Raw genomic sequence first — 70713 nt, 5'->3', positions numbered from 1 at the left:
TCCCCCGCACGAGTTCATCCCCTTGGTCCCACCTTCCTCCCCCAAAATGTAGTGGGTTATTCGCTCCGACCCTGCCCTCCCACTCAAGGGGAATGGTGGCCTCTAGGCCCAGCCCCTGAACTTCCGGACCTGCCTGGCCTTCCTCCACCCCAGAGCAATATCAAAATGAGCCCCGCCCACGCAGCCTCGCCCACTGCATAACTTCCGGCTTGACTCCCCCTTCCCGCGCCTTCCCTTTCTCCTGCTTCCAATCGGCCCCACGAGGGGTCGCCGACATGCTGGAGGACAACTCTCTCTCGACCTGGGTTGTCGCGCACGGAAGTGCTGTTTACCTAAAGCCTAGCTTCTCTCACCAGAGACCTCCCCGCCCCCCCTCAGTTGCACCGCTGGGGGCCACTTCCCTGAGCCTCTTTTCTGCCCGGGCTTCGCCTGCCTCACGGAGCGGGCTGAACAAGATGGCCGCCGGGGCGAGGCCGCGGGCGTGCCGCGGGGGCTTCTGGGAGTTGTAGTCCGGCTGGCGTGCTGACGCACTTCGCGGCGGGGCCGACGGGCGCCATTGTGAGGTGTGCACCCGGTGAGTGGGGCTCGAGAGCCGTGTCCGACGGGAGCTCCCTGGGCGGGTGTGGGGTCGCTACTCGGGAGCGGGCACAGCCTGGGGCCCTGCCCTGCCGAGCTTGGGAGCCCGGTGTCAGACCTGCCTGCCGTCCGCCGACGTGCTGTGGGACGTGGTGTTTGACCCGGAACCCCGAGGGGAGACGGCGGTCTCCGGGCGTGAGGGCTGAGGGAGCCGACTGTGCTTGCCAGCACGGGGCCTGGGGAAGGCGGACGACCCCCGCGGGTACGTGGGAGCTGGGAACAGCGCGCTCTTGTTGGCCAGGTTCCTCTCCAATCGTGCGGGAGTGGGCTTTTGACACATTCTGGGCTCCTCCTGTGTGAGGGTGGACTTGCCATTTCCTGTGGATGAAGCCACAGGAAGTTGCGAGCACACATGGGGAGAGCTCCCTGGCGATTTCCCCTGAACCCCACTTCGGTTTTCTCAGGACTTCACCCATTCCCGAGACAGACAGATTGAGAGGAAGAAAAGTATGGCCTCCAGGCTTCCGACGACCTGGTCCTGTGTGAGTAGAGGCTTCTTTCAGCTTTTCAGTCCATTCCTTTATGGGGGTGTGGTGGGGAGAGACCCCCTTCTGTGAGATTTCCTCGGGCCCCAGAGCACCTCAGGAAGCTGCAAGGGTTGGTTGGCCGTGAGACAGTCCACAGGTTGCTTTGCTAGAATTCTAAGGGGTGTGGTTAGATTAGTGGCAAGATTGGGGGTGATTCTGAAGGGCAGGTTGAGGTGATTTGTTTACTCTCATCTATACTGAGCTGAGTAATTGACAGGTCTATGTAAGGATTAGGCTTCTGTTGAGGTTTCAAACAAGACGTGACATGAGCTCAGTTTAGCAACAAAAGGGAAAGAGAATAGCGGATGGATCCCTGAAAATAAATGAGATAGAAGGGGCTCGGCTCAGCTCGTCTCCTGTAGCACAACGGTTACAGGGCCTGCGACGTGCACCGAGGCTGGCCGGTTTGAACCCGGCACGTGCCTGCGACACAACAATGACAACTGCAACAAAAAAAACAGCCGGGCTTATGGTGGGCGCCTGTAGTCCCAGCTACGTGGGAGGCTGAGGCAAGAGTTTGAGGTTGCTGTGAGCTGTGAGGCCATAGCACTGTACCATGGGCAACATAGTGAGACTCTGTTTTGAGGACAAAAAAAAAAGAAACAGTAGGGGCTGAAGTTTTTTTTTTTTTGTTTCTTTTGTTTTTTTGAGACATAGTCTCACTATGTTGCCTTAGGTAGAGTGCCGTGGTGTCACAGCTCTTACAACCTCAGTCTCTTGGGCTTTAGAGATTCTCTTGCCTCAGCCTCCCAAGTAGCTGGGACTACAGGCGCCCATCACAATGTCTGTTTTTTGCTGCAATTGTCGTTGTTGTTTGGCCCGCCCGGACCAGGTTCGAACCCGCCAGCTCCAGTGTCGTGGCTGGCACCCTAGCTGCTGAGCTACAAGCCTGGAGCCCTGGGCTGAAGTCTTGCATGTGATGATTCAGCTTAGGGAATTCCCTATGAATTCTCATACTCCAATCCTCAGATTAATAAGAAATGTGCAGGATTTCATATGCCAGCAAGGTCTGGTGACCTGAATAGGGTCAAACAGTGTTTGCTCAGAGTTTCAGACTGGCACAGAATCTCAGGATGTGACTCCCAAGATGCTCATCATCTTGTAGACCATTCTGTGCTTTCACGGGTTCTGTCATCCTCCTTTGTCTTTCTTTGCCATGGATGAGGACATGCCCTGGCTGAACAAAAATCTGGATTTTAGGAACCAGTGACTTTTGAAGATGTTTCACTGGGTTTTACCGGGGAAGAGTGGGGACTGCTGGACCTCGAACAAAAATCTCTGTACAGGGAAGTGATGCTAGAGAACTACAGCAACCTGGTCTCAGTGGGTAAGGCTGGCCTCTATGTCAATAAAGATCTGTGCTTTGTGTGAAATGTGTGTCTACTTGGGCTTAAACTGCAGGGATCACAGTGGAAGTGTTATGGCCCTGGAGCCTGAGGAAGCAAGTGTAATTTTTCACCTGTAGGATAAGGACTTGTTACTGCCTAATCCATTGCTCAGAGCCCGTGAGTACTAGGCATGTGAGTCTGTTAAGGATGTTTTCAGCTGCAGTAGTGTATGATTCCTGTTTTTATAACAAGAATTACAGAGGATATAGAATGTTCTACCAGGTCAAGTGTATCATCAAAGAACCTAATCCCTTGCATCTCTGGCTATTGTGAACCTTTCCATCTTCTAGCTAGTCATTGTATGGCTGTGGCTTCAAACAATTCTGCATTCAAGGCAGCAATAAGGGAAGGGGGCAGCTCTGGCCTGCTCTTTTTCACAGCTTTGCATTTAACTAGAAAACACAAGCTTTTCCCAAAAGTCTCAGCTAACCCATCTCCCTTTGTGTGAGTGACTGGAACTGGGCCAACAAAGGGGATGGATGGGATTGTGGTCATCAGAAGTTACGTCATGCCATCACAGGGAGGAAGGTGGAAACAGCTTGTACAGCAACAGGGCAGCATTTTCTCCCAAACAGACCACCCCTGCAAGTCCTGTCTCTTTTCCTTTGAGCAGAACATCAGCTTTCCAAGCCAGATGTGGTATCTCAGTTAGAGGAAGCAGAAGAATTCTGGCCGTTGGAGAGAGGAATTCCTCAAGATACCTTTCCAGGTGAGAACTAGGCACATGGGAAGACCTCACAGGGAATGGATCAATTGATTAGTCTGGGACCAATGTTTTGGAAAAGAGTTGGAGAAGGTTTGAGTCCCCAGGTGGAGTGATATGATAAGTAACCACAGACATGCAGAACCAAGCTTTTCTCTGGCTCCAAAGTTAGTGTCCTACTTGGTTGAAAGTGAACCTGTCGCTAATGGCAGGTGGTTTATGTGTTGACAGTAGGGGCTCCCTCACACTGTTCCATTCATTGTCTGCATTCCTCACCCTCGTGTAATCATTTTTAAGTCTGGTGTGTCCCCAGCCAGACTTCTGTTTATGGGTTTAATGCACGTGTATAAATTTATGTAGACGTTTTGGAGATGTATTATACTCAATACAGACAGGTCTGCTTCACTCTTTAACAGATTCAATGTAGTCCACATTTTATTTTTCTTCTCTTCCCTTGGTAGACATTCTGGTTATTGGAAAGAACTTGCTTGTATACAGTTTTTTGCACATACAAGTTTTTCTGTAGGCTGGATTTTTTTTTCTTTTTTTTTTGGATACTGGAGCTTGATGTACTTGCCATAAATTGGGTTACATTCTCCCTGAACTGAATCCAAAGAGGCAAACAGTCACGCGGACCTAGGGCACAACGTCACAAGTAAGGCTGCTTTAGCAGGTGTGGTGGCAATGCTAGGTGCATCAGTTATCTGTGCAAGAAACACAGTTGATACCAGTTAACTGCAGGATTGACTATAAAGTGTAAGCTAAAAATCTGGTAGCAATAAATAGCCATCTTTTTTTTTTTTTGAAAGTACATAACTTTTATTGTTTACATTGGGGTCCACAAAAAACTTTCCTTAGAATTGAAGTTACCCTCAGAGGCTTATATATCCCCCAAATAAAATAATTTTAGTATTAAACAGCGTTGTGGGACTTCCTGGAGCTAAGTGCCATGTGATCTTTAGAGTTGGGTTATCTGTGTCACCCATGCTGGAGCGTAGTGCTAGGCATAGCCCACTTCAGCCTGAGTGGCTGGACTACGGGTGTAACCCTGAACATCATGTAATCTTTAATCATTTTAAACATCATTTTCTAGACTCAGTATAAATAGCCATCTAAAATACTGTAAAATATGTATAGCCCAGGCGCATGAGTGCTTTTTGCCCTCTCCATCACCAGGGGAATTTTAATTTTTTTTTTTTTTATCTGAGACAGAGTCTCATTATGTCACCCTTGGTAGAGTGCCGTTGTATCACAGCTCACAGCAACCTCAAACTCCTGGGCTCAAGTGATTCTCTTGCCTCAGCCTCCCAAGTAGCTGGGATTACAGGCACCTGCCACAACACTTGGCTATTTTTTGTTGTAGTTGTCATTGTTGTTTAACTGGCCCAGGCCTGGTTCGAACCCACCAGTCTTGGTGTATGTGGCTAGTGCCATAACTGTGCTATGGGTGCCGAGCCTTAATTTTTTTTTTAAGATTTGTGGGTTTGATGGGTAAAAAAAAAATTAGCATATTAGGTTTAGTTCACATTTTCCTCACAGCTGCCAGAGTTGCACATGTTTTATAAATTTATATACTCTTGGCATTTTTTTCTTCTGTGAGTTTATGTATTTTCCCTTGTTTGTCTCCTTTTATATGTGGGAATTAATATTTTCTGGATGTTAATATTGAAATACTATATTCCAGACCTTCTATCTTTATGTAGTATCTCTACAGAAGTTCTATAATTTCAAGTATTTTTTTTTCAGGTGTACTTTTATTCCTGTTCTAGGTTTTGTATCATGTAGGCCAATAGTACGCATACTTTGTAGTATTCTAGTATTTTCAAATTTGTTTTTTGGTTCAATTTATCTGGCATTTCCTCTGACATGTGGTGTGGGGTACAGGTTCTTTCAGCACTGTTTACTGATTATGTTCTTTGTTCATTGGATGTTAATTGTTTTTACTTTTTGGAAGAAGTTATGTAATTGTATTCACATGAGCTTCCAAAGCATTGTGAAGCTGAGAGTGTGAAGAGTGGATGTCTGATTTCCAGATTTTGATGCACATGACACTGGATTCTGCTTTGATTCAAAACAGTTTTTATCTGGATGAAGAAATAGTCATCTAGTCTTTTCTAATGAATGAAAATCAGTAATATCCCCACTTTCCCACCCAGAACCTGCCAGGGTGGTCATAGGGATTTTTTTTCCTTTAAGCAGTTAGCATGGGGACATAATAGACATAGAAGTACCTTAGTGTAATGTGTAGCTGGAGTCTGTTGACTTTTTTTTTTTTTTTCATGTCAATGCTGATAAATTACTTTAGGGAGGTGGGTTTTTCTTTGCTATCTTTTTTTAGCTTTTCTGTCATCAAGGTGTGCTGGCTAGAAAGCACACTGGATGCTTTGCCTTCTCTTTGTTCTCTTTGCTCTGATTCAAATGCCACTGGAACTACCCACTTACAGTTACTACAATTTATATAGCTGTGAAATCTGTATCTGGCCCCCATGTTTGATGATGAACTGTTCAACACAGAATGGGGGTGTGGGGGTGTGGTCTCTGTGACTCCTCTTCCTCTTTTTCTCAACTCAATTTCAGGTTTTTCCATGTTTTAGCTTGACATCTCGATGTTTTTTTTTCTTTTCCACATTCAGAGGCCTTTCTCTTCCCTTCACTGAAAATGTTTCTACCCATTGGCACAGGTAACCAAACTATACGTCCTCTACAAGGTACCCTGCAATGCAAGCACTTTGTGTCTGTCTGCCCATTGGTTTCAACCTTGATCATCTAGACTTCTAATGTCCCTTCTGGTCTTTATGGTTCTAGATTACTCTGGATGGGCCGAGTTAGTGTCTCATCCTCCCTAGAGCTTAAGTCCCATATCCTGTGTGGGAAACCTCCAGGTCATGTACTTCTGGATATAGTTCCCTAAATCTACCCTGTTTCCCTGAAAATAAGACATCCTCCGAAAATAAGACCTACTTACAGGAAAGATAAGACATCCCCTGAAAATAAGACCTAGCGCGTCTTTGGGAGCACACCTTAAAATAAGACACTGTCTTGTTTTCGGGGAAAAAGGGTAGCTGCTCTGTGGGACACTGTGGGTGCCTATGGTTCTACACATCTGGGGAAAGCTGGTTTCACAGGTGACAGATTGAGGGGTGGTGTCTCAGAATTAGAGGCTGTGTGAGGGGAAGTTCTTTGAAGTTAGGGAGCTCTTGTATTCTGTGCCTGAGATGATGGGTGCCCAGATCATCTCTGATTTGTCACAGAGTTCTTTGTTAGATGTTTTCCTTCCTCTCCTCTCCTTCTCTCACCTCCCAAATATTTACAGAGGGTCTCTTCTGTCCCATGCAGTATACTAAACACTTGTGTGAGAAACTAAAGCCTAACTTAAAGCCTGCCACCATACAGTTCATAATCAATTTGATGGCTGTTTATAAGCAGATAGCACAGATAGAATAAGTTGTAGTAAGTACTGAAAAGTAAAAGAACTCAGTGGAAAGGGGAGAGCTATAAGAAATTACTCTAGGGAAGGGAGACTCTGCAGGGATGAGATTTAAGCCAATAAGGGAAAATAAGTGTGCCAACATGCAAGAGTGTTGGTGAAAAGAGCTTCCAGACCTGGAGATGTCATTTGTAGTGACCATGAGATGGGAAAGAGCTTGGCGTTCTGAAGAACAGTAAGTTGCCCAGTGGGCTAGGAGTAGATAACAAGTATAAAGAGGGGCATGTGGTTTGGCATAATCAAGGTCTCATTGGCTGTGAGGGGACTGCTTTGCATTCTTGAGAGGGGGTGAGACATACCTTTTCACGGTTCCCTTTGGGTGGCTTGTGAAGAAAGAACTGAGGTACAGCACTGTAGTAGACCATATGCCTTTAAGGAAAGGAGAAGCGAGAGCTAAGCTTGGAAACACTCAGCAATTATAAGAAACACCTGTAACATCTTGGTACTATAACACCTTGGTGATAAGGGCATGGGGCAGGGCAACCACAGTAGCACCTAAGAGAGAGGTCCTAGTACCAGGCTTGAGAGTAAGAGCAGGTTTGGGGAGAAGCAAGTGTAGGTGATTCATGAGTGGACTCAGTGGGGCTAGGTGAGTAATTGGTTGAGGATGGTGAAGAAAAAGCAGCCAAGAATTCTTCATAAGTGAAAGGAAGACTAAGTGAGTTCCTGTGATTATTGATAACATGTACTTACTACATACAATGGTCCCCCAATATCGATGTGGGATTAGTTCCAGGACCAACCTTCACACAAGATACCAAAATCCACAGATGTTCAAGTCACTTATATGAAATGGTTTAGTACTGGCATATAACTTATGCATAGCCTCTCATATGGTTTAAATCAATCTCAAATCGTCACTCATAATGCTTAATACAATGTAAATGATCAGTAAAGTAGTTGTTAATACTGTGGTGTTTGGGGAATAATGACAAGGGGAAGATTCTGGAAATGTTCAGTATGGACACAACCATCCATTGATTTCCCCCAATACATTTCAGTCCACAGTTGGTTGAATCAACAAATACAGAACCCATGGATATAGAAGACCATCTGTACATTCTTTCTTATATGTCATTATCTTATTTTTAAAATGTGATAAGGGAGAAAATTTACTTCTGAATTGTTGGCATTAACCAAGGAGAGCTGGTAAACACATGGACTTTTTCAAGGGGTAGAAGTACATGGTTTTTGTGTATTTGGGGTTTTTGTTTGTTTATTTGTTTAGCAGGCCCTGGCCTGCCTGGTTCAAGCCTGCCACTCTTGCTGCACAGGACTGGCACTCTTGACTATTGAGCTATAGGCGCCCAGTCTACTTTTTATGTTCAAATAATTTTAAACAAAATGTTTACACTAACACTACAAAGTCACAGCTTTTGCCTTGATTTTGAACTATCACATGTCTTGACTGGTTCTGTTAATAAAGAGTTTGAGTGAGAAGGAAGTAAGAGACATCTAAAGAGGTTTGCAGGGCGGCGCCTGTGGCTCAGTGAGTAGGGCGCCAGCCCATATACCAAGGGTGGCGGGTTCAAACCAGCCCTGGCCAAACTGCAACAAAAAAAAATAGGCAGGTGTTGTGGTGGGTGCCTATAGTCCCAGCTACTCCAGAGGATGAGGCAAGAAAATCAGCTAAGCCCAAGTGCTAGAGGTTGCTGTGAGCTGTGATGCGTGGCACTCTACAGAGGGCAACAAAGTGAAACTCTGTCTCATAGCCGGGCATTATGGCGGGTGCCTGTAGTCCGAGCTACTCAGGAGGCTGAGGCAAGAGAATCACCTAAGCCCAAGAGCAGGAGATTGCTGTGAGCTATGACACAACAGTGCTCTACTGAGGGCGACACAGTGAGACTCTGTCTCTAAAAAATAAATAAATAAAGGCTCTATACTTCTAGAAATAATAATAATAAAGAGGTTTGCAAAGCCAGTTGAGTGCACCCATTTGGACCTCAGAAGGAGATCCAGTCAGCACATAAAAACATGTTTGGAATGGCAGCCTTTACTGTTGGCTGGACATTTATCCCTCACAGAGGTCTCTTCATCCCACCACTGGCATGGCTATCTCTCATTAATGGACAGAACTGGAAGTGAATTCAAAGCTGGGCCTTTTTGTCAACTCGACTTATATACCTTTCCAGCTTTCTCTGTTCACAAGAATGACAGCCTAGGCCCTGGTTGTTGAAGTAGAAAGAAAATTCGATAAATGCCATATTCTCAAGAAAGCACTTAATGGGGAGTGATGCTGTGAAGATAAAAATTGTGCTGAAGTAAATTTGATGGCAGTCACACTTCAGCTTTCACTTAGTGTCCACCCTAAGAAGCCATTGCTCTGTGTGGCTATTGGGTAGAATACTTGAAATATAGATTAGATTTAGTCATTAGGGAAGCAAGGCAGCGAAGGGACTGTTAATAAAGGTTATGCTCATAGGAAATCCTACAAGAATTTAACATTTTTTACTTGTCAAGTCATTTAGTAGGAAATGAGCTCTACAAATAAGAATATGGCATTCTTTTCAAATCTAAATTTTTGCAAAAAAATAATTTAAGGAAAGAAGTAGTTTAATTGGAAGAAAGAGAGAGATGCTTCTGTAGATTCCATCCTTCATGTAGCCTGACAGAATCACATAGACCATAGAGTGAACATATATGTATACTGTAGGAAATGAGTGGAATACACTTGTTTGACAGAAAAGATAACTCATCTAAAAACAGGATGGAATAAAGCCCACTTTCAGCTCAGCTTGTCCTTTAAGGAAAGACTCACATGGGAGATTAACCTTCAAAGACTATGAATGAAGTTCTTTTCATGAGTTTTTTAGCATCTGAGAACTCACACAGGGAAAAAAAAATCTCAGTAATATCACATCAGGAAAGATTCTGGCATAACTCAGATTTGAGAGAATTCATACTGGAAAAGTTCTTACAGGCAGTGATTCTGTCTGAGAATTCTGAAATCATGATAACATTTAATTGCTGTGGGAAAAGTTGTATGCATATCTCTCCTACTCAGCATCATAGAAGTCATACTAAAATACCCTAAGAATGTAATCAGTATTGGGAATGCTTCAGTTGTTATAGAAGTCACTGGCAAGGTGCCCTGTGAATGACAAAATGGGAACCCCTTCAGTAGGAGTCCTCATTGTTTTCAGCATAAGAGGACTCATATGAGTGGAGATGTTCTGAATGTAATCTGTTCAGGCAAATTAACTGCCTTAGCCCTCACTTTATTTAACAGAACAAATAAATTTACCCTGGACAAGACAGGTGGATTGCTTGAGCTCAGGAGTTTGAGACCAGCCTGAGGAAAAGCGAGATCCCTGTCTCTAAAAATAGCCAGGCCCTGTGTGCCTGGGAGGCTGAGGCAAGTGGACTGCTTGAGCCCAAGAGTTTGAGGTTGCTGTAAGCTATGATGCTAGGGTGACTGAGACTCTGCCTCAAAAAAGAAAGAAACTTATGGTAGAAAGAAACATATTGAATAATGTAAAGGTAATGTTTTATCTTGGGTTTGTTTGGGGTTTTTTTTTTTTTTTTTTTTTTTGAGACTGAGTCTCACTATGTCACCCTAGGTAGTGTGCTGTGGCATCACGCCTCACAGCAACTGCAAACTCTTGGGCTTAAGTGATTGTCTTGCCTCAGCCTCCTGAGTAGCTGGGACTTCAGGTGCCCGCCATAACCATAATGCCCTGCTATTTTTTGGTTGCAGTTGTCATTGTTGTGTAGCAGGCCCAGGCTGGGCTCGAACCCACCAGCCTCAATGTATGTGGCTGGCACCCTGCTCACTGAGTTACAGGAGCGAACCTTATCCTATTTTTTATTTTATACAGAATACAAGCCCTACCTAAAGGTTTGGTAACCTAAGTATATAAATGTAGTAAAACAGATGTTTACTAGTTTGTTTTACTCTCACCTCCCATATTTGCTTTATAAGACCTGTATAAAATGTGAGCCTCTTGTCTAGGGAACAAACACTCTCTGGCATCCAGTGTTGGTACCCAGGGCTAAATGCAAGGGCTAAAATGTCTTTAACCTTTATCTGAATATGAAGGAAAACAGACTAAACTTTTGAGGCAGACTTTTTTTTGTTTTTTTTTGTTTGTTTGTTTGTTTTTGTAGAGACAGAGTCTCATTTTATGGCCCTCGGTAGGGTGCCATGGCATCACACAGCTCACAGCAACCTCCAACTCCTGGGCTTAAGTGATTCTCTTGCCTCAGCCTCCCAAGTAGCTGGGACTACAGGCACCCACCACAACGCCCGACTATTTTTTGGTTGCAGTTCAGCCAGGGCCGGGTTTGAACCCGCCACCCTCGGTATATGGGGCTGGCGCCTTACCGACTGAGCCACAGGCGCTGCCCCTGAGGCAGACATTTTGTAGAGAAATGAAGAACAGCTCCTCACCTTGGCGCTTGTTGCTCAGCAGCTAGGGAGCCAGCCACATATAGTGGAGCTAGTGAATTCAAATGCGGCCCAGGCCTGCCAAACAGCAACAATGATGACAACTTACAACAACAAGGAAAAAAAAATAGCCAGGCGTCGTGGTGGGCACCTGTGGTCCTAGCTACTTGGGAGGCTAAGGCAAGAGAATTGCTTAAGCCCAAGAGTTGGAGGTTGCTGTGAGCTGTGATGCCATAGCACTCTATCGAGGGCAATATAATGGGACTCCGTCTCAAAAAAAAAAAAAAAAAGAAATTACTAAGGGTTTTAGTAATTAAAAAAAAATAAAGTGCTATATAAAGAGGTAACTCACCGGAAGGTTTACTTTTTTTGTTTGTTTTTTTGAGACAGAGTCTTACTATGTCACCCTTGGTAGAGTGCTGTGGGGTCACAGTTCACAGCAACCTTTAACTCTTGGGCTTAAACAGATCTCTTGCCTCAGCCTCTCAAGTTGCAGGGACTACAGGCACCCACCACAATGCCCGGCTATTTTTTTTGTTGCAGTTGTCATTGTTTTTTAGCTGGCCCAGGCCAGATTCAAACCCACCACCCTCAGTGCACGTGGCCGTGCCATAACCACTGTGCTATGGGCGCTCAGCCAAGGTTTGCTCTTAAAGTGTATAATTCAGGGATTTTAAAAATATTTTCACAAGGTTCTGGAACCATCACCACTATCTAACTGCAAAACATTTTAATCACCCTGGCAGGGAACCCATGTCAGTTAGCAATCCCCTTTCTATTCCCTCAATTCTTCCATCTCCTGGCAATAACTAATCAAGCTTTTGTCTGGGTTTTGCTATTTAATATAAACGTAATAATGTGGCTTTTTTTGTTTGTTTGTTTGTTTTTGTAGAGACAGAGTCTCACTTCGTCACCCTCAGTAGAGTGCCCTGGCATCACACAGCTCACAGCAACCTCCAGCTTCTGGGCTTAGGTGATTCTGTTGCCTCAGCCTCCTGAGTAGCTGGGACTACAGGCACCCGCCACAATGCCCGGCTGTTTTTTGTTGCAGTTTGGCCGGGGCTGGGTTTGAATCCACCACCCTCGGCATATGGGGCTGGTGCCCTACCCACTGAGCCACAGGCGCCACCCCAATAATGTGGCCTTTTATATCTGATTTCTTTCACTTTAGCATGATGTTTTCAAAGTTCATCTGTGTTGTGGCATGTATCAGTTGGTTTTTTTTGTTTTTTTTTTTTGAGATAGAGTCTCAAGCAGTCACCCTGGGTAGAGTGCCGTGGTGTCACAGATCACAGCAATCTCCAACTCTTGCTTAAGTGACTCTTGCCTCAGCCTCCCAAGTAGCTGGAATTACAGGCACCTGCCTCAATGCCCAGCTATTTTTTGGTTGTAGTTGTCATTGTTGTTTGGCGGGCCCAGGCTGGATTCAAATGGCTCTGGTGTATGTGGCTGCCACCTTAGCTGCTTGAGCTACAGGCACTGAGCCTATCATTTGATTTTTTCTTGTTACCAGATATTTTGTCGTACAAGGGGATCACAGTTTCTTTATATGGTCGTCAATTGATGGCCAAAAAAGGGAAATAACACAGATGTCCTGTTATGAATAATACTGCATTCTGAGACAGGTTTTTGTATGTATATGCTTTCTGTTCTGTAAGAAATACTCAGTTCAGGGCAGCGCCTATGGCTCAGTGAGTAGGGCGCCAGGCCCATATGCCGAGGGTGGCAGGTTCAAACCCAACCCTGGCCAAACTGCAACAACAACAACAACAAAAAGCCAGGCATTGTGGCGGGCGCCTGTAGTCCCAGCTGCTCGGGAGGCTGAGGCAAGAGAATCGCATAGGCCCAAGAGTTAGAGGTTGCTGTAAGCCGTGTGACGCCATAGCACTCTACCCAAGGGCAGTACAGAGAGACTCTGTCTCTACAAAAAAAAAAAAAAAGAAATACTTAGTTCAGGGGCAGCATCTGTGGCTCAAAGGGGTAGGGCGCTGGCCCCATATGCCGGAGGTGGGGGGGTTCAAACCCAGCCCTGGCCAAAACTGCAAAAAAAAAAATAGAAATACTCAGTTCTTTTAGGAATATTTACTAGATGGAGAGTTGGGGGGTTATATGTAACTTTACACTTACGTTTTTGAGGTTTTACCAAAGTATTTTGCAAAGTGGTACAGCATTCTGTATTTCCACCAGGAGTTTGTAGGTCTAGCAGTTTTTCCACATTCTTACTTGTTATGGTCCATCTTTGATAAAAGCCGTTATTGTAGGTATAAAGTGTATTTTACTATGATTTTGATTTGCATTCTTCTGATGGGTAATGATATTGAGCATCTTCCCATATGCTTTTTGACCATTTGTCTTGCTCTACAGAATATCTTGGGCCTCAGATCAAAATTAAATTGGATCCTCTTCCTGCTGAGAATCCCCTGATGAACATTGAGGTTGTTGAGGTCCTCACACTGAACCAGGAGGTAGCTGGTGCCCGGAATGCCCAGATTCGCGCTCTCTATGCTAAAGATGGGGTCCTGAGTCCTGACATTCTCAAGGAGCCAGTACAACAGCTGGGCAAGCATCCAGCTGATTCTGAGGCTGCTCGTCAGAAATTTCGGCAATTTCATTATGAGAATGTGGTAGGTCCCCGAGAAGCCCTCACCCACCTTCGTGAACTCTGTCACCAGTGGCTGGAGCCTGATGTTCACTCCAAGGAACAGATGCTGGAGCTGCTGGTGCTAGAGCAGTTCCTGGGTGCACTACCTGGGAAACTCCGGATGTGGGTGGAATCACAGCACCCAAAGGACTGCGAAGAGGTGGCAGCCTTGGTGGAGGATGCGACTTGGATATCTGAGGAGGAAGGTGAGTGCAGTGGAAGGGTAGGTGTGCTGCTCCATGTGGGTGTCTTAGAGGACTCTGCAGGAGAGAGAACTTCAGGCTTCCTGGGAGAGTCAGGGGAAGGGTAGTGCACACTCTATGCAGACCAAAGACATCTGTTTCCCCATGTCAGAGCTATTGAAATCCCTGGGTAGGTTCCAGCACTATATTTTCCAAGGAGCCCTCCAGGGGCTCCACTGAAAGCATCCAGATAAAGTGCTTCTTTTTTTTCCATTTGGGATCCCTGCTGTACCACGATTCCTTTATTACTTGGTAAGACAAACAAAAGTCTTGAGCTCTCAGAGCCTGCAGTCTAGCAGGAGAGACAGGAATTTAACAAATGAATGTGCATGTGATGATGGTGGGATCACGATGAGTTTGAGAGTCCTCTTGGAGCTCATGGAGGCTGAGTCAGTGGAGGTGACACCTGGCCATGTAAAGAAAAGGCAGGAAGAATGAGCATTGCTTATTAGGGCCTAAGATAGCATAGATCACAGTATGTGCAAAAATCATGGATAAATCGGGTAGATTGGTACAGGAAGGGAGCAGGGGACTGAGCTGGCACAGCCTGTGAGGGCCCTGTGGTGCTTTGCGTACTGTTCTAAAGATATAGAAAAGATAGGGTGGTGCCTGTGGCTCAGTCGGTGGGGTGCCGGCCGCATGTACCGAGGGTGGCGGGTTCGGGCCCGGCCCCGGCCAAACTGCAACCAAAAAATGGCCGGGTGTTGTGGCGGGCGCCTGTGGTCCCGGCTGCTCGGGAGGCTGAGGCAAGAGAATCACTTAAGCCCAGGAGTTGGAGGTTGCTGTGAGCTGTGTGAGGCCACAGCACTGTACCAGGGGCCATAAAGTGAGACTCTGTCTCTACAAAAAAAAAAAAAAAAAAGATATAGAAAAGATAAAGCAGTGGGAATTGATCCCTGAGCTCTGAAGGCGGGGGCCGCAGTGAGACTTGAGACAGGTACAGGTGTTCCTGCCTGTAATCCCAGTACTCTGGGGGTAGGATCTCTTAAGCTCAGGAGTTGCAGAACAGCCTAAGCAAAAGTGAGAGTACATTTTACCAAAAAAACAGAGAAAATTATCTAGTTGCTGTGGTAGGTGTCTGTAGTCTCCGTTACTTGGGAGGCCAAGGCAGAAGGATTGCTTGAGCCCAGGAGTTTGAGGTTGCTGTGAGCGAGTCAGATGCTACAGCACTCTAATCTGAGCAATAGAGTGAGACTGTCTCTCTCATAAAAAAAAAAAAAAATTTGCTTTGAAATATCAAGCAGTGACAAAAAAAAAAAAGAAGCAGAAATATATCATGCTGAATATCGTGGGTGATGAACAGAGGACAGAAAGGAGAGTATAAACATAGTGGCTACTTTGAGCTATTGCCCATCCTCCCAAGAGAGGTGGCTGGCTGGGGAGAGAGCACGCATGTGAGTTTTACAGAGTATGGATGCTTCTGCATTGTGCATTGTGTACCTCCATGTTCCATGTTGATAGGTATACAGAAGATGTTTCTGACGTGAATGAATGATTAACTGGTTGATGTTTATGATTAAGGGGAAAGGAGGAATCCTATAGAGGAGATGGTGGGATTCTAAGAACAGGTAAACCTGGAGAAGCTGTGGTGGGGAAAGCAGATGCAGAGTTTGGGGTGCTGTGGTCTTCAGAACAGTTGTCACAAAGGTGTCCTCATTCCTGCACCCTGTACATCTATTAACAGGGACAAAGGGATCTTGGAGATATGATTAGGTTGAGGGTCTTGAGATATGAGATAGGTTAGATTGTATGGATGGGTCTAATGTCATTGCAAGGTTCTTTTTTTTTTTTTTAAGAGGAGAATGCCGTGGCATCACAACAACCTCCAACTCCTGGGCTTAGGCGATTCTCTTGCCTCAGCCTCCTGGGTAGCTGGGACTACAGGCACCTGCCACAATGCCCAGCTATTTTTTTGTTGTTGTTGCAGTTTGACTGGAGGTCGGGTTTGAACCCACCACCCTTGGTATATGGGGCCGGCGCCCTACTCACTGAGCCACAGGCACCACCCCATTGCAAGGTTCTTAAGAGAGGGAGGCAAGAGGATCAGTCAGAGAAATGTGATGACAGAAGAAGGGGTGATATGAGGAAGGGCCATAAGATACATGGCCCTAGATAGCCTCTAGAAACAGAAAAGGCCAGGAATGGGTTTTCCCTTAGAACCTCCAAAAGAAGCCCAGCCCTGCTGACACATTGATATTAGCCCAGTGAGGTACATACCATACCAGACTTATGTCTCTAGAACTGTGAGCTAACAAATCTGCTCATTTGAGCCACCTAGTTTGCAGCAGTTTATTACACCAGCAGTAAGAAATGAAATATAGGTTCTGGCGGGCACAGTGGCTCACACCTATAATCCTAGCACTCTGGAAGGCCAAGGTGGGTGGATTGCCAGAACTCATGAGTTCGAGACTAGCCTGAGCCAGAGCAAGACCCCATCTCTAAAAGTAGCTGGGTGTTGTGGCGGATGCCTGCAGTCCCAGCTACTTGGGAGACTGAGACAAGAGAATTACTTGTGCCCAAGAGTTTAAGATTGCTGTGAACTATGATTCCACGGCACACTACCTAGGGCGACATAGTGAGACTCTGTCTCAAAAAACAACCCAGGATAAAACATTACATTATTCAATGTGTTTCTTTGTAGCATAAGTTTCTTTCTTTTTTGAGGCAGAGTCTCACTTAGTTGCCCTAGGTAGAGTGCCCTGGCATCATAGCTTACAGCAACCTCAAACTCTTGGGCTCAAGCAGTCCACTTGCCTCAGCCTCCCAGGCGCATGGGGCCTGGCTGTTTTTAGAGATGGGGGTCTTGCTTTTCCTTGGGCTGGTCTCAAACTCCTGAGCTCAAACAATCTACCTGTCTTGTCCAGGTGAGACTCTGTATCAAAAAAAAAAAAGAGAGAGAGAGAGAAAGAAATACAGCTACCAAGGAGACAGCTGTGGAGTTCCTGATATCCAAGTCAGTGAGTTCATCCTGTGTTTAACCTCACAAGTGGATGAAATCAATTAATATCACAGAAAACAGAAGTCTTCCAGGAAACCCTCAGAATCCCTCTCTCAGTGATGATCGCATCACTTGGGACTCTTAGGTGTGACTGCCACAAAACCCTTTCGTAGAATGGCTCAGGGAGGAGGAAAGTTTATTGAAAAACTTCTTGGATGACCTACCATCAGACACAGCTGAACCCAGGAGCTCATAGTGTCCTCAGAACTCATCTTCTCTCCCATATGTCACCTTTTTTGCCCTTGGTTGGCTTCACCCACAGGCAGTCTATCTCTCTGTGGGTCCTCCCATTGTGGAATTTCTCTTTCCCAAACATTCCAAATTATTTGGTTGTGGGCTGTGATTGTTGGCTCTGATTGATTGGTTGTGGGCTGTGTTCATCCCAGATTCAATCACTGGCCAGGCTAGGTTACATCAGCTCCTTGATGTTGCAAGGGGAGCCAGTATGATACAAGCTTGCAAAATGTGTGGTGCCATGTAAAGAAGACCACAGGAAGGAGCCATGGTTGAGGGGTCATGGGGCCAGATAGGCCTGTTTTCTAAGGTGGAAGAAAGTTCAAGAAATTTGTGTCAAGATTGGTACATATCCTGAACGCTGGAGAAGACCATGAGGTGGCAGGAGTGATGGAAGAAAGGAGTGCCCACCTGGGCAGGGTGGAGGGTTTGGATGCTAGAAATGGGAGCTTAGCTTCACAGAAAGCATGAGGTAGCCATCTCATTGGGGCTGGAGCCGAAGATAGTCCCTAGAGAGGGAAAGAGTGGGACCAGGAGTCTCAGCAGTGGGAACATTGCTCCCTGTGGCCTGTGCAGAGTAAAGCATCTTATACCCGTCCAAATGTGGGCAGACAAGTACTTTGAAAAGACTGGAGGGACTGAGCCTGGGAGAAGAGAAGGCAGGTCCAGAGACATCACAGGGTGTAGCAGAATGCTGGTGTGCGATAGCAGAGATAGGCTGCCCTTGCCCTTCTGGAGGATGACCACACCTACTGATGTCCTCCCAGCACCACCTGCCCAGCCTTCACAGGACCCCACCTGCTGTCTCAAGGTCCCTGCCCAGCAGGAAAAGAAGCAGCAGAAGGCTACAGCCATCCAGCCAGAGATGGCCCTGCCTGAGGTGAGTGGGGAAAATCACCCTCTTCTGGTCCCAGCATCCCTTGTGAAGCAGGCCCACACTTGAGGCTTTCCACAGGTTGAGCCATTCCAAATCTCAGCTCTTAGGTCTGTTCTGGACTCTGAAGCAACCTGAATGTGAAGAGAATCCCTGCCCTCTAGCCACAGTGGCATCACTATAGAGAGGGCATGGTGACCTGGGAGTTGAGGCATGAGACAAGGGAGGAGACTGACCAAATGTTTCCATAGACTTGAGAGAGAGAACAACGTCAGGCCAGGGTTTGTGGACATTTATATCCCAGTTAGAGTAAGAGAGCCCTCATCATTCAGAAATGCACACTTAGGTGTTCATGCATGTTTGGGATTTGCTTCTGAATAACCCAGAGCTAGGGTCTGGGTAACACAGGTAGGTCCTGTCTTGCTGACCATCAGGGTAAGAGTGTATATGTGGCATTGGTCAGAATTATTTGCAAGTGACTGACACTGACTCAAGCATAGAAGTAAATTTATTGGCTTTCATATATTCTGGATTAGACTTAAGGCAAGGCTGCATCCAGGTGCTTCCAGGTGATGGAAAGAATCTCTGACCATCTCCAGTCTCATGGGTCTGCTTTCTTTCATTCCTTCTCAGGAAGGCTATGTCCCATGTGGGCAAGATGCCTCTCATCCAAGCAAAGCAAAGTAGAGGTGATATCATCTTCGCAGAAAGGACCAATCATAGCACAGCCAGAGTGACTGTCCTACTCTAGCTCAAGTGGGAAGGTAGTATTATTACAAGGCTCTGCAGTGGGAAGTTGTCAACCTAGGGCAGGGTAGATACAGATGTGGGTAAAGGGGAATAGCTTGCATATACTTGTGGCTCTTTGTGAAGTAGGAGCTTTGGTTCCTGGAGAAAGGGACCCAGTAGACCTCTTTAGCCACAAGTGGGTATCTCTAAACAAATCCCCAAAGCAGGAGAGTTCCTAGCACATTGGGCTTTGAAGGAATACTCAGCCAGCTTTTCTTCTGCCCCCATTAAGAACCCTCCTGAACAGACAACACATGTGACTTCACAGGAACCAGTGACTTTCCAGGATGTTGCTGTGGACTTTACACGGGAGGAGTGGGGGCTGCTAGGCCCAACACAAAGGACTGAGTACCATGATGTGATGCTGGAGACATTCGGGCACCTGGTCTCTGTGGGTAAGGCCAAACCCTCCTTTTCCCTCTCCTAGGGCTGATCTGCCTTAAGGACTCTTGAGTTGGGGTTTCCCCTTCTCTGGGCTGAGAACTAGGACTGGTTATGCCATCAAGGCACCTTTGATCCATCCTGGGTCTTTAACTGGGACTCTAGACATGGAAGGGTGGGACACTGAATGAAGAGAGACAGACTGACCGCACTGTGTGAATGAGAGAATATGACCTTGGAGAGCCAAGGCCACAGTCTATCCTTGCACTGCCCCATATTCACTAAACTCAGTGTTCCTCTCTTTGCTGCTTCACTGCTTTTCAGTCACTCCCCAGATTACATGACTCAACCTGGAAAAACAACTGAATTTTGAACAAGTACGCATGTTATGCTGTCAAGTCCATCCTAGCACTTTCTGTACTATCCACATGTTTTGTTTCTTTCAGGATGGGAGACTACACCGGAAAGTAAGCAGTTAACTCCAAATTCTGACATTCCTGAGGGAGAACCAGCCCACAGCCTGAAAGTACAAGAATTCTCAAGGGATTGTGCCACATCTTCCACCTTGGGAGATGTCTTGCAGCATGTGGACCTAAACGTCCCAGACAAAGTTTTGAAACAAGCGGGGTCTGCTCTGGAAAAAGTCCTCCCTCAGGTGGAGCCTTGTGAAAACCCCAAGTCCCAGGCAAACACTTGTCTTGACACAAGTCAGGTTTTGCTCCAGAAGGTGTCTCCTAAAAAACGTTTGCACAAACGTGGCTCACAGGTTAAGAACAACAAACATAATTCACATATAAAACATCAGAATCGTTGTGAAAGACAAAAGGCCAAAGAAGGCAGTGGTTGTAGGAAAGCCTTCAGCCGGAGTGCTAAGCAGATTACATTTATAAGAATTCACAAGGGGAGCCAAGTTTGCAGGTGCAGTGAATGTGGTAAAATGTTTCGGAACCCAAGATACTTTTCTGTGCATAAGAAAATCCACACTGGGGAGAGGCCATATGTGTGTCAAGACTGTGGGAAAGGATTTGTTCAGAGCTCTTCCCTTACACAGCATCAGAGAGTTCATTCTGGAGAGAGACCATTTGAATGTCAAGAGTGTGGGAGGACCTTCAATGATCGCTCAGCCATCTCCCAGCACCTGAGAACTCACACTGGAGCTAAGCCCTACTCATGTCAGGACTGTGGAAAAGCCTTCCGCCAGAGCTCCCACCTCATTCGGCATCAGAGGACTCACACTGGGGAGCGCCCATATGTGTGCCACAAATGTGGAAAGGCGTTCACCCAGAGCTCACACCTTATTGGGCACCAGAAAACCCACAATAGGACAAAGTGGAAGAAGAAACAGCTATGTCTTAGCTCTCAAGCCAGTTGAAGAGACAGTGCCTTTTCAACTTGATCCTGCAATAGAACATGCATTTGGATGGTTGGGAATTGGGACTGAATGAAATGACTGATGTGAAAGAAGCAGAGGGAGGACATTCCCCAAACCAAAGAACCACTGGGGACACCACCATTCTTTTAATTAGAGTAAAGAAAATGAGGAGTTGTCAATGTATTTGGGAAAAAGATTTAATTTTTCAATCAGTTGATGTGCTACTCTTTGCTCATTCATTTAGTCATTAAAAGTTATATTTGGCTCGGCGCCTGTAGCTCAAGCCACTAAGGCACCAGCCACATACACCAGAGCTGGCTGGTTCGAATCCAGCCTGGGCCTGCCAAACAACAATGACAACTGCAACCAAAAAATAGCCAGGCGCTGTGGTGGGCACCTGTAGTCCCAGCTACTTGGGAGGCTGAGGCAAGAGAATCGCTTAAGCCCAGCAGTTGGAGGTTGCTGTGAGCTGTGATGTCATGGCACTCCACCTAGGGCAACAGTTTGAGGCTCTGTCTCAAAAAACAAACAAAAAAAAAGTTAGTGGCACCCGTAGTTCCATGGGTGGCGAGCTGGCCACAGACACTGAGGCAGGTGGGTTTGAACCCGGCCTGGGCCAGCTAGACAACAATGACAAGTGCAACAACAACAAAAAGGTGGCGCCAGTGGCTAGAGTGCTGGCCACATGCACCCAAGCTAGCAGGTTCAAACCTGCCCGGCCAACTAAACAATGACAACTGCAACAACAACAAAAAATACCCAGGCATTGTGGCAGGTGCCTGTAGTCCCAGCTACTTGGGAGGCAAAAGAATCACTTAAGCCCAGGAGTTTGAGGTTGCTATGAGCTATAATACCACAGCACTCTACCGAGGGCAACATAGTGCAACTCTGTCTCAAAAAATAATGATAAAAATAGGGCGCTGCCTGTGGCTCAGCGGGTAGGGCGCCGGCCCCATATGCTGAGGGTGGCGGGTTCAAACCCAGCCCTGGCCAAACTGCAACAAAAAAATAGCCGGGCATTGTGGCAGGTGCCTGTAGTCCCAGATACTTGGGAGGCTGAGTCAAGAGAATCGCCTAGGCCCAAGGATTTGGAGGTTGCTGTGAGCTGTGTGACGCCACGGCACTCTACCGAGGGTGATAAGGTGAGACTCCGTCTCTACAAAAAAAAATAAAAGTTATATTAGTAAAATCTGAAAATGCTTATAATTTTTTTTTTTTTTAATTTGAGACAGAGTCTCACTTTATCACCCTTGGAATAGTGTCCTGCATCATAGCTCACAGCAACTTCAAACTGTTTGGCTCACGTGATCCTGTTCTGTCAGTCTTTCCTTTTTAGTAGAGACAAAGTCTCTCTTGCTCGGGCTGGTCTCAAACTCATGAGCTCAAGCAATCCACCCACCTCAGCCTCCCAGAGTGCTAGGATTACAAACATGAGCCACCCCACCCAGCCAAAAATGCTTATGAATTTTAAAAGACAGGTACTTAATAATCTGTGCACTGATTTTTGTATCCACAGTAAAAATTTGAGTATGTGGACAAGGACTTTAAAAAGAATGTGGTTAAACTATATATTTCTGTATAGAATCTCTTTCCTTGGCCAGGTATGGTGGCTCACTCCTGTAACCTGAGCACTGTGGGAGGCTGAGGTGGGTGGATTACTTGAGCTCACAAGTTTGAGACCAGCCTGAGCAAAAAAGTGAGACCCCATCTCTACTAAAAATAGGAAACCTGAGGCAAGAGGATCACTTGAACCCGAGTTAGGGGTTGCTGTGAACTATGACACCACGGCACTCATGATACTCGGGCTGACAGCTTGATACTAAAAAAAAAGAAAAGCATCTCTTTCCATCATCTACTTAAGTATCCTTACAGTAATGTTTTCATATTTAAAATAACACTGAGACTGGAAACCTTTTCAAACATAAAGAATAAAATTGTATAAAATTTTTTAATTAAAGTAAGCAACCAGCTTCAGTGCCTATAGCTCAGTGATAAGGGCACTGGCCACATACACTGGAGCTGCTAAACAACTATAACTACAACAAAAAATAACTGGGTGTTGTGGGTGCCTGTAGTCCCAGATATTTGGGAGGCTCCAGCAAGAGAATCGTTTAAGCTCAAGAGTTGGAGGTTGGTGTGAGCTGTGATGCCACATGACTCTATCAAGGGCAACATAGACTGTCTTAAAAAAAAAAGCAACATTAAAAGGAAGATTGCCAGATATTTTTAGCAAATTCTGTGCAAGGCTGCAGTACCTTGGGCCTAAAGTTCTATCTTTGTTGGAATGACCAGTTCATTCCACTCTTTAGGGTATTATGATACAGTTTGTACAGAGAAGGGAATCCTTGAAGAACCCAGAGGGCTAGAAAGTCCAGGCAAGTATGTGTTGCTTTCTGGGAATATACATTTATTTTGTTTCCATTTTTCCTAAGACCCCTACCAAGGAGGTAATGGCTCTGGCCAGATGCCAGCCAGGAAGTTAAACAAGTACATTGGCAGCATTAAGGTAAGATGCCCATATTAAATATTCTCCAAGTCACACAGCCTGTACAGCACATGCCCGTTCAATCCCTCCACAGCTGCACATACATTGAGTTCTGCATGACACTTAAAAACGCCCTCTTAAAGCTGGACAAAAAAATACTTAGATTCAACAGATGTTGAGTGCTGCTCTGCATAGCTCCTTAAGAGTCCTTGGGGTCATGCCTTCTAAGCTGAGGGCATCTCCTTTCTCCGCAGAGGTCAACAGATTTTGGTGACATGACCAAAGTAGACTCCTTGAGCCCAAATTCTTGAAGAATGACAGTGGTGTAACTTTTCCCTCACTGAGCATAGGGATTGTGGCTGCTATATTGTTTCTTTGTTTTAAACCCCTCCCCTCTTATAGCTACATTGTTTTAAAAACCTTAAACACCTAATAGAGCCCCTGTTTCAATGATTCAGAGTAGAATATCTGTATTGAACTTGCCCAGGGATGTGTTAGTGGCATATCACAGTCACTTAGGCTGTTCAGAACACTACAATATCACCCCTCAAGAATGAATCAAAGAGTAGCACCTTTGAGATCAGAACTTGGTAATCTTTTATGCCATGATTCTCATTCCTAGAAGGGGTAAGTTGAAGGGGTTAGGGGTCACCAGATAAGGGAGTCTTGGCGCAAGGAATGAAGAGGCTTGACACACAGTCTGTGTTGTGGGGACTGAGGAACTCTGGGAGGAGCCCTCCCCAGTAAACCTCAGGTCCATATTTATTATTATAAAACAGGAAGAAGTAGAGAAAACCTGCTTCCCCACTGGCACGGTGGCTCACACCTGTAATCTCAGTAATTGGGAGGCCGAGGCTGGCGGATTGCCTGAGTTCACAAGTTCAAGACCAGCCTGAGCCAGAGCAAGACCCTGTCTCTAAAACATAGTGGGGCATTGTGGTGAGCGTCTATAGGCCCACCTACTTGAGAGGCTGAGGCTAGAGAATCTCTTAAGCCCAAGAGTTTGAGGTTACTGTGAGCTGTGACCCAGAGGCACTCTGCCAAGGGTGACAAAGTGAGACTCTCAAAAAAAAAAAAAGCTACTTGCCTGACATTAGCACTGATTAGGGAGGATATGAAAATGGTCGGATATAATGTCTCCACCATTGTTTTTACAAAACCACAGACTTTGAGCCAACCTCTGCCTCCAGCATCAAAAGATTTTGGGGGGGCAGTGCCTGTGGCTCAGTGAGTAGGGCACCGGCCCCAAATACGAAGGGTGGCAGTTTCAAACCCAGCCCCAGCCAAACTGCAATAAAAAAAAAAAAATAGCCAGGCGTTGTAGCAGGTGCCTGTAGTCCCAGCTACTCGGGAGGCTGAGGCAGGAGAATCGGCTTAAACCCAAGAGCTGGAGATTGCTGTGAGCTGTGACAGAACAGCACTCTACTGAAGGGGAACAGAGACTCTGTCTCTAAAAAAAAAAATCTTTGGAACCTAGAAAATCTTTGCCATAATATTACTGCCACACCTTACATACACATTTTCTCTTGGAGGGCAGTGTTCTGATATCCTGCATATACACAACTTACCCACCAGTCTCATGATTCTTTCAAGTAGGAAGCAAATTTTATGTTAAAGATAAGGGGTCAAGGCTCAGTGCCTGTGGCTCAAGCAGCTAAGGCGCCACCCACATCCATGTGAGCTGGCGGGTTCAAATCCAGGCTAGGCCCGTCAATCAACAATGACAGCTGCAACCAAAAAATAGCCTGGTGTTGTGGTGGATGCATGTAGTCTCAGCTACTTGGGAGGTGGAGGCAGGAAAATCTGTTGAGCCTAGGAGTTGGAGGAGGTTGCTGTGAGCTGTGATGCCACAGCACTCTACCCAGGGCAACAGCTTGAGGCTCTGTCTCAAAAAAAAAAAAAAGATCCAGGGTCAATTTCCCCTACATTAAGTCAAATGCTTTGGTGATGGCTTCAGGAACTGAGGTGATGACTTGAGCTGGGAGATAAAGAAGGTAGGAGCAGGCAGGGATGAGAACGTTCTAGGCTGTGGGAGAGCTCATTGGGACTAGAAAGTACGAGGCCATTGGGCCCATTCCAACTTCTTCATCTCATAGCTGGCATCTGGGTTGAGGTGGAGCCAAAGCTAGGTTTAGTTATGCTTGGGTTCTGAAAGGGACCATCCAGAGAGCCAGGATTCCACTAGAACCAGGCAGATGCAGCATGGTCTTTAGTAATCCATTGTAAGGAAGTCACATGGTGTCACCTATGCCAGTCTATTCTTTATAAGTCAGTCACTAAGGCCAGCCCAGACTCAATGGGAGAGGAGTTAAATTCAGTCTCTTGAAGAGTGAGTAGCAAGGTTAGGGAAAACAAGAGAGCATAAAGGCCATCTCTGGATAAGAAAGTCCACAAGAACGGACCAGCTTTTGCCTTTAAATACCTGGATGCATACTCACTTGTGCATGCAAGGCAGGATGAGGAAGGCAGGCTGCACATATGGGAGCTGACACTCTGGACACAGTTAAATGTGGCTTCAAGCTTGGGTCTGTTCCTCACTGGGACTGTGATTTTCAAAAAAGGGGATTAATGCCAAAAAGGTCCAGATGTGACGGGTCCAGTACATTGTTGACATTTACATGATTAATCCCAGTACTTCCACTTACTTGCTAAACAAACATTTTTTTCTTTGTTCCTTTGTAGCTGATTTTACTATAAAGATTATTTTATACATCTTGGATCCAGCCAGTTGACAAGATTAATTTTAGTAGGTTTTGCTAAAATTTCTTGGGTTACCAGTCTTTTAGAGATAATTTTATGACGTTCTCATGCTTTCATATTTTTTTTTTTTTTGCATACAAAGTCAGGGAAGATAGATTTTTTTTTTTTTTGAGACAGAGTCTCACTATGTTGCCCTTCGTAGAGTGTAGTGGCGTCACAGCAACCTCCAACTCTTGGGCTTAAGAGATTCTCTTGCCTCAGCCTCCCAAGTAGCTGGGAATACAGGAGCCTGCCACAACACTCCACTATTTTGTTGTTGTTGTAGTTGTTTAGCAGACCCAGACAGGGTTTGAACCTGTCAGCCCTGGTGTATGTGGCTGGTGCCCTAACCACTGAGCTCTGGGCACCAAGCCAAAGATAGATTTTTTTTTTTTTTTGAGACAGAGCCTCAAGCTGTTGCCCTGGATACAGTGCCATGGCATCACAGCTCACAGCAACCTCTAGCTCCTGGGCTCAAGCAATTCTCCTGGCTCTGCCTCCCAAGTAGCTGGGACTACAGGTCCCCGTCACAACGCCAGTCTATTTTTTGGTTGCAGTTGTCATTGTTGTTTGGTGGGCCCAGGCTGGATTCGAACCCGCTAGCTCAGGTGTATGTGGCTGGCGCCTTAGCTGCTTGAGGCACAGGCACTGAGCCCACGCAAGGTCAATGGGAATAGGGAAGTCAAGCCTCAAGAAATGGGTGAATCACCAGGAACCCAGCCCACGAATAGGGAAAACTCACTCCCATAGGGGTACTCACCAAGTCTGGATGAGGCCGGTGTTGAGTGCTGATGAGAGCGCCTTGGCAGATGGATACAAGCCGATGCAGTGGTGAGCACCGGGTCTGCGAGAAGAGGATAGGGAGCCCCCAGGAGCTAAAACCCCATGGAAAGGGTGGAAGCTACCTTTGGGAGTGTTCCCTAATTAGATCCCACTTCTGACACCAGATGAAAGGGTTGCACTTGACCAGCAGAGATTTCACAGACCACCAAGGCTTGTATAAAAGGTTTTTATTGGCGAGGGAGGGATGCTGCAGAGCAGCACCGAGGAGAGAAAAGGAGAGAGAGAGAGGAGAGACAGAGAGAGGAGAGAAAGAGCATGCACCCCTTTATATAAGTTCGGTTAGGGGAAGTCTTAGAATGGTGACGGGGTGGTAGAATAGCCAATAAGGAGTTAGTGCTCTGGCGGAAAGAGCCCTTAGGGGCAGGCCCTAAGTTTGAAATTTTCAGCGGGTAGCTGTATCTTTAAGAGTGAGACAGCTAGTCTTGGTCAGTCAGTCAGGAAGGGGTTTTCTCTGGGGCAATTACCTAACAGGTGGTCATAGTGGGTGCCAGTAGTCCCAGCTACTTGGGAGGCTGAGGTAAGAGGATGGCTTGAGCACAAGAGTTTGAAGTTGCTGTGAGCTAGGCTGATGCCACTGCACTCTAGATTGGTGCAACAGATTGAGACCCCCCCCAAAAAAAATCACCAGTATTTCCACCACACAAAAGTACCATTTTCTTCCAAAATTGTGGCTTCACAATCTTTTCTCAAAGCCTAAAACTGCACATAGATTTTTTGTATTTGACATCGTACTTAAAATTTCACTTTTCCCTCATGACTCGGGATTCTCTTTCAATGCTGAGATATCTGCCCAGCCACTGAGCATCTCCACACTGTGGCAGTGCAGAGGCTCCGTATTCCGCGGACAAGCCGGCAGGGTAGCTTGTCCACATAGCCGCCCAGTCTGGGTGTTCTATGTGAAGTGCCTCACAGCCTGAGAAGGCAGGGCATGGTGATCTAGCTGGTCGCATGGCTCTGGGAGACCAGTTCTGCTTCCCTCCCAAAGCGTAGCCCCAAACTTTGCTGGAGGCCACAAGCCCAACCCTTCCAAACACCCACAGTGAGACACCGCTGGACACCGAAGTGGGGGGTGGTTAAAATTCCCCAAAGACTGCACAGCTCCTCCAGAGCTGAACTGTCCAATCACTGTGCCACTCTGCCCAAGCTTCAATGTACATTGCCCAATCCGTGCCAGGTATGCCTTATGGGCTCCCTGCCCCACCCAATCAGCCCTTTATCCTGCCCAGTCAGCTCCCTCCTCTCAATCATCACCTTGCCCTACCCAGTCAATTGCTGTCCCTCATTCCCATGCCCCAGGGCCTGGTGAGGACAGGGTGCGGGCTGTTGGGCTAAAACCCCAGACGAAAGCAGCAGGCTGAGGAGTCGGGGGGGGGGGGGGGGTGCAAAGACGGAGGGCCCAGGCCTGCTGGAGCCCAATTGTCCCGAGATCTCCAATGCACCTGCCTCCTACCACCCCAATCCCTCAGTCCCCTGAGGCAGGCTGCAGGGAGTGGCTGTCCATCCCAAACGAGTGGGGCGCCACTCCTTCCTTAGGGCCAGAACTACGTGCAGCCCTGGTGCGTGCCTTGTTCTGGCATGTCCACTGCCCCTCCAGCTTCCCTTGACCACCTGGCACAGGCCAGGGGTGTTTGCTGAAGAATGGGGTTGAGCTTCCTTGGGCCATTGGTGATGGTGGTGGCAGTGCACAGGGGGAACTAGAGTACCAACAAGAATTTGAAAAAACTATGACAAAGCATACTTCTAAGGGCAGGCCAGCAGGGGGAACAGCAAAGGCCAAAGCCAGAGACTGCTGGTGAACTCTTTCCCAAAGTAGGTATCTGCAACCATACTTTTGATTTTGCTATATCCAGTACCATTAGTCTTTTTTTTTTTTTTTGTAGAGACAGAGTCTCACTGTACTGCCCTCGGATAGAGTGCCGTGGCGTCACACGGCTCACAGCAACCTCTAACTCTTGGGCTTACGTGATTCTCTTGCCTCAGCCTCCCGAGCAGCTGGGACTACAGGTGCCCGCCACAACGCCCGGCTATTTTTTTGTTGCAGTTTGGCCGGGGCTGGGTTTGAAGCTGCCACCCTCGGCATATGGGGCCCGCGCCCTACTCACTGAGCCACAGGTGCCGCCCAGTACCATTAGTCTTAATACACTCAGTTAAAACAATTTTACCCAGATATTGTTGCCTTCAAAAGATGTTCTCTTTTTTTTTTTTTTTTTTTGGCCGGGGCTGGGTTTGAACCCGCCACCTCCGGCATATGGGACCGGCGCCCTACTCACTGAGCCACAGGTGCCGCCCAAAAGATGTTCTCTTTTGATTAAAAAATTATGTTGGGGCCAGGCACAGTGGCTCATGCCTGTAATCCCAGCACTTTGGGAGGCCTAAGCAGAAGGATCACTTACTTAATTGCAGGAGTTTGAGACCAGGCCTGGGCAACATAGGGAGACCCCTATCTCCACAAAAATTAGTTTGGTGTGGTAGTAGTCCCACCTACTCAGGAAGCTGAGTTTGTAGGATTGCTTGAACCTGAACTTTGAGGTTACAGTGAGCTGTGATCCTACCATTACAGTCCAGCCTGATACCCTGCCTTAGAATAATAATGCTACAATTATTATTAATAATAATATATTAGCAAAGTGTGAGATATGAAAACCAGCTGGCACCAAATCTCCGCCCTCTCCTTGATGACATTGGTAATCTCAGAAAGGAAACCAAAAGGATACAATTTTTCCTCTCTTTGAGCTTTGGTCACATTTAGGGGTACAGTTGATTTAGTTGCTCATCTACACAGTTCAAGGTGATTATGACAAGTTACACTGGGGGAGGAAGACAATCCTGTCATCCACACCAAGGAGTGGGGCCATCATGGAATGCCAGGAGTGGGAGATGCTTGTGGTCTGGAGATCAAGTTAATTGGTGCATGCAGCAAACAATTTTTGAGGGGACAACAGGGACTGTAGCCAACATTCAGGCCAAGTCCCTGTCTACGTGGGGCTCAGGTTGGGGGAGAGGGCAGTCCACAGAAAACAGTAATTCCATCAATAACTTCAGAGCTATGAGAATGATGAGGGGTCTAAAACAGGGTGAGGGATTAGAACAGTTTTAAAAACTTTACCTCCGAAAAGAAAGTAGAGTTTTTACAAACTTCCATTCACTTGAATTTCCCTTCAATATTCCCTAGCCCTAGGCAACACTTTTGTATCTTTGGATTGCCTATGGGGGTGGGGGTGGGGGGAAATAAAGCATTATGTTTTAGAAATACATTTTTCTTTCTTTTCTTTTCTTTCTATTTTTGAGACAGAGTCTCACTATGTTGCCCTCAGTAGAGTGCTATGGCATCACAGCTCACAGCAACCTCAAACTCTTGGGCTTAAGTGATTCTTTTGCCTCAGCCTACCAAGTAGCTGGGACTACAGGTGCCCGCCACAACACCTGGCTGCACGGGCTGGGTTCAAACCTGCCAGCCTTGGTGTATGTGGCTGATACCATAACCACTGTGCTATGGACGCCAAGCCATAGAGATACATTCTTTTTTTTTTTTTTGTAGAGACAGAGTTTCACTTTATCACCCTCTGTAGAGTGCTGTGGCGTCACACAGCTCATAGCAACCTCCAACTCCTGGGCTTAGGCGATTCTCCTGCCTCAGCCTCCCAAGTAGCTGGGACTACAGGCGCCCACCACAATGCCCAGCTATTTTTTGGTTGCAGTTTGGCTGGGGCTGGGTTTGAACCCGCCACCCTTGGTATATGGGGCCGGCGCCCTGCTCACTGAGCCACAGGCGCCACCCTAGAGATACATGCTTAAGTATTTATGAATGGAAAAATATGTCTGGGATTTGCTTCAAAATAATCTAGTGTTGGGGGATGGAAGGAAGTGAAGATAGATTAAAATTTTAAATTAGAATTCTGACAGGCAGTGAAGCTGAGATTGATGCATTGGTGAAATGTGTTTCATTATACTCTTGTACCCAATTCAAGTGGAATTTTAGAGAAAATGCCAACACACTTAGTTCAAATTAGGTATAGGGTTCTTTATTGGCTAGCCCACCAAGATGGATTCATATCCCAAATTCTCAATGTCTGCATGACAAAAATAATGGTTTTTTTAAATCATAGCTGTGTACAATAATGCCATCATGAGGTACAATATGCTGGTTTTATACACAGTTTGAAATATTTTCATCAAACTGTGTAGTACCCAGCAAAAGGACCCCTAAGGGCCCCTAACTGTCTCAGCCTGAGTCCCCGCATGTCTCACCCACCCCCCCCTTGGGTTAATTCTGAGAACAGGTTTCAGAACAAGGAAGTTCCCTGAGTTCAAAAAAAAACTCCTAGCCACAGGTAAAACAATGGTAGAACTTACCCCAACCCCCTAGCAATGGCTAAACAATGGTGGAAAGCTTACTCAAGCAAAATTTCCAAAGCCAAATTTGTCCCCATGCCAGCTGTCATGATGTAACCCCCTAAGCCAACCAGCCCCCTTCACCCCAACTGTAACCCTGCCCATGAGCTACCCCCTGAGCTAACTGGCCACGTTCTGCTTCTGTCCTTGCCAGCTTGCCTGCCAACATAGCACAAAAATGGTATAAAAAACAGCCTGCTTTTCTCTTTGGGGCCGTTTGCCTTTTGGGGCAGCAACTCTCCTGCACAGGTGTAATAAATCACCATCTGATTTATACCTGAAGTGAGGTCCGAGTTGTTCCTTAGGTGGCAATGAGTACAACAACTGGTTAATATAGTCTTCATGGCATTTTCTTAGTTATTGTGTTCAGACTTTTATATTCTACATTTATTAAGTTTTACCTGTACCCTTCTAAGATGCACTGTAGGTGTGGACCCATTAATTACCCTCCCTCCACCCATAAAAATGGGGGTTTTGTACCTTTTTCAGTTGAGGAGGGAGGGTAGTAGGCGGAATCTTTGCAAGATTAGATTTACAGGGTTAGGGGTTGGTTAGTTACCAGGTGAACCCAGGATAGGAATGTGGTTTTACAAGGGTCTGCTGTGACTCTGGGCTAATCCTGTCTCTGCAGGATATGTTTATTTAACAGCCCATTTCTGCAAAGCCAACGTGAAGGGGCTGCTGAATGGGAGGAGGAAAGAAAGTGCAAATGAGTTCATTCGGCCCCTCAATACTATTCTCTCTACCCTGTATTTTTGAAAATTTCTATAATAAAAACAATGTCATTTGTTATGAGTTTTCTGAGGTTGGTTTAAGCAATATTGATTGAGTGGCTCAAGGAGGATTCCACCTCTGACTCCAGTTCTTTTCATCTTTTTGCTCTGCCATTCCTGGCATGTTGACTTTGCCTCCTGGGCCGGCTTTGCCATGGTGCTGGCATGGTTGTGACTGTTCCACATATCACATGGAGACACTGTTCAGAGGCAATGAAAGCGGGCACAGTACTGTCTTTTGTCCATTTTTAAGACTGAAGCAAACTTCCCTAGAAACTCCCAGCTCATTTCTCCTTGGCCAAAATGCTCTTACCTAATTCAATCACACAGCCAGAGGCTTGAGAGTACTCCTGATTAACTTAGGATCTAAGATATCCCCTTTGGGAGTTAAATAGATTCTAGGTGTTCTGGAAGAATCTGCAAATTGCGGGGTCGTGTTAGCCACGTATGAAATAATTAAGCAAAAAGGCTATGGCTGTTGGGTAAAGCTACTGACAAGGTCAGTTGCAAAAGAGTCAAGGCAAGAAAGGCTGGTAACAGATGTTCGCGCATGTCCAGAACGTTTCCTGTTGTCTCCCTCCTTGAAGGGCCAGACTGGTCGCTACCGCTGGGTCTCAAGACACTGCGTACCACAAAGTAGTGAGAATGAATACACAAACGATGGCTAGACCATATACGATCATAGAACTCTGACCCACAACGTTTGCAGCAATATGCCCTGAACAGTTAGAACTTCAACAATTAACTGCCTGCTCCCCTGTTTTTTGTCCATGTCCCACGAAGGAGCACCTAGAGAAAGCCGGATATGCTCCCCTCCGCAATCACACAGGATGAGTCCCTTCTGGTTAGCGTGCTTCCAGCTTTTCGGCTCAACACACTAGGACCTGGGCACCTCTGAGCCCTTCTTAGTTATTGCGAAGCTTCCCCAACGCAAGGGGCAGAGGAGACGCCCTAGCTCCTCGAGAGCCCAGCCAGCTCTGGATGGTTCTCGTCGGGCCGTCTCCGCTTCGAACCTAGCCAGTCCGGGCGCCGCAAGGCCCCACTAGGAACGGCCGCGCAGGCTCTGTCCAGTTGCGACCTCCAGGCCTGCCGCGACCTTCACGTTCTTGGCCACCGCGGCGGGGTGAGAACCAGAGTCGCCGGTTTCCCAGGGCCAGTGAGACAGGCGCGCCGCCGGGCAGAGCCGCAGGGATCCACCTTTTCCAGCTATAGCGCCATCCGCCTTCAACAGAGGTCCGCGCCTACACCACCGCCCGAGCAACTGCCGCCGGCGCGCGGCCTCCTGGGAGTTGTAGTTTGTTGTTCCGAGCCGGGCACTTCCACCGCCTAAAGAAAGTACCGCTATTCCCCGGCGCGCGCCTGGGAGCTTGACTGCCAGGGCTGGCGAGGAGGTTTCGCCATTAGCAGAGTGCAAAGGGAGTGAAGGACTGGGCTGGACCCATCTGGAGTGACCCAGGCCGCTCCGGAGAGCAACTGCGGCCAGCCAGGGTCTCTCCTGCTGAGTGGCTGGGCCGGGTGCCGGCGTCTCGCTGGCTGCTCCCGGGACAGCACAGGCGGACCTGAGGCGCTGTCGGCAGCGCCTTGTCAGCATCCGGCTGGGGTTGGGGTTTCAGGCCAGTGTACTAAGACCCGGGTTCTGTCCACCCAGGCTGGCTTCTCGGGCTCATCCCCAGGAAGTGCACGGTGCACCAGGTAGTGGCCAAGAGCCTCCTGACAGCTCCAACGGGCGAGTGGGGCCTCCTGCTCCCCCCCCACCCCCCAGCGGTCATACTAGCTCCAGAACGTGGACACGTTTTCTTTCACTGGTACGTGAACTCAAACTCATTTGGAAGGGAAAGTGCGATCTTTCCAGGTGAGCAATGGATTAAGGCCAATCTAAGAAAAGTAGGGGCAGCTGGGGGTGTTGGAGGCCTGTAGCGGTTAAGTGTTGGTGGTGCGCCCAAGTTAGGGACTGCAGAGATGAGTAGGATGGTGTAGGTGTGTGGAGAGAGCAGGGACTTTGTCCTGTGAACAAAAGAGCGGAGTTCTATTTGTGTTTACCTGAGACTTGATGGGATCTTACAAGGCAGTGCTACTGAGGAAGGCATAGGGTTGGATCTCAAAGAGCTTAAGAGGGTAGAGAGAAGCATCTGGCTGTGGAAATAATTCAGTGTAAGGAGGGATGCCAAGGAGAGGCAAACAGCTGAAGAAAACTTGTTTCTGTTTCCAGTATGGAGCCAGTGTGGTGGTGAAAGCGCTCAGGAGATGGGGAATTCCTGGTCAGTCTTTGCATTCAGTTGAGGAGCTATGGGTGTCATGGCTTGATTTGGGGGAGGGGATGGAAGTGGCAGGGAACCTAGGAAGTCTATACTGAACTTGAAGTCCTAGCCCTGCAGCCAGAGGGATCCTGTCAGACCAATTCAATCCCAGGTCCATTATAAGGAAAGGAAGGGGAATCGTATGTACAAATACAGCAGCACCTCCATAGTTGACCACTTCCCTACGTTGACCTAATTTTCATAGACTGGACATGTACCAGATGTATGTGTTGGTAAATTAGGCCTAGTTTCTTGTGTTGACCACCTCTGGAGGTTGACCAGTTTGTTACAGTCTCTTGGGTGGTCAACTTTCAGGGGTTATACTACATAATCCTTATGACTAAATCTGTTGTCCCTTCTGCATATAAGCACAATGGTGAGCTCTATAGATGCAATTTATTTAACCTTCCAGCATCCCCCTGTGCAAGTCTTGCTGTTCTTGCACATGTCTACAGATGAGGAAACTGAACCCTAGAGAGGGTAAGGAGGCTGCAGTGGCAGGTGATGGAGCCCAGACTTTGAAAGCAGGCTGCAGAGTGTTTCCAGCCCTCCCCCTTGGATGCTTCTGGACAAAAAAGACAAGGTCAGAGGGCAAAGATAGACATAGGCCATAGGAGATTCCCCAGGGACAGCCAGGAGCATCAGGACAAGATAGTATCACATAGTTTTGGGGTCGCCTTCTGGGTGTGTGTGTGTGTTCAGAGATAAGAGAGTAGGGAAGGAATGAGCAGGGTGAGGACAGGGAGACTGGGAAGTCTCAGCTGAGAAGAAGTGTGGGGGTGCAGGAGTTAGGGCTGAGAATATGGAATCATCTTGACCAGAAGGGATAATTCTCACCTCAGAAGTGGAGGGGAATTACTGGGACAAGTGCAGACTTGGAGAGAGTTTGTGCTCTAGGAAGTTGGTGGAGTATAGGGTTATACCTGGGAGTGAATTAAGTGGCAAATTTCTTTGCATAGAGAGGACAGTGGTGGGAGGGGACTAGAGTGAGGAGTGGGGGTATGCTCAGCTGTAAGGGGATGGAGATTTGAGTGGATACTGTTGTTTCTGAAGTCTCGCACAGATAGCACCCAGGACTCAGAAAGTGGCAGGGTTTGGCAGAGAGGACAGTTGGGAACATGAGGCACTTTGCATGGAACAACCAGGTCAGAGAGGCCAAGAGGTGGGCCTGGGGCCAAGGATGCTAGGAAAGAGAGTAGGGGACGGTGGGCTGGCTGGGGGTGTACTGGAGGTAGTGACAGAGTACTTAGGGCCATGGGCTGCAAGCACCCAACCTCTTCCTCTCCATCCATAGGCCCTAGTTAAATTTTACCCATGCTTTTCTGCCTCTTTTTACTAGAGATTAGGGTCTCAGAGTGTTCTTGAAATCCTGAGGTCAAGCAGTCCTCCCGCCTCAGTCTCCTAGAGTGCTGGGATTACAAATGTGAGCCACTGCACTTAGCCCTTACAGTAATTCTCATTATTCAGTGTGTAGTTTATTTTTTTTCCCTTTTATTATGTCATATGCACATAGATCATGAATACATTTATGCATATGTGGGGTACAATGTATTGATTTCTTTTTTTTTTTCGAGATAGAGTTTCACTATGTGGCCCTCAGTAGAGTGCCATGGCATCACAGTTTACAGCAACTTCAAACTCTTGGGTTTAAGAGATTCTCTTGTCTCAGCCTCCTAAGTAGCTGAGACTACAGGCACCCACTACAACATTTAGCTATTTTTTTGTTGTAGTTGTCATTGTTGGTTAGCAGGACTGGGCTGGGTTTGCACCCACCAGCCCCCATGTATGTGGCTAGAACCCTAACCACTGCATTACAGGCACCAAGCCGAGTGTTTTGTTTTGAAACAGCCTCAAGCTGTCGCCCTGGGTAAAGTGATGTGGCATCACAGCTCACAGCAACCTCCAACTCCTGGGCTTACGTGATTCTCTTGCCTTGGCCTCCCAAGTAGCTGGGACTACAGGCTCCCGCCACAAGGCCTGGCTATTTTTTGGTTGTAGTTGTCATTGTTGTTTGGCAGGCCTGGGCTAGATTTGAACCCACCAGCTCTGATGCATGTGGCTGGCACCTTAGCCGGTTGAGCTACAGGTGCTGAGTCAAGTGTTTAGTTTCTTTTTTTTTTTTAAATTTCGTTTCACATCAGTTTTATTATGAAATTGACAGTGTTACATATGCCTTTCTAGGTTCATCTTGTGACAACATTCTCTTTAGCTGCCCACCACTTGCAGCTGGTTTCCTGACCCAGAATGGATGATGGATAATTCTAATTGGAAACATGAATACCCTTTTTGAAGTTCCCATTGATTTGTTTTTGTCAGCTAACATACTGTAAATGGTAATGCTCTTTTCTGTTCTTGCAAAAATCTATATGGATGAAAGGCAACAATTCCAGAATGTACTTATTATTCCCCATTGAACAATAAGACAAGAGTTGATTTATAATGTCAAAATAACATGGGTGAAAGTGCTGATGATAGTAAATTTTTCCTCCATTTTTACTGGAGTTAATTTAGCTCTCAGAATAATTTTCTCTTGATACTTATTATATTGATGATTTCTCTTTCTAAAAGGTAGGAAATTTTTGTTTGTCCCTCCTCCCCATTTTTTTTTTTTTTTTGTAGAGACAGAGTCTCACTTTATGGCCCTCGGTAGAGTGCCATGGCCTCACCCAGCTCACAGCAACCTCCAACTCCTGGGCCCAAGCGATTCTCTTGCCTCAGCCTCCTGAGTAGCTGGGACTACAGGCGCCTGCCACAACGCCCGGTATTTCTTGGCTGCAGTTTTTGGCCGGGGCCGGGTCTGAACCCGCCACCCTTGGCATATGGGGCCTGCGCCCTACCGATTGAGCCACAGGCGCTGCCCCCCATTTTTTTTTTTTAAACACTTTCATTGTTGTGTGTACCATTGAAATTCCCAATTCCCTCATTTGATTTCTTCATGAGTGTCAGTTTGGTATCTCTGCTTGTTCAGTGCATCCACTGCTCATTAGTTAAGCTTACTTCTTATATTCACTATAAAAAAAGAAAATATTCACTAAAAAAAAAGATATAAAGAATTTTAAAAGGCCAATTTGTAAAAATAATCTGAATAAACCTTTTGAATAGGTCAAGCGTATTTTGTGACTTAAAAAAATTCTGGCATTAGAATAGCTAGTTATAACTAAAGTTTGTATATTATTCCTGTATTTCCTTTCATTCAACATTTATCCTGTAACAGGTCTGTTATAGCACCTTCTTTAATGAGATATCTCATAGTTCTATGCAGGGTGGGCTCACCCTCCCCGGAATGACTAATAACCCGACTTGTTAACTACAGATGTGTTCCTGGTGGTCTTTGGCTAGAGGCCATTGCCGGGGAAAGTTAAGAATTCTGCTAGAGGAACCTCCCACGCTGGCGCGCCAGTGACGTCACCTGCCCGCGCCTGGCCATTGATTCCCGGCTGAAGCCGGAGAGGGCGACGTGGTAGGGGAGGGGGAAGGGTTCGGCGACCGTGGCCAACAGCGGCGTCCGGAGGAAAAGCGCGACCCGACCTCATAAAATTCTGGAACTGGGAAGATCGAAAATTCTAGAAGTAGAAAGAGGCCTTGTCCAGATGTGAATCGAGATTTGGCCTTTTCTTTTTTTTTTTTTGTAGAGACAGAGTCTCACTGTACCGCCCTCGGGTAGAGTGCCGTGGCGTCACACGGCTCACAGCAACCTCTAACTCCTGGGCTTCCGCGATTCTCTTGCCTCAGCCTCCCTAGTAGCTGGGACTACAGGCGCCCGCCACAACGCTCGGCTATTTTTTTTTGTTGTTGCAGTTTGACCGGGGCTGGGTTTGAACCCGCCACCCTCGGCATGTGGGGCCGGCGCCCTACTCGCTGAGCCACAGGCGCCGCCCGAGATTTGGCCTTTTCACCCAAAGAAAAAGGAAAGGCTCGTGGGCACACAGTGCTGGGATCCTGGGCACACTATAGTTTCTTATTAGGTTGCCCAGGTTAAAGAGCAGTATCGTCACAGCTCACTGCAACGTCAGACCCCTGGGCTCAAGTGATCCTCCTGCCTCAGCCTCCCAAGTACCTGTGACTACAGGTTTTGGCTGGAGCTGTTTTTGAACCCACCACCTCCCATGTATGGGGCCGGCACCCTACTCCTTTGAGCCACAGGTGCTGCCCTACATTAAATTTCTTATACCATAATATGTCAAAAAATAAATGCTAAAATTCCTTTAAAATACAAAAAACAAGTACCTAAATATAAACAAATAAGTAAAAATTTGAATTAAAAAATTAAAAAAAAAGAATTCTGCTAGAGATGTCCTTAAAGGACGGGGAGATTGGACAGCACAGAGTTGAAAGCAGTTACTGGGAATAAAATTTGACTGTTTCATGCTGGTGTCCTGTCCAGTTCACAATATTCAGAAAACTGGTTTGCTGAAACTGAAAATAGGAAAACAAACTCCAGTCTAGCTCCAATCTACAAATTTCATATTGGTTATGTCGAAATTAATTGAATATGGCTATCTGTTGCTCATTAATGTGCTTGAACAACTACAAAATATTTTTTTTCTTTTTTTTTTTTGTAGAGACAGAGTCTCATTTTATGGCCCTCGGTAGAGTGCCTTGGCCTCACACAGCTCACAGCAACCTCCAACTCCTGGGCTTAAGTGATTCTCTTGCCTCAGCCTCCCGAGTAGCTGGGACCACAAGCGCCCACCACAATGCCCAGCTATTTTTTGGTTGCAGTTTGGCCGGGGCTGGGTTTGAACCCGCCACCCTCGGTATATGGGGCTGGCACCTTACCAACTGAGCTACAGGCGCTGCCCACTACAAAATATTTTTGAAAATATTTCAACATTCTTGGGACAATGCAAAAGCATGACCACATCAGGTCCTCACAGGCAGAGGTGAGGGCTTTTATTTCTTCTACTTCTAATCTAAATCTGCCTTTGTCCCCATTTTTATAATACCCCTATAATGACTTGCTTTGGTGTGCAAAACATACTTTAAAATTGTTTCCAATGGTAGCTGCAAATAGACAGACAAAAAAATTTGGAAGAGCCAAACTGGATTAAAACTATGACCAGTAACTTAATGCTTCTTTACATGCAAGTGATCTTTCTTTTAGAAGTGAGGAGACAGAGTCTCAGTTTATCACCCTTGGTAGAGTGCTATAGGGTCATAACTCACAGCAACCTCAAACTGTTGGGCTCAAGTGATCCTCTAGCCTCAGCCTCCCAGGTAGCTGGGACACCCACCACAGTGCCCAGCTATTTTTTAGAGACATGATTTTGCTCTTGCTCAGGCTGGTCTTGAACTCCAGAGCTCAAACAATCATCTGCCTTGGCCTCCCAGAGTGCTAGGATTGCAGGCGTGAGCTACTGCATCTGGCCTGCATGCAAGTAATCTTAAATTTTCTCACTCCTGCATATTCTACTTGTCTCTTTCCTTCACTTCCTTATAAATGGATGGATAAATAAAAATTAAGGTAGCTTATTTTTAATCTGGGGTGTTTTCCCCTTTCTTACTTGTTTAAAAAAGCTATTCTGATACTCAATCTAGTACTCACCATCTCTCCCTAGTCTCAGTTCCATATTTTTTCCAATAAAAAAATATGCTGGATTTCTATTAAGACATAACAGCCTTCTCAATGCCATCATCCCACTGGGCAGTTTCCACACACACACTAATACAATTTTACACTGTCCTTAAAAATATGTATGCATCATATATAATTCTGGCTCTAATTTATAAATACATACAGCCAAGTTCCTCTCTTAAATGGCTGTCTGCTAAATTTTTAAGAATGCAGGTGGTGAAATCTGCCAAACTTTAACTTGATACTTTCCGTATTTCTGCCTCTAAAGCAGAAGAATTCTGAAGAGATGGTGAATTTATGTCAAGAATATCTTACCATGATGAAATATATTGTCAGTATAACTATCTTCATTAACATTGCCCAGGTATTTGAAACCATCTCAGATCCTTTTTGAAATGACACCATAATAAATTAATAACAAAGACATTGAATAAATAAATGTCTGGAATTGAGTTTAAGAAAGTGAGGCTCCTCTTTACATCAACACTTGGCCTTAAAATTCAATAAATTCTGTCATGGTTTTTATCCTTCGTTAATGGCGTTGCTTTCCTTTTTGAAGGATCACTTAATCCTAGAGAGTAAATGTGCATTTAAAGAAGTTATTTTTATCTCCATCCAGATGTCCATAGTCTCTGAACACCTTCAAGAGCCAAATGAAGCTCTTATGATCATACTGCTTTATGTACCAAGGTCTACCCAGGCAGGAAGTAGAAGGATGTTAATGGGCGAAACCTATTTGATTTTTCTCAATGGAATCCACTGCATTTAGATCATCATGAGCTTATTCAGATGTGGACAGGCTGTCAAGATGTACCTTCCTATTTGGGCTCTAGCCTTGAAGCTGAGAACATCATGAGAAGTGCCAGGCCACCAGAGCAGCACATGATAAAAAGATTGTGGAACTATGTGTTGTGAATTCTTAACTTGTCACTCACTATGAAGGCATGAAAAAGAAGTCCTTGCAGACCCAAGAAGGAGAAGACATATTGTATATTTCCACTTATATAGGCACATAGAACAGGTAAATTCGGAGATAGAATGTAGAGTAGAAGTTACCAGAAGCTGGGGAGAGGGAAGAAGGGAGTGTTTATTGTTAATGAGTACAAAGTTTCTAGAAATTTGGGATGATGAAAAATGTTCTGGAAAATACAAAGTGTCCATAAAGCTCGTGTGCAATTTGTACGCAAACTTTATAGGCACCCTGTAGACAGTGGTTATGGTTCACAACATTATGAGTGTACTTAATGCCACCTAAAGATGGCCTGGTAAAGATGGGATAGTACATTTTATGTTATGTATATTTTATCACAATATAGATGGAAAAATAGTTGCTGATGAATAAATAAAATGGAGATTTAATAATAAAAAGTGCTTCAAAATGGGAAAAACAGACAGCTTTCTCCTCCTCTCCAGTTACAAATAGATGTTGTCAGCCAACACCCTCCATCCCATCACGTGCTAACCCGGTGGATCTCACATATGTGTAACTCTTTGCCAGTTCTCTTTAGTCCCTTGAGCTCACTTAGTCTGTGCACAGGGCAGGCAAGAAATGCAGGGGATACACCACCCCTGGAATGAACCCCCAGTGAAAGGCAGAAAAAATTGGTAGATAAATATCCCAGCTCACCTTTCCCCAATGGGGGTAACTCTAAGCATGTGCAACCCTCTCCTGTAGTTCCCCAATGGGAATGAGTCCCAGTGGTCTGTAGTGTTATAAATTGATAATTTTTCCACTATTGGCTTCCTGCTCTTCTCTATCTCAAACCCTTAGTGGTGGTCTGGAGATCACTTCTCCCATGAACAACTTGCACTTAAATCTTAGTCTCAGAATCTGCTTCTGGGAGAAACACTCAGAGAACTTGAAATGCAGAACTGGGATTTGACACTGGAGGCAGCAGAGTGTTTACAGATATGAACCTGAGAGAAAACCATTCTAAGAGTCATCCTTCCAAGAGGACTTCCTGGAGAGGAGAGGTGAGCCTGAGTGTTTAGTTTCTTAATGTGTTTATTGGTGCCTTATCTGTGCTGGCCCTGGCACCAAGGTTGGATGATACCATGCCTGGATTGTGAAATCATTTCTGCTTCAGCATTGACTTTGCTGTTCGGCCCTTTCTCTTTTTTCCCCCTAGTTATTCTTGGAAGACTTGAGTCCTTGGTTTGCCTGAAGAATATTAGGTATCTATTCGGAAGAGAGATCGGGACCTCACTGAAGCTTATGCCTAGAGGAGAAAGTGTCCCTACAGAATTAAGTTTAGGAAAGGAATTGTCAGACACCAGAAGTATTTGAGAGTTATCAGAGAAGAGCATTCTCTGGGAAATGAAGAGTCATTGGGGTAATGTGGTTCTAGTAGCCACAAGTGATCAGGCCCCTGTGAGGGTTTGGCCCAGCTTAGAAGCTGTGTTCTTGGCCAGGAGTGGCTTCCTAACACGTTCTGTGGAGCTCCAGAACTGAAAGGAAGCTTCAACGCCAGGAAGGAAGAGAATGAGGCTGGTGGAAGAGGTTTTGCAGGCCTTTTAGGGGAAAGGTGAGAACTGCCTAAAAAATAAGTCATGGAGAAGGCATGATTTTCACAATGCACAGCTTGATACTTTATTTTTCAGGGAAAATGGGTTTTTGTTTGTTTGTTTGTTTTTGAGAGTGTGGAGCAAGAAAATGGCAGCCCTTAAACTGGGGGACAGGGAGTGTCAGCATACTGGAAGTACAAGTGAGAGTGTTTGGTGTCTGCATGCCTCTCCTTATATGCTCCCTTGGTGCACAAGGGAGCTTTATTACCTTTCAAGGGGATCAGAGTTCAAGTCTCTTCCTGAACTTGAAAGCTTAGTGCTAATGAAAGGCACCTCAGATAGGGTGGAGTGAGTATTGCTGGCATGAGCAAAGGTGCTACCACCAGTGCACTTCTGGGACACTCAGTCCTTCCAGGTAACCAGTGACTGCAGAGTTGGGGTTGCACCCAGCATGTGTGGGGGTTACAAGTAGGGAAGGGTGTGGTGTAGGAATGGAGGGATTTTTGCCCAATTTGCAATGGAACAGTAATGTGACTGCAGCCAGAGCGTCAGGCTTGACTATGGCATATTTGGCAATTGGCCTGCCCTGGAACCCCCAGCTTGCACCAGCAGAGGCCCTGCCTGGATGACACTCCCCAAGCCAGATAGAGGTGCCCATGCCTTATTCCTGGGGATATCATACCCTCCTTGTCCCCATTCCCCCATTGTTGGTTGTTTTTTCTGATACCAGCTGAGGTTTCATTGTAGTTTTTTATTTATTTTTTGAGACAGAGTCTCAAGCTGTTGCCCTGGGTAACAGGGCCATGGCATCACAGCTCACAGCAACCTCCAACTCTTGGACTTAAGTGATTCTCTTGCCTCAGCCTCCCAAGTAGCTGGGATTACAGGTGCATGCCACAATGCCCAACTATTTTTTGTTGTAGTTGTCTTTTGGCAGGTGGGGGCTGGATTTAACCCCCTAGATCTGGTGTATGTGACTGGTGCCTTAGCTGTTTGAGCTGCAAGCGCCAAGCCTCATTGTAGTTTCTAAAATTGTACAGTTGTTTAGACACCTAGCCTCCACCTCCCCTTAACTAAGTCTCTGGAAATGACAGGAAAGGTGGGCCCCTCCTTTGACTGACTAAGGAGGCCGTGTGTCTGTGGGCTTGATGCTGGAACACCAGCACTTACCCTGCACCCAGAGCAGCCTGGTCAACACCCAGGCATGAGGCCTGTTCTTACACCTTGGGGCCTCACTGGAAAAGTAGAGCTGGTGCCTTCCTTAATCCAGGTGGGGGTGACCCCCAACATGGGTGCTGAGGCAGGGCTGAATCCCTGCTTCTTCCTCTACCCAGTCCAGCCTACTGAAGACCTCTACCCTCATCACAGCAGCCTTTCCAGGTCTCAGGAGGAAATGGAATCATGTTCTTGCCCAGTCCCACCCCAGGTGAGTGTGCATCAGAGAATTCATACTGGAGAGAAACCTTACGAGTGCACTCTCTGTGGAAAGTCCTTCAGCCAAAGCTCTGACTTCATAGCACATAAAAGGATTCACACTGGGGAGAAACCCTATGAATGCAACCAGTGTGGAAAATCCTTCACTCAAAGCACTCAGCTCATTAGGCATCTGTGAATTCACACTGGGGAGAAGCCATACAAATGCAGTCAGTGCGAGAAGGCCTTCACAGGGAGCTCACACCTTATTGAGCACCAGAGAACTCATACTGGAGAGAAACCCTTTGAGTGTCATGAATGTGGGAAAGCTTTCATGGGGAGCTCACACCTTCTTTCCCATCAGAGAATTCATTCTGGGGAGAAGCCATACCAGTGTAACAATTGTTGAAAATTGTTCCACCAGAGATCTCAACTAGTGGTGCATCAGCGGATGCATACTGGAGAGAAACCTTATGAATGTAGCCATTGCAGAAGAGCTTTCAGCCAGAAGTCCCCCTTCATTGTGCACCAACGGACACATGTTGGAGAGAAGTCCTACCAATGTGGCATGTGTGTCAAGGCTTTTAGTCAGCAGTCACGACTCACTGAACATTAGAGGACGCATACTGGAGAAAAGCCCTATGAATGTGCTGATTGTGGAAAAGCCTTCAGCGATAGGTCAACCTTTACTAAACATGAGAGAACACATACCGGGGAGAAACCCTACAAATGTAACCACTGTCAGAAGGCTTTTAGCCAGAGGTGTCAACTTACCAGGCATCAGTGAATTCACACTGGAGAGAAACCCTATGAATGTAATGCATGTGGGAAAGCTTTCAGTCATAACACATCCTTTATTCAGCATGAGAAAGCTCATGGGCAAGAAACACTGTGAATAATTAAGGCAAGAGAGTTCCCTGTCAAGCCCTTGGTACTAGAAATCTGATGACCAGAGTGGAACTCTCAGAGTGGAGTCTGGTGAGCATGTGCATCAGAATTGTGGAAGCTGCATATTCCAGGCAATCTCCAGCCTACTAAATTAGTATTTATAGCAGTAAAACCCAGGAATCTCAAACCAGTCCCCACAATCTATCTATACACTAAAATGTGTCTACTGTTGCATTTAGCTGAGGAGTTATGAGTATGACACTGATGGAAAGCTTTCAGTCGGTCCTTGTAGCAGGAGTGAGGGAACTCAGGGTGCAGACCTGTCAGCTGCTCTGACGTTTTTAGTGCAGACAACAACCCAAACTGTTTCTTTAATGCAATTCTGGAAGGCTGGAAAATATTCTACCTGCAGAGCCCTAAACATTCTAACCTAGTACATGAGGAAGTTGGTGTTTAGTGATGAAATGTGAAATCAGCCACCTTCATGGTAAACCAGCAAAAACAAACACAAATTGAAGGAAGCCTGGGCCTAGTTATTCCACAATGATTTGAATATTGAATTAATAGTAGGCTGAGTATTTCAGCGACCCCATTGTGTTTTAACTTTGCTGCTAAGTTGATACTAACCAGAACTGGCAACATATTAATATGGAAAATACTTAACAAGGTGAAGTGAAAACAGGACCCAGGCTGGGCTTGCAACTCCTGAGCTCAAGCAAACCTCCTGCCTTGGCCTCCCAGAGTGCTGGGATTACAGACTGAGCCACTGCGCCTGGCCTAGAGATGGGCCTTTAAATCTAATGTGTGAGGTTACTTAGGAAACCAGAACTAACGCTCAAAATGTAACATGACAAAAATTGGAAGTGAACGGAGGAGTCCCAGCAAGAGTCAAATTCTTATCAGAAAGTTAATAAAGTCAAAAGTGATCAAAGAGGCTCAGTGCCTGTAGCTCAGTGAGTAGGATGCCAGCCACATACACTGCAGCTGTTGGGTTCGAACCCAGCCCAGACAAGCTAAACAACGACAACTGCAACCAAAAAATAGACAGGTGTTGTGGCAGGCGACTGTAGTCCCAGCTACTCGGGAGGCTGAGGCAAGAGAATTGCTTAAGCCCAAGAGTTTGAGGTTGCTGCGAGCTGTGACGCCTATGCTTTCTACCAAGGGCAACATAGTGAGACTCTTGTCTCTAAAAAAAAAAAAAAAAAGTGATCAAAGATTCATGTTTCAGATGCAGCATTGGGAACTTGGACTAGTGGTGGCTGGCTCAGCAGGTGGGGCAGAGAATGAGCACTTTCAATATAAACCTGTGGCACATTCTTAGGTCCAGTTCTCATTTACCCAGCTAGAACTTGTATTTATTTTAGATGTTGGCATCTTGACTTTGGTGCATGAAGGCATCATAGGCGGAGTGGTCCTTACCCAAGGCAGCTCAGATCCTTTAATGTGCCCTGTTTTTCCCTAGGGGATGGGCTGTGGTAGCTGGTGGTTTTCTTTGGGTATTAGCTCTAGTATTGTAGCTCTTCAGATCGGACACTAAGGGTGAGTGAATTCTGCCAATTGGCTATCAGACAGGTCTGCACATTTCCTGCTACCCTGAGAATTATATCATTCACATTGATTGTGCTAGGAAGTCTAGTCAGCGGGGGAGCTCCTAGGTACTTTGGCCTTCACTCCACTTTCTGCTTTAATGGCCAAGCCTTGGCTGGATCCTGCCTTCTTCCACCTACCTGTCAGGTCCTCACTTCCTCACAGTCCAGTGCACTGTGTTTTTTTGTTGTTGTTGTTTTTGGCCGGGCTGGATTTGAACCCACCACCTCCAGCACATGGGGCCGGCGCCCCATCCCTTTGAGCCATAGGCGCCACCCCACTGTGTTCTTTTTGACTGTCAGGCTCTTCTTAGAGCAAAAATCCGGGAACCTGCCCTCCCTCGGGGACTGTTGCCATCTCAGCAGCTGGCGTTTGTGTGTCACCCACTGCTCCAAGCAGCTGAGGTGTATGGGTGTGGAGCACATATGAGAAACTCAGCACTTTTGGGTGGTGGCCACTGCTGGGGCTGATGGGAAGACAAGGCTAGGAGGCTGCTGGTGGGTACCTTGTGACCAGCAACATTTGAGGCAGTGCCTGCTACCTCCAGAAGTGGTCAGGATGAGCTGGACAACACCCACTGCCACCTGACCACCAACGTCATGGGACAGGGAATGTCAGCAAGATACCAATGCTAAACTGACAAGTCTCTGAGATTTGGGGCTTGTATGTTACATCAACAAAACTCCATCCTGAATGATACCATATGACATAAAAAATACATGTGTTTTAAAAAGTGTTACTGGGGGGCGGCGCCTGTGGCTCAGTGAGTAGGGCGCTGGCCCCATATGCCGAGGGTGGCGGGTTCAAACCCAGCCCCGGCCAAACTGCAACAAAAAAATAGCCGGGCATTGTGGCGGGCGCCTGTAGTCCCAGCTGCTCGGGAGGCTGAGGCAAGAGAATCGCGTAAGCCCAGGAGTTAGAGGTTGCTGTGAGCCGTGTGAGGCCACGGCACTCTACCGGAGGGCGGTACAGTGAGACTCTGTCTCTACAAAAAAAAAAAAAAGTGTTACTGGGCTGCACCTGTAGCTCAGTGGGTAGGGCGCTGGCCACATATACTGAGGCTGGCGGGTTCAAACCCTGCCTAGGCCAGCTAAAACAACAATGACAACTGCAACAAAAAAAATAGCTGGGCCTTAAGGCGGGTACCTGTAGTCCCAGCTACTTGGGAGGCTGAAGCATGAGAATCACTTAAGCCCAAGAGTTCGAGGTGGCTGTGAGCTGTGACCGCATGGCACTCAACCCAGCTGAGACTCTGTTTCAAAAAAAAAAAAAAGTTTCTGGTTTATGACCAGCCTGAGCAAGAGCGAAACCTCACCTCTAAAAATAGCCGGGCCTTGTGGTCCCGGGAGGTTGAGGCAAGACAATCAATTGAGCCCAAGAGTTTGATTTGCTGTGAGCCATGACGCAATGGAACTCTACCAAGGGTAAGGGTGACAAAGTGAGACTCTGTCTCAAAAAATAAGTGTTTCTACCCATTCCCCAGAAAGGTCAGCTCACAAGCATCAGGATTGTCTTATTCAACGTGAGACAGTTCCTATTACCCAAGAGTCAATGTTTGTTCAGTGATAAATGTTGTGGGATGGAGTTTTGTTTTCATTTGGGTGCTGGAGGGTTGGTGGGGGAAGATAGGTGCAGATTTGGGGGAAAATCTGAATCTGGAGAAGATGAATACCGATACTAGTGAGTTTTCTTTGACGTGCTGTGTGGCCTGGGTCACTTCTCCCTGCCTCTTTGTTCCTCAGTCCCCTTCTGTACATGAGGGATGTTCTTCAGATCCCTTTTCTTTTTGAGTGGAACAAGACTGGAACTTATACCCTGACTTCCAAGGAGAAAAGAGGCTTGAGCTGCTAATCTCACTTTCTGGGTGGAATGAGGGTTGAACATTCATCCTTTGAGGGACAGAGTTACTGGGCAAGTCTAGGCTGGGACTCGGGTCTCTGGAAGGAAAACACAAAAAGCCACTCAAATTATAGACCTTTGCGGTGTTCCCAGAGTGGCATGTGGGCTAGTACATTGGAAAGGAAGCCCTCTTGTTGGCTTTGGGGTTGGGAGGGGAGGTCTGTCATGTAATTCAACTTGTCTTTTTTTTCCCTCTCATTGTTGTAAATAACTTCTAATAGCCAAACACCAGATTTGTACTTTTTTTTCCTGATTGCTAAAACCACTCTCTTCCACCTATTTTCTTTTCTTTTTTTTTTTTTTTTTTTTTTTTTGAGACAGAGTCTCACAGTGTCACCCTCAGTAGAGTGCTGTGGTATTATAGCTCACAGCAACCTCAAACTCCTGGGCTTAAGCGATTCTCTTGCCTCAGCCCCCCAAGTAGCTGGGAATACAGGCACCTGCCACAATGCCCGGCTATTTTTTTGTTGCAGTTGTCATTGTTGTTTAGCTGGCCCACATACACCAGGCTGGGTGTATGTGGCCGGTGCCCTACCCACCCAGCTACGGGGCGCTACCCTCTTCCACCTATTTTATTGTAACTTTTGGAAAAGAAAGAATGCTGTCCTTTTTAAAAAAAATAATAAACTCTACTTGTTGCCAGGAAGTGATAGGGAATTTCTAGCCATGTTTAATCCACCACAGAGCTTCAGTATGTATCAGAAATAACAGGATGAATTGAGAGTGACCCTCACAATATGATATAGAAAGCTGAGTGGACTGAGGTGGGAGGGCCGTCAAAGGTGAAGCTACTCAATTAAAGTGTTTATCAAGGTGGGAGGGGATATGGCATATGTGCCTCTATGTAAGTCAGTGATTTTCAACCAGTGTGCCCTGAGAGGATCTTAGATGTGCCACAAAAATTTTTAAAGATCTGTCTTGGTGCCTGTAGCACAGTGGTTACTGTGCGAGCCACATGTACCTAGACTGGCGGGTTGGAACCCAGTCCGGTCCAGCTAAACAACAATGACAACCACAACAAAAAAAATAGCCAGGCATTGTGGCGGGCACCTGTAGTCCCAGCTACTTGGGAGGCTGAGGCAAGAGAATCTCTGAAGCCCAAGAGTTTGAGGTTGCTGTGAGCTGTGACACCACAGCGGTCTACTGAGGGAGACATAGTGAGACTCTGTCTCGAAAAAATATATACTCTCTCTCTCTATATATATATATCATTAATTAAATTATTTTTGAAATAAATTCAATGCACCATAAGCACGTTCTTTTTTTTTTACTTTTTTTTTTTGATCAACATACTTTAAGTGTACAGAAGTTTAACTAGGTTCAAGTGTCCCATGAGATAAAAAAGATAGAGAAACACTGATTTAAGTCTTGTAAGAGGGGTACAAAAGTGTATCCCTTAGCTAGAACACTGCACCTCCTGTGATCTCAGCCTGAAACCCTCCTCCCAAATATCCCTATTGCTCCCTCCCTGATCTCCTTCAGGTCTCCTCTCGTGTCCCCTCCTGGGGACAGTGGATATTCAAGCACATAGAGAAATGGTATTGAGATGAAGGTTTTTGTTTTATTTATTTATTTTTGAGACAGAGTTTCACTGTGTTGCCCTCGGTAGAGTGCCATGGCGTCACAGCTCACAGCAACCTCAAACTCTTGGGCTTAAGCGATTCTCTTGCCTCAGTCTCCCAGGTAGCTGGGACTACAGGCGACCGCCACAACACCTGGCTTTTTTTTGTTGCAGCTGTCATTGTTGATTTTTAGCTGGCCTGGGCAAGGTTTGAACCTGCTGGCCTTGGTGTATGTGGCTGGCGCCATATCCACTGAGCTACAGGCGCTGCCTATTTTATTTCTTAAAAATTTTTTGAGACAAAGTCTCACTTTGTCATCTTGGGTAGAGTGCCTTGGTGTTATAGCTCACAGCAACATGAAGCTCTTGGGTTCAGATGATCCTCTTGCCTCAACCTCCTAAGAAGCTGAGAATACAGGTACCTATCACAATGCCTGCCTTTTCTATTTTTAGTAGAGACGATGTCTAACTTTTGCTCATGCAAACCAACCCCCTGTCTCCCAGAGTGCTAGGATTATGGGTGTGAGCCACTGTGCCTGGCTATAGCCTCCATAACTTTGAAACAATAAATTTGTATTGTGTAAGCCACCCACTATATTGTTTCCACAGTACTGGTATCAAGGTATACAAGGTATCATTTTTAAAAAGCACCAACTTTGTGAAAAATACATTTTCCAAAACAAAAATTACTGAAAAGAGTTGCATTGTATATTTTTTCAATTTTTTTTTCTTTGAGACAGAGTCTCACCATGTCATCCTCAGTAGAGTGCGATGGCATCACAGCTCACGGCAACCTCAAACTCTTGGGTTTAAGTGATTCTCTTGCCTCAGCCTCCCAAGTAGCTGGGACTACAGGCTTCCACCACAACACCCAGCTATGTGTTGTTGTTGTTGTAGTTGTCATTGTTTGGCAGGCCCTGGCCGGGTTTGAACCTGCCAGCCCTGGTGTATGTGGCCAGTGCACTAGCCACTGAGCTACAGGCGCCAACCCAATTTTTTAAAATCTTAATGTCTAGCTTGACTGAAGGTGGCTGAATTCTCCATAGCTGTTTGTACCTTTAATCTGTTACATTACATGTCCAATAGCCTCTGGAAAACTACATGCGTAAGAAACTGAGCATGCAAGAAAAAGTTGACATCTCATTGTTATTATGGTTTTGGTTTTGATCTCTTGAAAGGGTTTTGGAAAAACCCCTGACCCACACTTTGAGAACTATTACAATAACCAAAATAGATAATCAAGTAGGAAAACAAGCTAGAAAAGTAAAAAACAATTCCAACATCACAAATGCAGCACCATTAGGAACTAGGAGGAAAGTTGACCTATGTGACTGGTTCCAAAATAACACACAGCTGCCTTTTTTTTTTTTTTTGAGACAGAGCCTCAAGCCGTCACCCGAGATAGAGTGCCACGGCATGACAGCTCACAGCAACCTCCAACTCCTGGGCTCAAGCAATTCTCCTGCCTCAGCTTCCCAAGTAGCTGGGACTACAGGTGTCCGCCACACCACCCAGCTATTTTTTGGTTGTAGTTGTCGTTGTTTGGCAGGCCTGGGCTGGATTCAAACCTGCCAGCTGGTGCCTTAGCCGCTTGAGCTGTAAGCACTGAGCCAATATACAGGCTTCTAAGAAGAAGATAATAGATACTTGGACACCCACTGGAGGCTGCTGCTAAGGGGAAGGCAACAGATCCCCCTGGTACCTTCTCTGCCCACAGAATGAGTATTGCCTGGAAATTTTGTTTAGATTCCCAGTAAAATCCAGATTTGGTCTCCTGGAAGGCTGCCTGAACCATGTTTTCCACAGCAACCACTGCCACCTGTTCAGGTGAGTGAAGATGAACTTGCCAAAGATAAAATTACAACAAATTTAGTTTAAGATCTAACTGGCTTTTATTTGTGATTCATGAATTGGGGCAGCCTCCAATTTGCAAAGTAGAATGAGAGAACAGTGGATTTTTTTAAGGTGGGAATAAAGAACCAAAACAATAGAGGAAAGGCTGGTTAACATCTGCTAACTTCTCTTGTTAGGGTTAAAATAGAGGGGCCTTGCTTATTATGCTGACTCAGGTAGGTCTGGAATCTGTTTTCAGGAAAAACTGGTCTGTTTGGGGATCTACTTGTTTCCTTAAAGTTTCCATTTGATTATATGGCATGTAGCACAAAGTTGGTCTGGCCTGTTGGGGCCTAGGCCAGGAACTCAGTCCAAAATGGTGGCATCCCATAAATTTTAACTGTCCTAACACCTGCTCATCATCCTCCTGTTACTGCTGAATGTGTTGGGCCTGAGGGCAGAGAGCTAAGGACAGAGAAGGGAGAAGAGGGATGGGAGAATGTGGTTCCTTAAAAGCCAGCTTTTCATCCTCACTGGTGACCACACCACTGTCCTCACCCTTCAGCACAGTTCAAAGGGTAATATTGTGGTTTATTCCTGCCCCTGCCCACTTCACCATCAGTCCCTTGGAGGAAGGCAGATACCTTTGCTCTCTTCCCTGTAACATGCCTGGGCTTTAGTATGTTTTATTTTATTTATTTCAGATTAATATGAGGGCACAAACCATTAGGTTATATGATTTACTCATGAAAGGTTACCAAGTAGTGTTGCCTATATCCATGCCATGCCTGGACTTTAATGAAAAGGAAATTTGTTGGCCAAGGGCAGTGGCTCATGCCTGTAATCCTAGCACTCTGGAAAGCTGAGGGGGGTGGACTGCTTGAGCTCAGGAGTTGGAGACCCGGGTGAGCAAGAGCAAGACCTCATCTCTACTAAAAACAGAACAATTAACTGGGTGTTGTGGTGGATGCCTGTAGTCCCACCTACTCTGGAGGCTGAGGCAGGAGGATAGATTGGGCCCAAGAGTTTGATGCTGTGAGCTATGATGCCAATGCACTCAATCCAGGGCAAGAGAGTGAGATTTTGTCACAAAAAAAAAAAAAAAAGGAAAAAGAAATTTGCTGTGGTTTGAATGCATCTTGAACATCAGCTTTTACTTTTTGTCTCACTTTGTTGCCCTGCGTGGACTCCTGTGCCATCACAGCTCACAGCAACCTCACACTCTTGGGCTTAAGCGATTCTCTTGCCTCAGCCTCCCAAGTAGCTGGGACTACAGGCGCCCACCAAAACGCCTGGCTATTTTTTAGACATAAGGTCTTGCTCTTGCTCTTGCTCAGTCTGGTCTCGAACTCGTAACTCAGGCAATCCACGCTCCTTGGACCCCCAAGTGCTGGGATTATAGGCGTGAGCCACCGCCCCCGGCCCAACATAAGCTTTTTTATTTTTATTTTCTAATTTGTTAAAGGACACTAACAAATTAACAAAAAAGAGCATTGACAAAGTAAACACCCCACTCGGAGAGAAACAACGTGACTTAGTCTTGAAGCTCCGTTCCCCTCTCCAGTTAATAGCCGCCCCCCTCTATTTCTCTTATGTTAATAAAATGCTTAAACGTTTGAGTAATTTTGATACGTGCGCGTATTGAGTAAAAGGTGGGCATGCAGAGCAACGCGGGGAAAAGCCCGGGTCTACTGCCTGCATGTCTCGGGTCAACAGCGCGGGTCCCGCCCTAGCTTAACTACCCTGCCCGTGTACCCGACAACGTAGACGCAGATGACCCCTCGGCACTGAGGAGGGAGGGCGAGCCCTCCAACCCGGTGACCCAGAAAGCCCCTCAGAGTCCTCCAGAGATTAACCAGATTACCCGGCCCCCAGCCACGAGCAAGGAGCGTCCGCACCCGCTGAGGATTCCCATTGGCCCGCAGCCAAAGCGCTCCCATTGGTCGGAGGCAGGCAGCGCATGCTCCCATTGGTCGGGCTGCCGCACGGCCTTCTGGGGGTTGTAGTTGCGGCGTCGCCATTGCGGCCGCCATTGTCCGGCGGGCGGTGAGTCGGGTGGTCCCATAGGCTCGGGCGGCTCTGTGACTTGGTGGTCGCCTTGGACCCCTGTCCTCAACCTGTCAGTAGAGGATGGACCCCGAGGAAGAAGCGGCAGCAGTGGTGACAGCCGCGGGGTTTCCAGTGTCACGGCTTCAGGTAACAACGGGCCGGGCCGACCGTCTCTTGCGGAGACCGACCCTTTAATATCGCGACGCGCGACGCGAACGGCGCGGCCATGATACCTTTACACGCGGGGAAACTGGGGCGCTGGCCCTGTCAACCAAGAGCAGAGGCGGGATTCGAACTCGGGTACTTGGCCCTCGAGTGCGCATGCGCGGACGGTCCCCTCACATCCAGCTGGAGCGTTCTCCGCTCCGGCATACAGATCCGCTCCCTCCGGGAAGGGCGGTGTCTTGTGATGACCGTAACGGCATCGTAGTCGGCCGAGCGCCAAGATGGCGAGCGCTTTCACGGAGACGCTTCTGTGCGCGGAGTCCGCGGACACTGGGGACTCAGGCGCTGCGGAGCCGCTGCCTTGAGGGTGGGGCATGGCCTCTTGGGGTGACGCACCGAGATAGCGTAAGGGTAGCGGCTGCCCGGGCGTCCCTGGCGGGAGTGTGCAGAATGCGTTACGGGCGGCCGATGTTTGCCGGACTTTCTGGCCATCAAAGCACCAACACTTCTGGACACGGGGGCTGCACCCTGTGTTCATAAGGTGCCGCCTGCACATGACAGAAACCAAAAATAATTTATACTTCCTTAAGCTGTGCAACTTTGAAATTATGTACACTTTGATTTTTGTGTTTGTGTTCTTTTGGGGATTTGTATTGTTTCAGATTTGGTACACAAAATCAGACTATTGATAATGTTAGATCGCAGGTTTTTGATAATTGTGTTATTCTAAATTTTTATGAAATGTTAGCACTCTTTAGTTATCTGTTGCTGTGTAACAAATAACTCAAAACTTAGTGGACTGAAACAACAATAAATATCTCAGTTTCTGACAGTAATCATGGGATGACATCTGGTGGTTCTGGCCCAAGCTCCTGAAGTTACAGTCAGGATGTCAGCCTAACTATTGCCTCCTGAGACTTGTGTGAGGCTGGAGGACCCACTTCCAACATAGTTCATTCACATGGCCGTTGGCAGGAGGCCTCAGTTCTCCTTGCGAATCTCTTTGTGGAGCTGCTTGGGTGTATGGGTACAGCATGGTGTCTGCTTTCCCATGGAGAAAGGGATCGGGAAAGGGCAAGATAGAAGCTACAATGACTTTCATGACTTGGGCTCTGAATTCACTGTCATTGGCACAGCATTTACAGCATCCTATTAATTACACAAGTCAACCTTGCTCAGTATAGGAGAGAAGTGCACAAGGGCTAGGGATGGTTGGGGGGGCCATCACAGACAGAAAGGACCAGAAATAGAGGGCCTAGAGGTTCAGTGCATTAATTATCTGTGGTTGCTGTAACAAACTACTACAAATTATGAAACACACATTTAGTCTTATGATTATAGAAGTAAGTTTTCTGGACTGGAAGCAAGGTTCCAGCAGAGCCACCCTTCCTACCAATGCTGTACGGGAAGATCCATTTCCTTGTGTTTTCCAGCTGTAAGAGCTATAGACCTTTCATCCCTTGTCTCATGGCCATCTGCACATCTTCAAAGCCAGCAGTGTAGTATCTTACTTGGATGATCACATTACTTTCTGTGTTCTACAGTCAGATCTCCCTCTTACTACCACTTACAAAGATACTTGTGATTGAATTTAGTAACCACCTGTAGAATCCAGGAAAATCACCTTGTTTTGAAATCCTAATCACATCTGAAGAGTCTCTTTTTCCATATTTGTATTCACAGGTTATAGGAACTAGGGGCTTGATATCTTTAGGGCCATCATTTAGCCTACCATAGCCAGGCTGAGATGGGTCGTCCTGTATCCAGTGATGAGAAGGAGCCATTCAGATGTTTTAAGTAGAACCGAAAAACATGGGGTTGAAAAAAGCCATTCATGCATCTAGGGGTACACAGAATAAGCTGAACTATGACAGTGGGAAAAAGAGGAGAGGATGGGGTCCAGTGACCAGGTGCTGGCTGATGCTGTGGTGTCCTGGTCAGCAGTAGTAGAGTGTGTGAAGGAGAGAGATCTGAGTATAGCCCCTTCCCTCCTGGCCCCAGCCTGTGCCTGACAGGAAGGGGGCTGCAGGCATCTGAGATGGAGTAGGAAGGAAAGTAGCAATGACTAGGGTTCTGTTGGAATAACAAGGAGGCCAAGAGGAGCATTAAGGACTTGTGTGATGCCACTTAGAGGTCTCTTGGCCTGGACTGACCAGTACTCACTGGACCTAGTATCTAAGCTGTGACCCATGTAGAGTGGGTGATGGTGGTGGGTGGGGGCAGGAGGCATGGGAGACGTGTCAGGATTGGATGGAAGGTGAAGACATAGATAGGAATAGAAGTCTCTTCATGTTTCCTGTCAGAACCACATGCTATCTGTACTAAAATTTCTTTAGTATTTTAAAATCTACTTATGATTTTCTTAAAAGGAAATATTGTTTTTAATCTTTGTTTTTTTTTTTTAAGAAATGGTCTCATTTTGTTGCCCATGCTGGAGTGCAGTGGTATAATTGTAGCTCACTGCATCCTCAAACTCCTGGACTCAAGCAATCCTCCTACCTCAGCCTCCTAAGTAGATGGAACAACAGGCACATGTCACCTGGCTAATTTTTTTTAACTTTTTTATGGACATAAGGTCTTACTGTGTTACTTGGGGCTGCTCTCCTGCCCTCAGTTGATCTGCCCACCTTGGACTCCCCAAACCTCTGGGATTATATGCATGGGCCACCACACCAGGCCCGAAATAGTCTTTGCCACATGTATGTATGTATGTATGTATGTGTATATATATATATATATATCTTTTTTCATATAGTCTTTAAAGAAATAATTATTCAGATTTTTCCCCCAATTTTAATTGGGTTGTCTTTTTATTATTGAGTTGTAAGAGTTCATTATGTATTCTAGATAGAAGTCTATTATCAGATACGTGATTTGCAATTACAGTCTCCCATTTCGTAAGTTATCTTTTCCCTTTTATTTATTTATTTGAGATAGAGTCGTAGTTCATTACCCATGGTAGAGTACTGTGGTACCATAGCTCACAGCAACCTCCAACTCTTTGGCTCAAGTGATTCTCTTGCCTCAGCCTCCCAAATAGCTGGGACTACAGGTGCCCGCCACAGCACCTGGCTATTTTTAGAAACAGGGTCTTGCTCTTGCTCAGGCTAGTCTTGAAGTCCTGAGCTCAGGCAGTCCACCTACCTCAGCCTCCTAGAGCACTAGTATTACAGGCATGAGCCACTTCACCTGGCCAATCTTTTCCCTTTCTTGTTAGTGTCCTTTGAAACATAAAAGTTTTGATGAAGTCCAGTTTATTTATATTTTGTTGCTTGTGCTTTTTGTTTCATATCTGAGAATTGTCTGCCAGTTCCAAAGTTGCAAAGATTTATCTGTATTTTCTTCTAAGAATTTTATAGTTTTAGCTCTTACATATATGTTTTTGATTCGCTTTAAGTTAATTTTTTATAGATGATATGAAGGTAGGGGATTACAATGGTTTGAATGTGCTCCCAGAGTTCATGTGTTGGAAATGTAATCTCCAAATTCATAGGTTGATTTTACTTGGAGATGCTGCCTTAGAGAGATATTTAGGATTAGAAAAGGTCATCAGGAAAGAGGTCCCCATGATGGGACTGTGAAGAGAGACCTGAACCAGCACACTTGTGCCCTCTCTCCATGTGATACTTTCTGCCATGTTTTGACATAATAAGAAGGCCCACACCAAATACCAGCACCATAATATTGGACTTCTCAGTGTTCAGAGCTATAAGAAATAAATTTGTTTTCTTATCCAGTCTGTGGTATTCTGGTATAGCAGCAGAAAACAGACTAAGGCAGGGACTAACTTTATTCTTTTACATGCAGTTACCCAGTTGTCCTATGGGAAGTATTTTTTAGCCTCTTATTTCCCATCATAGCCCCAAAGGGGTGATGGTTGGTTGGCATGGAAACTGGGAAGCAAAGTTGGGTGTGTACTTGGTGCTTCTTGAGGAGGAAATGGCTGAGTTGAGACTCTGATCCAGAAATAACTGGCTTTCAGATATTGCCACAGCTAGTGCACACAGGATTTGTTTCTGGGACGTGTTTTAAAATGATGCATCAACTTACAAAAATCAGAATTTTGAGCTGGGGCACTGGCACATAATGGATTCCAAGCACTTTGGGAAGCCAGTGTGGGAGGATTGCTTGAGGCCAGCCCAGGCAACATAGTGAGACCCTGTCTCTACAAAAAAATTAAAAAATTAGCAAGGTGTGGCAGAGGGCTTCTGTAGTCCTAGCTACTTGGGAGGCTGAGATAGGAGAATCACTTGAGCTCAGGCATTTAAGGCTGCTGTGAGCTGTGAATTGTACCACTGCACTCCATCCAGCCTGGGAAACAGAGTGAGACCCTGTCTTAAAGAAAGAAACAAAACAGAATTTTTTGCATAAAAATCTGATCTAATTTCCAGTTTATCTGTGAAGATTGGCAGTTCTGACCACATGAGAACTTTCCCCGTATTTCTCTGTAATCAGTTCTGAATCCCTGCTGCCCCTTAAGACAGGGCGCATATCCCCTGTCACCTCCAGACCCACTACTTGCAGGGTAAGTGCCCTCATGAGCTCTTAAACTGTCCCACTTCTGTCACATGAGCCTGCCTGGCTCTATGCAATAAAACTATCTCAAAACTTAGTGTCTTAAAACAGTAACTATTTCTTTACTATTTCTTTTTTTTTTTTTTTGTAGAGACAGAGTCTCACTTTATGGCCCTCGGTAGAGTGCCGTGGCCTCACACAGCTCACAGCAACCTCCAACTCCTGGGCTTAAGCGATTCTCTTGCCTCAGCCTCCCGAGTAGCTGGGACTACAGGCACCTGCCACAACGCCTGGCTATTTTTTGGTTGCAGTTTGGCCGGGGCCAGGTTTGAACTCGTCACCCTCGGTATATGGGGCCGGCGCTTTACCAACTGAGCCACAGGCGCCGCCCAACAGTAACTATTTCTTTAGCTCACAAACCTACAAGTCAATGGTTTTGGCCATTCTCTTTTGCCACTCTCACCTGCATGATCATTGTAGGCCGGCTGTGGTTGGCATTGTTGATCTTGCTGGGTCCTCTCCCGTGTCCTTGCTGCACAGCCCACATCTACATGTAGTGACTTGCTAGGTCCCCAGTGAGGCCTGATTCCATCAGCGCTCTCTGAAGACACCAGCCTATCTTCTCTTTCCCTGTTCTTCCTCTGTAAGAGAATTCTGACAGGGACAGTCCAACTAATTGAGAAAATGTGTGTGGTGTTTCAGGAGCCAGTAACCTTCTGGGATGTGGCTGTGGACTTTACTCAGGAGGAGTGGGGGCAGCTGGACCCTACCCAGAGGACTCTGTACCGTGATGTGATGCTGGAGACCTTTGGGCACCTGCTCTGCATAGGTAAGGCCTGCTTCTCAGGCTGTAGTGACTCATCCTCTAGGATAGGGGTCCTCAAACTGCGGCCCATGGGCCATATGAGGCGGTATGATTGTATTTGTTCTTGTTTTGTTTTTTTTACTTCAAAATAAGATATGTGCAATGTGCATAGCAATTTGTTCATAGTTGTTTTTTTTTTTTAACTATAGTCTGGCCCTCCAATGGTCTGAGGGACAGTGAATTGGCCCCATTTAAAAAGTTTGAGGACCCCTGCTCTAGGATGTAAGGCCTCTGGTGTCCCAACTCCCTGTGGGACATGCATGCAGGGGGTTGTCTGCCCTTTTCTGTCCCAATGCAAAGCCTTCACTTTTTTGTGAGATACCATATGTTGTGATGGTGAGGACTTTAGACTGGAGCTTGGGCTGGTTCTTTCTCTTCAGAGCGGTGGCCCACATCCTGTCTTTCCTTGTGTTCAGGTCCTGAGCTTCCTAAACCTGAAGTCATCTCCCAGCTAGAGCAAGGAGCTGAGCTATGGGTGGCAGAAAGAGGAACCACCCAGGGCCACTGTCCAGGTAAGAACCCACCAAAAGGTGCTGCTTTGTGGTCCTCAAGACCAACCTATTTTCTACAAGGACCCAGACTCAGCATACAGTCATACTCATAGCTATGTACTTTTTTTGTTTTTTAAGATATGGTCTTGTTCTGTCACCCAGGCTGGAGTGCAGTGGTGTCATCATAGCTCATTGTAACGTCAAACTTCTGGGCTAGGGCGGCACCTGTGGCTCAGTGGGTAGGGCGCCAGCCCCATATACTGAGGGTGGCGGGTTCGAACCCAGCCCCAGCCAAACTGCAACAAAAAGATAGCCTGGCTTTGTGGCAGGTGCCTGTAGTCCCAACTACTGCGGAGGCTAAGGCAAGAGAATCACCTAAACCCAGGAGTTGGAGGTTGCTGTGAACTGTGACGCACGGTACTCTACCGAGGGCAATAAATGAGACTCTGTCTCTTAAAACAAAAACAAAAACCTTCTGGGCTAAAGCGATTCCTTCATCTCAGCCTCCCAGGTAGCTGGGACTGCAGGTGCATGCTACCATGCTTGGACTGATTTTTAAATTTTTTTTGTAGAGACAGGGTCTTGATATATTGCCCGTGCTGGTTGCAAACTCCTGGTGTGAAATGATCCTTATGCCTCAGCTTCCCAAAGTGTTGGCATTACAAGTGTGAGTCACAACACCACACCAACATGATTATAATGTGATTATAGCGAGTGATCATAACAAAAGGCCCCTCCTCCCAATTGTCCTCCAGCTCTTCCCACAGGCATTATTAGTCTCAGCAATAGACTGTTTTCTTCTAAGAGTTTTATAGGGATCAATGATACATGGTATTTAATCTCTTTCATAACATCACCTGTGCTATCTCCCAGCCAGTCACCTGGCTGAGAACCTTTCAGCAGCCATTCCTGAGTGTCCACCATGTGCTACCGTCTGTACTGTGGATGCAGCAAAGAAAATGATAGATGAGGACAAGCCCTTGCTTATTACTGGGGAATATGGGGTCTGAGACATGGATAGCAACACTAGGAGGTGATATGGCTATGAAGAAAATGGTACCTGGGGGTGGCGCCTGTGGCTCAGTGAGTAAGGCGCTGGCCCCATATACCGAGGGTGGCAGGTTCAAACCCAGCCCCCGCTGAACTGCAACCAAAAAATAGCCGGGCGTTGTGGCAGGCGCCTGTAGTCCCAGCTGCTCGGGAGGCTGAGGCAGGAGAATCGTGGCAGCCCAGGAGCTCGAGGTTGCTGTGAGTCCTGTGACGTCATGGCACTCTACCGAAGGCGGTAAAGTGAGACTCTGTCTCTACAAAAAAAAAAAAAATGGTACCTAGGAAGGACAGGGCTCTCATGGACAAGACAGGCAAGGAGGTCTCTTTGAGAATGTGACAGCAAGCTGGGACATGAGGAAAAGGTAGGCAGATATCTTGGGTAAGGACTCTAGGCAGAAGGAGCAGCGTGTACAGAGGGTCCAGGAAGAGTCAGGGGCTGAACTGGAGGAAGTGTGGGGAGGCTGGTGGGGAGCAGAGTGAGCAGGGGCTGGGAGGTCAGGGAGGGGTGTTGGGACTATCACCAGAAGTGACATGGAGAGCAAGTGTAGCAGCGACCAGGCTGACTTGTAGGGAGCACATGGGTCTGTTTGGCTCTTTAATACCTTTATTGAGATATGATTCAGATACCATAAAATTCACCCATTTAAAGTATTCAGTTCAGTGGTTTTGAATATATTCCGTATTTATAGACTATGTCCTTCACCATTGTCTAATTCCAGAATATTTCATCACTGTCTTAGTAATTTTGGGCTACCATAACAAAATACTTCAGCCTGGGTGGCTAAAACAACAGACATTTATTTCTTACAGTTCTGTAGGGCTGGAAGTCCAAAGCCAAGGTGCCAGCTGATTGAATTTTTGATAAGGACCCCTTCCTTGTTTGCAGAAGGCCTTATCACTGTGCCCTCACTTGGCAGACAGAGGAAGCAAGCTCTCTGGTGTCTCTTCTTATGAGGGCACTGATCTCATTTACAAAGGATCTGCAGCTCAAGACTTAATCACCTCCCCATGGAGAGTCTCCATCTCCAAGACTTTCACATTGGGGGTTAAGAATTCCAACATGGGGGGGCACCTATGGCTCAGTTGGTAAGGTGCCGGCCCCAAATACCGAGGGTGGCGGGTTCAAACCCGGCCCCGGCCAAACTGCAAACAAAAAATAGCCGGGTGTTGTGGCGGGCACCTGTAGTCCCAGCTACTTGGGAAGCTGATGCAAGAGAATCACTTAAGCCCAGGAGTTGGAGGTTGCTGTGAGCTGTGTGGTGCCATGGCGCTCTACCTAGGGCCATAAAGTGAAACTCTGTCTCTACAAATAAATAAATAAATAAATAAAAAAGAATTCCAACATGAATTTTGAGAGAATTTAAACATTCAGTCCATAGCAGTCACCCCAAACGTTGCCCATTTGCAGTTGCTCCCTATCTTCCTTAGCTCTGGCACTCACTAATCTACTCCTGCTATATATTTGCCTGTTCTGGACAGTTGATATAAATGGTGTCTTACAATTTGTGACCTTTGTGTCTGACTTACTTAACTTAGCATAATGTTCATAAGGCTCATCTATGTTGCAGCATGTGTCAGTACTTTGTTCCTTTTTCTGGCTAAATAGTATTTCATTGTATGGATAGACCACATCTTATTTATCCATTCATCTGTTGACGAACATTGGAGTTATTTCTACTTTTTGGCTGTGTGAATAGTGCTGTTGTGAACATTCATATACAAATTTTTGTATGAGCCAACTTGCATTTTATAAGAATCTTCTAAGTGCTGTGTATAGAGTTAAATTTAGGGACCACAGTTGAGTCCCTCTAGTGTTCCCTGAGACAGATATTCTTGGCACCTACGACCTATCAGGCTGAAGGTACTGGCTGTGGACACTCTGGTGAAATGGACCCTGAAAGAATGAGTATATGTCATGGCAGGACTGGAGCAGATGAGGGAGCTCAAGAGAAAAGGGAGAGATCAGGGAAGCCTGGCCCACAATGAAGTCCATGTCCTAATCCCCAGACCTGGTCACTGTGGGTTATGGGGTGGGCCCAGTGTAGTTGTGAGGGTCATAAAATGGAGGCAAGAAGGTCAATTAGAAAAGGAGCTATGGGGTGGCGCCTGTGGCTCAGTGAGTAGGGCACCGGCCCCATATGCCGAGGGTGGCGGGTTCAAACCCAGCCCCGGCCAAACTGCAACAACAACAAAAAATAGCCGGGTGCTGTGGCGGGCGCCTGTAGTCCCAGCTACTCGGGAGGCTGAGGCAAGAGAATCGCTTAAGCCCAGGAGCTGGAGGTTGCTGTGAGCTGTGTGATGCCACGGCACTCTACCAAGGGCCATAAAGTGAGACTCTGTCTCTACAAAAAAAAAAAAAAAAAGAAAAGGAGCTATGATAGCAGAAGCAGAGATCTCTGAAAGAGGGATTTGAATATGGCACACTGCTGGCTCTGGAGATGAAGGAATGGGCCCAGGAATGCAGACAGCCTATGAAACTTGAAGAGGCAAGGAAACATTTTCTGCTAGAGCCTGCAGGAGAAACCAGCCCTGCCAACACTTCTGCTTTCTTAGAAGTGTAAACCTGTGTTTTAAGGTGCTAATTTTTTTTTTTTAATTGAGACAGAGACTGACTTTGTAACCCTCTGTGGAGTGCTATGGTGTCATAGCTCACAGCAACCTCAAACTCTTGGGCTCAAGTGATTCTCTTGCCTTAGCCTCCCTAGTAGCTGACTTTGTAACCCTCTGTGGAGTGCTATGGTGTCATAGCTCACAGCAACCTCAAACTCTTGGGCTCAAGTGATTCTCTTGCCTTAGCCTCCCTAGTAGCTGGGACTACAGGCGCCCACTACAATGCCCAGCTATATATTTTTTTTTGTTTAGCAGGCCCATCCTGGGTTCAAACCCACCAGCCCCAGTGCATGTGGCCAGTACCCTAACCACTGAACTGTGGGGTGCCTAAGGTGCTAAATTTGTGGTAAGTTGTTACAACAAGAAACTAGTACAGCTTCACATCATTGTCAGAACCTGGCCCATAGCAGGTACTCGATATTTGTGGATGTGTTTGAAGACAGGGCACTTGGTGTCAAAAGAGGAGGGGTGGGCAGGGTGGTTCTTGCCTGTAATCCTAGCACTCCGGGAGGCCGAGGTAGGTGCATTGCCTGAGCTCAGGAGTTCAAGACCAGCCTGAGCCAAGAGTGAGACCCATCTCTACTAAAAATAGAAAGACTAGGCTTGGCACCTGTAGCTTAGCAACCAGGGCGCCAGCCACATACATCAGAGCTGGTGGGTTTGAATCCAGCCCTGGCCTGCCAAACAACAATGACAATTACAACCAAAAAATAGCCAGGCATTGTGGCAGGAGCCTGTAGTCCCAGCTACTTGGGAGGCCGAGGCAAGAGCCCAGGAGTTGGAGGTTGCTGTGAGCTGTGCTGCCACTGTACTCTACCCAGGGCAACAGCTTGAGGCTCTGTCTCAAGAAAAAACGTTTGGCTCAGCGCCGAGCGACTTGGGAGGCTAAGGCAAGAGAATCGCTTAAGCCCAAGAGATTAAGGTTGCTGTGAGCTCTGACACCAGGGCACTCTACCCAGGGCAACGAAGTGAGACTCTGTCTCCAAAAAAAAAAAAAAAAAAAATCGAAAGACTAGCTGGGCATTATGGTAGACACCTATAGTTCAGCTACTCGGGAGCCTGAAGCAGGAGAATTGCTTGAGCCCAGGAGTTTGAGGTTGCCGTGAGCTATGACACATGGTACTCTACCCAAGGTGACAGAGTGAGACTCCTGTTTCAAAAAAAAAGATTCCAAGAAAGCATGGTGGGGGTGGGAGGGCGGGAGGAGAGAGAGAATCAAGGGACTTGCCGATACAGGTTGGTAGGAACCTAACTGAGTAGCATGAGGTATTGGAGGCCTGTCCTCTGCTTGTTTTTTTCCCCCAACCTCTGAGAACTGCTTGGTTTTCTTTTAGGCTGGGACCCTAGACGGGAAGACCAAGCATCACTCAAGGAGCAGGGCTTTCCTGAAGAGGAGACAACTGGTCTCTCCATGTTAAGGGAAGACTGGGAATCTGAGGAGGGCCTGGGCCAGGCACTCAAGAAGGACCAGAATAACTTGAAGCAATTGGAATTTGTCCTCAAAGAAGCACCAATTCAAGATCGAGGCTACGAAACTCTCAGATTTGGGGAAAGCTATGTGGTGAGTTCAAACCCAGATCCATTCCCAGAGAGTTCTAGGAAAGACTGTTTCCCTGTTTATGACTCACAGGTTGCAAACTCAGAACATAACTCGAGCTTAGTCAGTCAGCAGACAGTGTCCCCAGGAAAACAGGCCCATGAAAATGGTGATTGCCTCAGAGCTTCTGGTCAGGCCGTTCCCGTTACAGAACTTGCAAGAAGTCAGGTACAAGATAAACCCTACAAATGTACTGACTGTGGGAAGTCATTTAACCATAATGCACACCTCACAGTGCACAAGAGGATTCATACAGGAGAGAGACCTTATATGTGCAAAGAGTGTGGGAAAGCCTTCAGCCAGAACTCTTCCCTCGTTCAACATGAGAGAATCCACACAGGAGACAAGCCCTACAAGTGTGCGGAATGTGGGAAATCTTTCTGTCATAGCACACACCTTACTGTCCATCGGCGGATTCACACAGGGGAGAAACCCTATGAGTGTCAGGACTGTGGGCGGGCCTTTAACCAGAATTCATCCCTGGGCCGGCACAAGAGGACACATACTGGAGAAAAGCCATACACCTGCAGTGTTTGTGGAAAATCCTTCTCTCGGACCACTTGCCTTTTCCTGCACCTGAGAACTCACACTGAAGAGAGACCCTATGAATGCAACCACTGTGGGAAGGGCTTCAGGCACAGCTCGTCCCTGGCCCAGCATCAGCGAAAACATGCTGGCGAGAAGCCCTTTGAATGCCGCCAAAGGCTGATCTTTGAGCAGACACCAGCTTTAACAAAGCATGAATGGGTAGAACCTCTCACCTGCAACACACATTTAAGTCAAGATGAGAGGACTCGCCAAAATGACAGGCCCTTTAAATGTAATCAGTGTGGGAAGTGTTTCATCCAGAGCTCTCACCTCATCCGACATCAGATAACTCACACTAGAGAGGAGGAGCCCCATGGGCGTAACCACCGGCTCGAACAGTCCTTTGGCCGTAGCTCACACCTTGTCCGACGTCAGCACTCAAATTCGAGGGAGAACTCTGCAGGTGGGGCAAAGACAAGACAACCAGAAAACGGGGCTCTGGCCTTGTTTGACATTCATGAAATCATGCAAGAGAAAAATCCTGTGCACGTTATTGGGGGGGAAGAGCCATCTGTGGGTACTTCCATGTTAATTGACATGAGAGAATCCACATAGGAGACAAACTGCAGATGACTTTTAATCACAGGTACAAAAGTGTGGTTAGTCCACATAGTATAATCATGGACAGAGGAGCTAGGAATAGAAATATTGATGATGACCTTTGACTTTCTGTGGAAATGGTGCTTCGCAGACACCTGAGATTGGTGGTTCCCAAATCTATAAAACTTAGTATACCCTTGAACTATACTTTGTAACGTTCTTTCTGTTGACTCTAAAATGAGTTAACAGGTAATAAAACCTACTCACATGGGTAATGTCAAAAAATCGGTATACAGCCTGCTTTGTAAAGGATAATTAAAGTTAATTTATAGTAATGTAATAGAGTAATGGGTGCCAAGTCTGTGCAGTATCTCCCTTGTCATTGTGTAGGCCCAGTTACACCAGAAAACCTGGGGTGATAGTTTGTTGCTTACGAATTTGTACAGGCTATGGTGTTGGCCAGGAAATACTGTGATAGACATGGTTGTATGAGATATAATTTTCCAAAGTAGTGACTGTGGGAAAAGTTTTGAACAAAACAAAATGCCCTTGCATTTCTGGAAAGTTCTGTATAAATTCCAAGCATGTAGCAATTAATTTGTGTTTACACGTGAAGGTGATTTCCTGTATTGCAGACAGATTGTTTCACACCTGTGTCCATGGTCCCCTGGGGCCAGTGCTTCATAGTCATTGCAATGTTGTTGGCTCCTGCCCTCATTTCAACCACACACACCTTCAAATCATGTGACATAGAAGCCCAGTAAAATTTTACCACATTTCATGGGGATTGAGGGCATTGTCACAAGATCTTTTGAAAGCTACTGCCTTAGAATGAGCCCGAGTTTCTCAGTTGGGTAGCTTTTGTCCCCAGAAGACATTTAGTGATTTTCTGGAGACTTTTTCTATTTGCAGTGATGGGAGAAGGGTGCCATGTACATCTAGTGGTTAGAGACCGGCGGAGGCTTCTCAGCATCATACAGTGCCCAGGACCACTCCTCAGGAAAGAATTTTCTAGCGCCAAAAGTCCATAGTACCGAGGTGGAGAAGCCCTGGTATAAGCACAGCCCAGTAATATAACTGACATTTGTTAAACTCTGAGAATTGATTAATTGGGGCTATACTAACTATCATATAAGTTTGATTTTAACCAATTATGTCATCAGCTAGTTTATACACAATGTATTTTTTAATTAGCTTGCACCATTTTGTAGCATTCATAATAGGAAGAAAAGAAGAAAATCACTTATTTTTCTGAATAATCTTTTAGCATTCGTTGTGGACATTTGAAAACATGAATAATGTATTTTCACTGCTATCACTACCACTCTCTTGCCACTGGATTATTTTCACATCAGTCCCAGAAATCATATTATTTTGTCCGTATTTCTAAGTATATCTCTAAAGGGCAGGACTTTGAATATATATGTACATATATATACACACACGCGCGTGTGTGTGTGTGTGTATGAATATATATGTTGGTCCATGGGGACAAAACCATTTTTATAATAATACTAAGCCATCATTTGCCTTTTTTGCTGTGCACTAGTTTAAAAACAGTGGGTAGAACTGCCAAGGCTGAGTTCCAGTCAGGGCCCCAAGGTTCTTTGTATTTTTCTCTACTGGGCACTGCTGTTAAGAAAAAAAAATACTCATTTCACTTAGTGGTCTATGATGAAACAGGAAAAATTATTAATTTTATTAATATTAAATCTCAAGTAGAACTATATTATCATTATCACGTATCAAATATCTAGTATTCAGATGTTCCTGGTTGTCTCATAAATTTTGTTTTCTATTTGTTTTGTTATGATAATGATCAAAACATTCTACACAAGTGCATTTGGTTACTTTTCTTTCTTAAATCTTTTTCACATTCTTTTTTAGTCTTTTACTTGTTGAAATAAATAAAAACAGAATAACCTAAATTTTGTCCCCATCTTGCACGCACCCATCACATCCTGTTGAGGGGGCCTCATGAGGCTGTGTGACTGCTGGATTCTGGCTACTCAGAGTTCGTCTCCCTCACCTTGCTTGGGGCCTTTTCTGGAGAACCACTGAAGACCTTTCTGTCAGCTCTCAGTGACAGAAAACATAAAAACATACTCATATTTTTATACAAAGCAGCATATTCTTTTTTTTTTTTTTTTTTTTGAGACAGCCTCAAGCTGTCACCCTGCGTTGAGTGCTATGGCAGCTCACAGCAACCTCCAGCTCCTGGGCTCAAGCGAGTCTCCCGCCTCCGCCTCCCAAGTAGCTGGGACTACAGGTACCTGCCACAATGCCCAGCTATTTTTTTTTTTGGTTGCAGCCGTCATTGTTATTTGGCGGCACAGGCCGGATTTAAACCCACTAGCTCAGGTGTATGTAGCTGGCGCCTTAGCTGCTTGAGCAACAGGCACTGAGTCTTTTTCTTTTTTTTTAAGAGACAGTCTTACTTTGTCGCCCTCGGTAGAGTGTCGTGGCGTCACAGCTCACAGCAACCTCCAGCTCTTGGGCTTAGGCGATTCTCTTGCCTCAGCCTCCCGAGTAGCTGGGACTACAGGCGCCTGCCACAAAGCCTGGCTATTTTTTTGTTGAGTTTGGCCAGGGCGGGTTTGAACCCACCACCCTTGGTATATGGGGCCAGTGCCCTGCTCACTGACCACAAGTGTTGTTGCCCCTATTTTTTTTTTTTTTTTTTGAGACAGAGTCTCAAGCTGTCGCCCTGGGTAGAGCACTGTGGCATTACTGTTCACAGCAACCTCAAACTCTTGGGCTTAAGCGATCTTCTTGCCTCAGCCTCCCAAGTAGCTGGGACTACAGGCACCCGCCACAATGCCTGGCTATTTTTTGGTTATAGTTGTCGTCATTGTTTGGCGGGCCTAGGCTGGATTCGAACCCACCAACTCTGGTGTATGTGGCTAGTGTCTTAGCTGCTTGAGCTACATGCACCGAGCCCAAAGCAGGATAAATCTAACATGACCATTTTATATTCATAGTGGGAAGCTTCACTTTCATCATCATATTGCTTTCCTCCAGGTTTTCTCCTGAGGAAAACAAGGGTTTCTGACCTTTGTCAATGCTCTTCTTGACACAGAACACTTCACATCAAGGTGTTGGTCCTTACTATCTCATAGCACAGGAAATGTAGAAACCAAGGATTTAAATCTGCCTACTTTGTAACTTAAAATGAAACAAATCATGGACTGTCCAGAAACCCTAACCCCAACTAGAAGCCCCTGGTACATGCCCACATATGTCAGAGGTCAAGGCTGAGTCATGGGAAAACGCATGATAACAAGGTGGCTGGGCTTTGTACCTCTGACAGGGACAGGAGAGAAAGGTATTGGGAAGTGGGTGACCAGTAGGCAATGGCAGCATCTGCCATATTTCTTATTCAGTCTCTTGGAAGAACCACCTGTGCTCCCCACTTCCTGTGCCCCAGCCTGTCAGTGCAACTAGAAGCAAAATAACACCTTCTTAGTCCATTTTATATAGAACTGAGGGGCCCCAGAGAGGACAACACCCCAAGCCCTCCACACAGAGACAACAGTATAGCCCCTCCCAACATTCCTCACAGGCTTTTATCGAAGTCAGGCATGAGAAAATATAGCACAGCAGAAAGCTTCAACCAAGTTAGAAAATAAGGAATTTATCTTTAGCTGCATGATTGAACTCTTAACATATTCTGTCTATTGCACTTATGTTTTGCCTTTTTCTTATCATTGTTAGTATATGACTTAGGGTTGGGATAGTATGCTGAGTCTAGCACATATTGTTTTTAGTACTCATGGCCAGCAGTGATGCTTGCCTTTTTCCCAGATCACTCTGTCCCTTGTGCCTAGCACTTTTAACCCTGTACTCTATCCCACACCAGCTCACAAAGGGGCCACAGGCATGTGCTGCCACCTCCCAGCATTGTCTGTCTTCATCTTCAGGATTGTCAAGCCTGCTGACCACTTTGCAAGACTCCACCCCCTTGCATTTTGGGAATCCTTCAGCTCTTCAGGGAATTCTCATCCTTCCCTCACCCTTCCTAAATGCTGAGGACCCTGGGCCCATTTTGTGCTCTGTGCCCTCCCCAGGTGTCAGCTACATCCCTGGCTTTCTGCTATTCACTCCCAAGTCAATGGTACTTATGACTTCTGAGCTTCAGGCCCAGACTGTCTGCTTCTGGACACCTCTCTCCCTAGATGTGCCATAAACGTTCCCAACCAGGCTGTCTGAGACAGAACTCCCATTTCCCTGTCCAAACCAGTGTCCCTTCTTTCAGGCCCTTTCATGGGGGCTGTTGCCACCTGCCATCCCGTCACTAATGCCAGAAAATTACTTCCTTGGTCTTTCCCTTTCCTGACTGCAGGGGTAATCAGATTTTGCCGTGGAAATATCTAAGATCTGGTCACTTCCTCTTATCCCACTGCCACCACCCTAAGTGAGGAAGTGACATTCTACTAAGGGGCCCCGCTAGGATGTGAGCCAGACGGCCCGAGACCAGAGGCCCACTTTTGACCATTCTTTTCTGCCCCACCAGCAGTGTGGGGTGCAGGAATGCTCCTCTTTTCTGGGAAGGGAGGCCTAGCAGTAACATCATGGTCCTAGATAGCTCTGGAAGCCAGGCCTGTGATTGCTTCATTCCCTCCACCTTGTCCCCCAAAATGACAAATCCTGAAGGGATCATCATGTTTTGACAACATTTTTTTTTTGCCTCAGCCTCCCAAGTAGCTGGGACTACAAGTGCCTGCCACAACGCCCAGCTATTTTTTTGTTGTTGTTGCAGTTTGGCTGAGGCCGGGTTCGAACCTGCCACTCTCG

At 46.3% G+C, this 70713-nt stretch overlaps 2 protein-coding genes across 6 annotated transcripts in view; both read left to right on the top strand.

Annotated features, from left to right (window-relative positions):
* The window catches only part of ZNF274 (zinc finger protein 274), a 21872-nt gene extending 51 nt beyond the window's left edge, over window positions 1–21821 (top strand). The window contains exons 1-8 of one of the 5 annotated variants that reach the window (XM_053607407.1): window positions 1–574; window positions 1041–1118; window positions 2364–2490; window positions 3165–3260; window positions 13493–13975; window positions 18011–18123; window positions 19139–19301; window positions 19734–21820. The exon at window positions 1–574 is cut by the window's left edge and continues 51 nt beyond it. In XM_053607407.1, coding sequence (XP_053463382.1) covers window positions 1086–1118; window positions 2364–2490; window positions 3165–3260; window positions 13493–13975; window positions 18011–18123; window positions 19139–19301; window positions 19734–20659 — 1941 coding nt within the window. In that variant the 5' untranslated portion in view covers window positions 1–574; window positions 1041–1085 and the 3' untranslated portion in view covers window positions 20660–21820. The other 4 variants (XM_053607409.1, XM_053607408.1, XM_053607410.1 and 1 more) reach the window with 4 other exon arrangements.
* A 29587-nt stretch (window positions 21822–51408) lies between these two features.
* ZNF8 (zinc finger protein 8) lies at window positions 51409–67693 on the top strand. Its single transcript, XM_053607424.1, has 4 exons — window positions 51409–53645; window positions 58881–59007; window positions 59460–59555; window positions 64529–67693. Exons 1-4 carry the CDS (start codon window positions 53580–53582, stop codon window positions 65932–65934), a joined length of 1695 nt encoding a protein of 564 aa, XP_053463399.1. The 5' UTR covers window positions 51409–53579; the 3' UTR covers window positions 65935–67693.
* The last annotated feature ends 3020 nt before the right edge of the window (window positions 67694–70713 follow it).

The sequence above is a fragment of the Nycticebus coucang genome, chromosome 10, assembly GCF_027406575.1.
Source record: "Nycticebus coucang isolate mNycCou1 chromosome 10, mNycCou1.pri, whole genome shotgun sequence".
Taxonomy (NCBI): domain Eukaryota; kingdom Metazoa; phylum Chordata; class Mammalia; order Primates; family Lorisidae; genus Nycticebus; species Nycticebus coucang.
This window is presented reverse-complemented; position numbering and strand designations above follow the sequence as displayed.

Bases quoted from the DNA above. Each gene is read 5' to 3' on its own strand.
- ZNF8 (XM_053607424.1), top strand. From the start codon at position 53,580: ATGGACCCCGAGGAAGAAGCGGCAGCAGTGGTGACAGCCGCGGGGTTT. The intron at 53,646-58,880 runs GTAACAACGGGC...GTGGTGTTTCAG, and splicing joins TTCCAGTGTCACGGCTTCAG to GAGCCAGTAACCTTCTGGGA. The intron at 59,008-59,459 runs GTAAGGCCTGCT...CCTTGTGTTCAG, and splicing joins TGGGCACCTGCTCTGCATAG to GTCCTGAGCTTCCTAAACCT.